This window comes from Podarcis melisellensis (genome assembly GCF_964234715.1).
Source record: "Podarcis melisellensis genome assembly, chromosome: 2".
NCBI lineage: Eukaryota > Metazoa > Chordata > Lepidosauria > Squamata > Lacertidae > Podarcis > Podarcis melisellensis.
The window spans coordinates 57,741,775-57,793,801 of NC_138529.1; the positions used below are offsets into that span (position 1 = coordinate 57,741,775).

Genomic DNA, 52,027 nt, shown 5'->3' on the forward strand with positions numbered 1-52,027 from the left:
AGCTCACAGTGAGTCAGAGTTCAAAAACCAGGAGAATATAAAAATACAGGGTGACTGGAATGAATCTCCCTCCGTAAATATAGCAGTCTCTAAAAGCATTGCTGAGACCTCTGATTAACAGCTCCTGGAATTCCCTCACCACCTGGAATCCTTTGACTTGCACCAGACCTGCAGATGATGAAAATTACATTCAGAGTCAAAAGAGGGGTAGCTTCTGTATCATGTTCTTCTCTTGATCATATTGGTTCCTTTTATATATTCTGCCTTTAAAGCTCAGTCCAAAGAAAAAGGTTTCCCTAAATTTGGAGTTTTGTGCTATTGAAAATACCTTTTTAAAAAGATAATTGTAAGTGGACACTTGCTGGGCAACTATGAGTAGAAACATCTGGGAGACGTAGAGCTAATTCTTATCCTATGCAGTATTTATGGTGCCTGGTCATATAACATTATTATCTCAGGCTTAAAAGGAGAAGAATAGAAGCACACAAAATGAGACAGCCTAGCCAATTTTGATCCTTATCCCTCCTGTACCATTCTGTACACAATAATATGATTCCCATCAGCTCTCTTATCTCCCCATCTGTGGTGCCACATACATTGCAAGCTGTTCCCAATGATGTGAAGATGTCCTGATAACTAGTGGGCCTCCTGCTTTCCAGGTTTGCAACACAAATAGTATTTATCCTCAAGCTTGTACGCCAGAGAGAGTGTGGGCTGCAGGATAACTGCACGTAATTGTGGGCAGGAGAAGGGCCTCACATTATCGGGAAGGTTGGAAGATGTTGTGTTGGGTCTGGCAGAGCAGCAGCATCTCCAGCTGAGGGGAGAAAAGTCCTCAGCAGAAGCTGACAGAGATCATTGTCACACACACATGGAAAGGAAAGCTCATGCTGAAGATTTTTGTGAAGAGGAGATGGCTTTAAAAACAAACAAACACATGAGCGCCTTTAGGCGGTATCTTGTTTGACTAATACCAACTTGGCCTAACATATCACATGCATGATCATCAGCCTTCACCAAATAAACACTTGTTTTAATTAGCCATGCTGTCAATACTGCATTGCTGTGAAGGACCTTAGCTCTCACTGCAAGTGAGAAAAATGTTCCCCTATGTACGTACTGTGAGAGCAACTATAAACAGCCTTTTTTGTGTTTGATTAACCACAGTTAAACATTTTGTCTGAACCCTAAACTATGGTTAATTTGAACTATGGTTTCTTGAAACAAGCCAGCTTCATAAACTGTGGTTTGAAGCTGGCTTCTTTGAAAGAAACCATAGTTAAGATTAGCCACAGTTCAGATGGCACAACAAACTGTGGTTATTCAAAAACAGATGCAAACGATTTCAGATGCCTCTTCATGGCACTGCCAGAGGAATATGTGGGCAGGCAGTGTGGCCTGAGGCTCACCAAGTCTCATTTTGATCATGCTGAATCATAGTTTATTATGACATCTGAATATAGCCTTAATTAATCATTTTCTTCTTCAAATGGCTTTGGGTATTATTCATTTTTAACAGTTATAAGCATGAGGTATAGTATCCAAGCTTTTATTATTATGTGTTAAGGGTTTACTTAATTGTGTATTACATAGATGCTCAGATGTATTACCCAGAGCTCAGCTAGCAAAGAAAAATAGGAATTTTTAAAGTGATTTACCTCCTGCTTATTTGAGGCAGATATTCAATAGCATTGGATGGGATTACACTGTAACTTAGTCCTTGGAGGACAATATTTTCTTACTCTTTTTTAAATTTTTAGACTAGTCCTGGTTCTGCTTCCCTGGGAGTAAACCTCATTGAACTCAATGGACTTAGTTTGGAGTAGACATGCATAAGATGACACTGTTGGCTGTGGGGTTGTGTGACAGTGTCTGGTTCCAAAAGAGCCTCGCTAGCATCTAATGGTTTATGATGAGAGATGATTAATGGTCCTTATTCTTTCTTCCCCGTTTTCCTTTCATAAATATTTATATCTGGCAGATGTATCCCCACTGGACTGCTTCAACTATTAGGTCTTAGTCATCAACGCACAGCTGAAATATTACGCAGCAACCTAGAGGATGCTTTTCAAAAGCACCACATGTTATGTGCAATTGTATCTTTACATCATTTTTATGACACTGTTAGACAAAAATGTTTCGTTCACATACAATGAACAATGAAATAAAAATATATAAAGAGTGAGAACTAAAAAATTGACATTAAATGCTTAAATAAGCTATTTAGAGCTAGTTACAGCACCACACACAGTCAAAGCCACAGAATATAATTTAAAGAACCTTTAAAGATGACAGCTTTTCTACTTATGGAAATATCGCTCCAATTTGTTGGGGGGGTGGGGGTGGGAAGCTTGCATTAAGAGAAGCTTAGCCGCTCTTTTGCATCCTCTGCTTAAGATGTGGAGATCTCCTGTTAACTGAGTTAATGCCTGTTCATAGGTAATTTATATGACTGTCTCATAAATTAATCAGAAATTAATTTGAAAAAACATATGGTGCTTTGAAAAGCATGATCCTCCAGACAAAATGGCAAATAGTTTCTGTCTTGTTTCTTATTGGCAGAATTTATTTCTACTCAAACCTCTGAGACCCAGTTATTTGATGATGGGAATAAATTTTCTATGCCATTGTGTCAAGACGTGTCAAGCCATGGAATGTGAAGGATGAAACACACACACACACACACACACACACACACACCCTGTAGTTGCAACATAATCCTATCCATGTTTACTAAGAAGTAAACCTCACTGAGTTTGTGGCCACTAATTTCCAGGGTAGTGGGATCGAACTGCGGTCCTGGTTGGCATCCGTCTATCTCAGGAAACAATGATGAAGTGCGCCTTTGAGTCAAACTGTTGGAGAGTTATAGCACCTGCTGTGGTGTAGAGATTGATACAGGAGAGACATGTTTTGTTGCAGCTGGGGCAGATGAAAGAATCTGGTTGTGCTGCTGCATATGCACCATGGTGTTTCTCCTCTCTGCACTCCTCCCAGCAGCCATTCCTCCTCTGGTCACTTCTATGGATAATGACCTGTCTGTCTGTCTCCAGGCACTGTGGTTGTCTGCAGGGGATTCCCACATGGAGGGGTTGATGTTTCCAGCCTTCATATCACATTTGCAGATGTCTTTGTAATGCAGAGTTAGTCTGCCAATGGGCCTGGGGCCTGAAGCCAGCTCTCCATAGAGCACGTCCTTGGGGATATGACCATCTTTTATTCTGTGGACATGACCAATCCAGTGTAGATGTAGCTGAGACAGGAGTGTGAACATGCTGGGTATGTGGGCTTAGGACAGCACATCTTTGTTTGAGACTCTGTCCTGCCATGTAATACCCAAAATCTTCCTGACGCAGCAGGCGTTGAGGCATCGCTCCTGATGGTTGCAAATTGCCCACGATGCACTGCTATATAAAGCAGCATGCTTGGCACGCAAGGCTGGTATACCTTCATCTTGGTATTGGACATTAGCATCACATTCTCCCATACCTTTTTGGAGAGGTGAACATTGCTGTAGCTGTCTTGCCAACACGTTTGTCCAGCTCAGTGTCAATGGAGAGATTACTGGTTATGGTGAAACCCAGGTAGACTAAATTGTCTACCACCACAAGTGTGTGGTCCCCAATGCTGATGTGTGGAGTGCTGGTGATGCCCTGACCTAGGATGCTGGTCTTTGTCAGGTGAATGATAAAGCAAAACCCCCTGCTGGCTTGGGCAAAATGGCCAATGAGTCTATGCATAGCTTCCTCGGAGTGTGTGGTCAAGGCTGTGTCATCTACAGACAATGTGTCTCAGATAAGGACCTGCCACACATTTTTCTTGGCACTGAGACATGTCAGGTTGAACAGACTCCCATCTGTCCTTGAATGGATGTACACACCATCAAGCTGAAGGCATATGAGAACAACCTATTTCTTTGTTAAACAGAGTAAGAAAAGGGGAAGCCAGTTTACTTTGTTAGCTGGACTTGCTCAAAAGGAGGCTTTACAGCCTAATTCCTATGCTTTCAGTTGGCTGTCAAGAAGGGGATTTTAAAACTCTGCTTAACTCACACATGTGGATGCCTGGAGGCATAAAAGGGAATTAAGATATCCTCCCCTACCCATTAAAACCCATCCTATACTGCTGACCTAAATCTTGCTCTTTAAATTTCCACCCACTGGAGTCTGATGAAGCTCAGCCATTGATTCATGCGCCCCTTAAAAAAAAAAGGAAAAAACAAACAGGATCTCCAAATTTAACTGGCTGTAGCAGAATTTGAGGGAAGCTAGGCAGTAGTATATAAGTAAGGAACACATGGGGAAGAGCCTGACTCCATGAATGCAAGGTGAGCCCCAGTTGACAAAGCTCTGTTATGGGAGAAAGGCAGCATAGAAATGGAATAAATAGAAATGAATTAATCCACATGGTGGTGGTTGCATATTCACATGTAGGAGCTCACTCTCTATGTCACTACAAAATTGTGTTGTTGTTTCTTTGTCATGGGGGAAGAACAGTTTTATTCTATTTGTTGTAATCAGAACTTGAATAGCACAGAAGTCCTCTTGAACCAGTTTGTTCCTGTCTTTGCTTTGTATTTGTTATAATCGGTTGAAGAAAGCAGGTGAACAGGTGATGGGGGTTGCTTATTTATTTATTTATTTTTTAAAAAACAATCAAATTATAAGCACACACTGCTGCCTAAAGGATATCTGAGGAATGACTCAGAGCAAGGTAGGGGAAAGTACTGGTGCTCTGGATATATTGTATGATATTTGCAAATATACATCACCAATCTAAGCAAATAGCCTTGAATTTTAGAAGGTCCACCAGTGTGTTCAACTTATGTTTCAGTTACATTTTTTTAAAAAAAACAACAACACCCCAAAACCCATCAAAACTTGGAGAAACAATGATTTTAGGCGATGCTTTGTCAACAATGCTTTGAAATACAGAAAATTAATATTTCCAGCATGATTCCCTGTGAGCTTGATTTCTGGCCTTTATTCTCTCAAGCCAGTCCTGCTAGTAACATGCTTGGGATTTGGCAGAATCCCACCCTGTTCAGCGTCACTGCACCAAACATGGAGGGCTTCTTATCAAGGCTCAATAGAGTGCAATGTGTCTCCAAACCACCTCAGGAGATGCTGGGGCATTCTCAATGAATTTGTCTAATCCCCTTTTAAACCCTCTAACTTTATAGCCCTCGCTGTGTCTTAAACGGCATTGTTTTAACCATGTGAAGAGATACTTCCTCATGTCTGTTCTGACTCTCTTGCCATTCAGCTTAATTGGCTGACTCCAGGTTCTAGTATTAAGATAGGAGGAAAGAATTCTCCCTGTAGGCAGCTGATTGGCCACTGCCAGAACAGAATGCTATAACAGCAGCAGCAACAATAACAGTAGTACCCCACCCATCTGATTTTTCTGTGATCTTTCAGGGCTATTTTTATATTCCTGTCCACTGTATAAAACTTTTATAAACTAAAAACCAGGGAACCAGGCAGAGGGCCTTCTCAGTAGTGGTGCCCGCCCTGTGGAACACCCTCCCATCAGATGTCAAGGAAATAAGCAACTATCTGACTTTTAGAAGACATCTGAAGGCAGCCTTGTGTGAGAAGTTACTTACGTGGACTTACAATGAGACAAGGAGACACCAAGATAAGGTCTATTACTTCCCTTTTATTATAACGCGTTTGCAAAGGCGGGCTCCCCCTCCCAGGGTGGTACGAAGAGCCCCGAACAATGGACGGGCAAGTGTATTTATCCCTATTGCTGCCGCCCTTCATTCGAAGCTTGGCTTACAATCTGTCTAATCATCAAAGACATGGTACTAATACATCATCCATTCTACACTCTCTAAACCTAACCTTATTTAGAGACTCTTTCTACTTCCTTATCTTGTTGACCTGGCTCCCCTGCAGCCGAACCCACGCTGGAATTTACAACAGCCCAACGCAGGAATTTACAATTGAGTTCGAGGCACACCTTTTTACTCCTTCTCACAATCCCCCCTCTTTTTGTATCTTGTCTCGAACTCACATAATAATTCTTGGGCTGTTATTTCTGCTTCCTCATCGGATGTGGGTACTGAGGCATATTGCATCTTCATAAAATATGTGGATACCTTCCGTTCTGCTAGGAGGGACAAAGAATTATTGATAGTTCTAACAAAGATTGGCAGAACGCATGGAAGTAGTACGCATCCTGCCGCAATTAACCCAATTAGGGCCACTATGGCCTGCAGACCAGGTAATTTAGGGAACCATGAACCAAACATATCCTTAAGGTTGCCAATACACATGAGCCGACCCAATTTAAAGGTAACCTATTGTAAGCATAGCTCTCACAAGCCCAGTAAAACCCATCGGGGGTTGTCCATTCTAGCATTCTGTTCTCCGGATCTAGGAGAAAGCTCATATTGGTAATATTTCCGAGGGGAGAGGGCCAAGTTTTATTATTATTCCCTTGACTCCACCACTGTTTGTCCTCCCATTGTCCTATACAAGGGAGTGTCCCCACATGCGTTCCATTTATTCGGCTGGTGTTCCTGGTGAAGCATTCTGTCCCAACTAGGTGATTAGAGATTTGCCATACCTCGTTACCCAAATGCTTATAAGTGTAATTGTTTTGTGTTTTATATACCTCCGTATAGTTTACTTCATGAGCCACCCATGGCCACTGATCCCCCATATTTGTTCCTCCACATACAAAACAATTTTTCACCGTTAATTCCTTGGCTATAGTCTCAGCTAAACTTAGGAACATATTATGGGCTTTAGGGGGTAGGGGAAGGGTATTTAAATGCTGTACTTCTTCCTCAAAATCTTCGAATACTGATATGGGTTGTCTCGTTACCTTAGTTGTGTGTATTTGTATGATGAGATATCCATAAGGATCTTTTCCAGTCCCATCAATGCCTATACCTATGTGCACAAATTTAGGCGAAGTAGAAGGTCTCTCGCTCGCCCATAGACATACTGGGTTGCATTTTCCTGTGGAGCAGTCGGTGGAGGCAGCTCCCCTAGTGAGATTTATTCCCTCAGGGCCTCTATAGGTGGGCTGTTTATTAACTCCCTCTGTGTACCAATAATTATATACCCCGGCCCCAGCCCCCACGTTACTTCCTTTTATTCTCTGGAAAAGGTACTTTCTTTCCTGTAAATATGATTGTTCCCAACCACGATTTCCACACCAGACCCCTGCCCCTCCATTTGGGCCCTGTCCTTTATCTATTGCGATACAAGCATCAAAACAGACCATAATCCTGCCCTCTCCCCTTGTTGTATTATGTGCTATATAACCCTGTCGGTTTTGGGCCAAGGAACACATACTTCTCCCCTCACCAGCTTGATTAGCGGTTCCGCCCTTATATCCGTAAACATATATACTGGAAGTTATGGGTCCCACCGCCAGGGGTTCATAGCATTCCGTCTTGTTTCCTTTTACCCTACATCTATAATATCGAGTTTGGTTGTGAACACAAGGATCTAACTGTTGAACACATTCTGGCGCTATATTATAATACATTAGGGTCTGTGTGATTTTATTGCCTGTTCGGGTTGTCTGGATGCATTCGGTGCACTGGGGTTCCGATTGGGTTGCCCATGAAGTGGCCCATCCTATTAATACTATTCCTAATACTTGCCAGTTACCTTTCATGTGTGGGGTTCAAATAGATTAAAGCTTGCCTCACCGTTGGGGTTTCTGCTAATTGGCACGTTACCTCCCCTCCTAATTTCACTTCACAATATTGGAGTATAACGTCCTCTATAAAGATGATGCTGCACCTTTCAGTACAATGCACACACTGCACACACCCTTCACAATGTTGACAGCAACAGCACTCGGAAAAACACACACAGGTACAAAACAAACACATCACAGTCTAGGTGCGCCCTTCTGGATCCCGGTTCCTGATTTGGTAAGCGTAACTTTCAGCGGATTATTTGGACTAGTCACTGCTGTCCAATTTTCAGGTGGAGCTCTTTTCACCCGGTGGTAATGGGTCCATCCATGCTCTCTGGTCCGTACTGCTGATTCGGTTGTGAGCAGGACCTGGTATGGGCCTTCCCAACTCGGGCTGAGTTTCTCCGTCCGCCAAGCCTTTATCAGGACCAGGTCTCCGGGCTGAAAGGTGTGCTGTTGCTCCAGGAGCGGGGGCCGCTGTGCTAGTATGCCTTGTCTGTGGAAAGATAACAGAGACTGGGACAGTGACTGCAAATATTTCCTGATAAACTGATCCCTGAACTCGATTTGAGGGTTTCCTAATACTACCAAATATGGGTGACCCATCATCATCTCAAAAGGGGACAGACTTTCCGGGGAGCCACCCTCATCCTTAATAGTGCCAAAGGGAGATTTTTCGTCCAAGGCAGCCCATTTTCAAGATATAACTTAGTCAAATGTTTTTTATTTCCCCATTCGCCCGTTCCACCTTTCCGCTGCTCTCAGGGTGCCAGGACGTGTGGAAACTCCACATGATCCCCACAGCTCTCATTACCTCCTGCATTGCTGTTTGGGTGAAATGAGTTCCCCTATCAGAGTCTATGACTTCTATTATTCCATACCGACTTCTGCCCCCCTCTTTCTGGCAGTTCGGTAAAATCTACCTGTACTCTCTGGAAGGGCCATACCGCTAGAGGCCGCCCACCCCTTTCAGTTTTCCTTGCCCGGGCTTTGTTAACCTTTTGACATATCAGACACTTCCATGCGATGGCATGCGCCATCGGCCACATGTCTCTACTCCAATACACTGACTTCACCAAATTCACCATTCCCTCCGTGCCTAAATGACTTCCTTCATGTATTTTCTCCAATATATTTAACATAGTTGATTTTGGAAGGACCATTTGCTTTTCCGGAGTCTCCCAACTTTCTCCTTTTCTTTCCCATCCCTCCTTTTCCATCTATTCTTTCTCCTTTTGAGTGAACACTAAATCTTTTACATCCTGCGGGTCAATCACAGGTACTTGCAGGACACATTGTTTAAATATTTCCTTCCTTGGTTCCCCCTCCGCCGCTTCTCGCGCTCGGAGATCAGCCCATGCATTTCCCTGTTCCTCCGAACTGTATCCTTTGGTGTGGGCGAGGATGTGCACAATGCCTATATTCCGAGGTCCCATCAGGGATTCTAGTAGCCGCTCGAGTAAAGCAACGTGTTCAATTTGTTTCCCATCCGCCTTTATGAAGCCCCTTTCTCTCCAGGTCCGACCGAAAGTATGCACCACTCCCCATGCATATCTTGAGTCAGTCCAGATTGTCACATCTAACCCGGTTGCCAATTCCAGGGCTCGGGTTAGCGCCATTACTTCACATTTCTGGGCTGACCAAGTGCTAGGGAGGGCCCCGCTTTCTATTGTCTCCCCGTCTTCCTTGACCACTGCGTATCCCGACCTTCTTTTTCCTTCCCTCACATAACTAGATCCATCTACGAACCATCTTTCCCCTTCCGTTAGAGGTACCTCGCTTAGATCTTCCCTAACTTTGGCCATTAATTCTATATCCTTAAGGCAATCATGCTCCTCGAGTTCCCATTCTTGCCGCTCCCCTCTTAGGAATTCCGCTGGATTCAAATTTCTATCTGTCCCTATGGTTATATCATTTCCAGTTCTGAGTATCCCTTCATATTGCACTAGGCGCCTGTCCGTCATCCAGGTGGGTGCAGCACCTGTCAGTACTGCGCCTATCTGATGAGGGCTGTGCACTATCAGTGCTCCCCCAAAGGTCAATTTCCTGCTTTCCAATACTAATTCGGCCGCTGCAGCCACCGCTTGAATGCACGCCGGCCATCCTCTAACCACTGGTTCTAAGGTTGCGCTTAGATAAGCTACTGGCTGATATCGCCCCCCTCTTTTCTGAGCCAGGACTCCTACTGCCGTCTGAGCAGCCACTGTCACATACAAGTGGAACGGCTGCTGTAGATTTGGCAGGGCCAGAGCCGGACTAGTTATTAAAGTTTTCTTAATTCCTTCCCACCTGGCCTTATCTTCCTCGTCCCATTGCACCTCCTCTTGTTTTCCTGTCAGTTTCCTATTCAAAAACTGAGTCAACTTTGAATACTGATCTATCCACAATCTGCAATATCCCAATAATCCTAACATTCTTCTTACATCAGTTTTATCTTTAGGTGGTCGTAGTTCCATGATCCCTTTTACTCTATCTGGGTCTAATTGCCTTATCATCCCAAGCCAACAAAACCTGTCCCAAAGGACTATTTGGATCTATGGGGTCCTTGGTCCCATTACTGGGGCCCCTTCTACATGTACTCTGACTCTTTCCCATACTCTATTATGTCTCTTTCTCATTCACTCACACAATCACGCGGAATCGCCTGGCCGTTTCCCTCGCGGGAGAACGGAACCGCAAGCTAATCCTCCCGCCGGGGTCCCAGGCCCCCCGGTCCACACTCACGCGTCCGTTTGGAACCTCTCTTTCATACAGAGACCACACACCAACAACACCCAATATTCCCCTTCCCAGGGATATATTACCAAGATACTCACCCCCTTCAGTCTAGTGCCTCCTTCTCGGTGGCTGGTAAACTGGCAGGCGTCCCTGCAGGGCGAGGCAGTCCCCGACTGCGGCGGTCCCAGACCACCAGTCTTTCAGAATATCTTAAGTCGGTTCTCCGTCCTTCCAGCTCCCGGAACCTGTCACCGCGGGCCCTGAGCAACAGATCTCTCCGAAAGTCGGAGTGCCGGCTGATCCGTTCCCCAGCCCCCGCCGAGCAGGTCGTCGAGAGCCCCACGTCGTTGGGCGCCAAAAATTGTGAGAAGTTACTTACGTGGACTTACAATGAGACAAGGAGACACCGAGATAAGGTCTATTACTTCCCTTTTATTATAACGAGTTTGCAAAGGCGGGCTCCCCGTCCCAGGGTGGTACGAAGAGCCCCGAACAATGGACGGGCAAGTGTATTTATCCCTATTGCTGCCGCCCTTCATTCGAAGCTTGGCTTACAATCTGTCTAATCATCAAAGACATGGTACTAATACATCATCCATTCTACACTCTCTAAACCTAACCTTATTTAGAGACTCTTTCTACTTCCTTATCTTGTTGACCTGGCTCCCCTGCAGCCGAACCCACGCTGGAATTTACAACAGCCCAACGCAGGAATTTACAATTGAGTTCGAGGCACACCTTTTTACTCCTTCTCACACTTGTTTAGGGAAGTTTTTTTTAAATGTTTTATGTTTTACTGTGTTTTTAATATTCTGTTGGGAGCCACCCAGAGTGGCTGGGGAAACCCAGCCAGATGGGTGGGGTATAAATATTTATTCAGTCAGTCATTAGGTTTTAAAACATTATAACCTTTCCTCACAGGAGCTGTGCCCTGTTTTCTATAGTTGTCCCTTTTCTTACTCAAAATCTGCATCATATCCATGAATCTTCAGTTTCCTATAAAATACCTGACATGCACAGAAGTGGAGAGAGAAAAAAAAAATATGGCCACATGGACACCCTCTATGGGCAAGTGCTGCATTTTTAATGGCAAAGCATTTGCTCCTAATATTCTGGGATCTGTAAATAGCTACTTCTGCAGATTGATAATCAATTATTTGTTTCTGATCCTTTGTACGTGTGATATGATCCATTTTGGTCTGCATTTAGTTGGTGCAATGGAAGGCTTGGAGCAGGTGTGGGGTGCCTTCTGACCTCCACATGATGTTGAACTACAGTTCCCACCATCCCATGTCATCTGCCATGCTTGCTATGGCTCATGGGATTTGTAGTTCACCAACTTCTGGAGGTCTGAAGGTTCCCCATTCCTGGCTTAGAGGATACACCAGTCAGGAAACCTGACAAATACTTTATTGTCGCTCTCAGTCAAGAGCAGAGCAAAACCAGAAAACTTCTGACACTACTCAGATACAACCAAGTCCAGTGCTACCTAGTGGCTAAACTATATAATAGCACCATCCCTACAGAATTCCTGATTTCAAGAGTAAAATGGACTATAGTTAAAGTACTACTGCACTTTTAAAAGTACATAAATACAGCTGACTCCTATCCTTGCTTTTCACTTAATTTGCAGTACAGTATATGCTCTCCAAATGCTTTGTATTTCAGCCTGCAATAATCCTCTGTGCACATGTTGTGCCTTTCTGTGGAAAACTACCTTTCCTTTTTAAAAGATACACACAGCATTTGCCAGGAATAGTCTCTGTTAGAATTAAACAACAAAAAAGTTAATAATGGGGTAGATAGACTCCTGCCTTTATACCACAACAGGCAAAAGAAATGCACTCTGTTACGGTAATACAGTGGTACCTCAGGTTACATACGCTTCACCTTACATATGCTTCAGGTTACAGACTCTGCTAACCCGGAAATAGTACCTCAGGTTAAGAACTTTGCTTCAGGATGAGAACAGAAATCGTGGCAGTGCGGCGGCAGCGGGAGGCCCCATTAGCTGAAGTGCTGCTTCAGGTTAAGAACAGTTTCAGGTTAAGTATGGACCTCCGGAACAATTTAAGTACTTCACCTGAGGTATCACTGTACATAACATCCAATAATAAAAAATAGCAGGTGTTTATAGTTTATAATCAATATTATTTATATCCCGCCCATCTGGCTAGGTTTCCCCAGCCACTCTGGGTGGCTTACAGCATATCTAAAAACATAAAACATCAAGTGTTAAAAAAATAACACTGAGGTAACAATGTTACTGTGGCAACAGGGAAGGTGTGTGATTATTTGTGGTAACAATATGTTTCCGTGGGTTTAGGTGGCACACATTTTATAATATACAACTGTGGCTAAAGGGAAATTTTGGGAACAGCAGCTGAAATGAGAGGAACATATGAACAGAAACAGATTTGTAATGAGACACTGAATTCTTTGCAGAACTGAACTTTTGGACTGTTGTGGAGGTGGCCTTTTGCAAGAAGATCTGTCCATTTCTCTCCCAACTTTTCATTAAGGTTAGGTTAATTTGTGGAAGTAATAATGGGCAAATATCAGAAACCTCGTTAAAAAGTTGGCTACTCCCTTTGCCCCACCTATTAAAAAATAAACACTCCAGTACATCAAATCTCAGGTTCTAACAGCCTTGATCTGCATTCCAAAATGCAGCAAGTGAAAAGATGCATGCTTGAGTTGCAAGATGTGAATAAGAGGAGACACCACAGGAGGGAAGGTTTGTCCTTAGTGACAGAGCACCTCCTTTGCATGCACATAGCCCTGGGTTCAATCCTAGGGAGGGGTGGGGGAGACCCCACTCTGAAACCCTGGAGAGCCTCTGCCAGTCTGTGTAAACCAGGGGTGGGTTACAATCAGACCTGTGGGGACAAATGCAGACTTCAGAACTTTCTATCTTGACTCAGGACTCTCCTGGGCCATGTTCCTGTCAATTTTCATTTCTTAGTACAGAAAGTATTGATCTGCTGGATCAAGTAAAGGTAAAGGGACCCCTGACCATTAGGTCCAGTCGACTCTGGGGTTGCAGCGCTCATCTCGCTTTATTGACCGAGGGAGCCGGTGTACATCTTCCGGGTCATGTGGCCAGCATGACCAAACCGCTTCTGGCGAACCAGAGCAGCGCACGGAGACGCCATTTACCTTCCCGTCAGAGCAGTACCTATTTATTTCCCTGTGGTCTATTTTTTTGAAACTCTTCTACATGTTTAAGTTTTTTCCTTCTCCAGCGCTGGTGCGACAGTTCCCTCCCCAGTCAGCATGGCTTAACAGTCCTGCTCCACACACCCCACCTGACTGGACTATTTTCTTGAATTGTGATAGTGCCTCTAGCTTAGCTGGATGGATGGAAATGTATATAAAAAGGGGAAGTATTAAAAAAAAAAGTACTGGCCTTTGCATAACTGAAACGCAGCCTACTGCGCAAAAGTAAGAGTTGTGCTGCCCTTTTTAAATCTCAACTGCTACTCCTCACTTGTAAATGGTTGCTCTTGATCCTGTTAATTCCCTCCCTGAATGCGTACAAATGTTTCTCCATGCAGATGTGAACCATACTCATAATCCTACAGACAGCAATGGCCATTTGCTTTGTGGCTACACTCCAAAGCACACTTACCTAGGAGTAAGTCCAAATGAACTTATTTTGGAGCAGGCATGTTTAGGAATTGAAAGCAGAGAGTTTAAACAGTTTTAAAGATAATTTTGCTCGCATTTATCTGCCTTGGGGATCTTGTAACCTTCCCTTCATTCCTCAAATAAAAGAGCAACAACAGGAGGGGAGAGAAATGTAACTCTGTAAGGAACCAGGGAATTTGTAGGGCTGAAATGGACATTGGATATAGGGACAGAGTCACGTCTGAGACTAAATAGGAATTAAAGAATGTGTGTTTTCTCCTAAACAGAAATGGCCATTTTCTGTCTATTCTGGTATTTCCTTTCTTCCATAAAAATTCTCAGTGCTATTCAGGGCTTTTCATAAGTCTCTAGGAACTCTCCTTTAAAAAAAAAATGCCTTGTGATTTCACTGTAGCACTGTATTTCCCCCCATTATTGTTTGCCAATATGTCTGTGGGTAAACAGAAGCATTTGCCTTCAAGACAAGCCAGCTTCTCCTTCCTAAGCGATGACCTCAGGCTGCCATTGAGCCCCATGTTGGCACCAACACAATCCCAGCCATGGAAAGCAAACAACAGAGTGAGAAAGGGGGAAGAACGCTTGGAGAGGCAAACATGGATGGAGCTATATTTAGCTTTGACAAATTCCCACAAATTTATACCATTCCTGAATTAAATATTTCAACAACTTAAAAATTGGATTTGCTTTGGATTTGAAAGCCCTTCTCCCCAAAGCTGTGCATATAAAGCTACTTAGCTAGCAAGTAAATATGTTAGTGAAAGTAACATGCAAATAGGCATTATTATTATTATTATTATTATTATTATTATTATTATTATTATTATTATTATTAAAATTTGTTAGTTGCGTTATCTTGACCAGGGCAAACCAAAGAAACTTATAAACAGACAGACAGACAGATGAACAATGAACACCTTATAGATACAGTAAAACCAAGTGGAAAGAGAAATACAATAAAAATATCCCACCCACTTCTAAAAAGCCAAAGATAGCTAAAGGCCAAAGGCCTGGTTATAAAGGAAAGTTTTTGCCAGGCGCTAAAGATATATAATGAAGGTGCCAGGCAGGCCGCCCAGGAGAGAGCAGTCCATAAATAGGGAGCCACTGCAGGAAAGGCCCTTTCCTGTGTTGCTGCCCTCTGTGGAGTGGGCAGACATAGAAGGGCCTCAGCTGATGAGTGCATGGTCTGGGTTGGTTCATATGGGCAGAAGTGGTCCTGGAGTTATTACAGTCCTGAGCCGTTTATTGGGTAAAGAAAGGGGCTTGCAAAACATAATGTGCACATTAGTCATAGCTACATACAGAAATGTGATTATCAGGAGAAATTCAGACATGAATTTTCATGCGGATTATAAATAAATAAATTGGAAAATTCTGTGGAAATGTGAAGAACCGAATTTAAGATTGGAAAAATGAGAAATTGACAGGCTTGACTGTCCCTGGGAGTGAGCATTTCATATCAGCATCTTTAGTGGGAATGTCATCATGAGCTCTATGCAGGGATTATTTGTGTGCAAACAAAGCACTTTTTGCAATTGTCCTTAGTCCTGCCTCAACAGCAAATAAGTGGTATAATACTTCCAGTAAGGCAGGAAGTGATTGGGAACCTTCTGGTTTGCTCCCAACAACAAACACCAATCTCCCCCATAACAACTGAATGATGTCAAATAACCAGGCCGGCAACAACCTGAATAAGGATAAGCAAAGGGTTGGGGTCAAGAGAGGAGTTTCCAGTTCTTCTGCTTTAAAGTTTTCTCTCTCCACTCATACAGAGGTAAGAGATGCCTGAGAGCAGGCCTACAGTGAACTCATTCCTGCAGCCAAAAACTAGCTGTTTTATTTCTACCCCTCTCAAGTTTTCCTTCATGATAGATCCCAGGCTTAGAGGCTTTGGCTCAAGAAAGCTCACTTCTAGACACATCTGCAGAAGGAATTGCAGCACACACAGGAGACAGCTCCACTTTGTATGTGCAAATTATGTTAGACTTAATTCTCTTGATCATACTGTAGCTCTGTGAACTCTGAGCGCAATAAACAAAAGTCTGCTTGACAGCTACACTTTTTTATGGAAAGAATTTGGGATACAGAACAAAACACAACATCTCTGGACATAAAAGCACAGAATTTTGCACCCAGTTTGGAATGGAGAGCTTCCTTTTGTTCCACTTCTGGCTATATTACAGTACTGTGTGCTCCAGTGTGTCTTAAAACTCAGCGATGATGATATGCTAATCCCGTATCTCTTTGGTAATCTCCAGGCTTCTTATTAGAAAGAAAAGATGACTTTGAGTTCCACATGAGACAAAGGAATATTTTCCCTCTGTGTATGAAGTCAATATAAACAGAGAAGGGAACTCTGCCCAGAGGCTGGAATATGAAAGAAATCCAGGACTTTAAGTGATGAATGTTATGAATATGGGAGTAGAATGTGTGCAGTAAAGCAGGTGCAGAGACATGAATTATAACTGCGGATAAAGGACCTGAAGGCCTTGATGGCATCCAGGTGGCTTTCTTTCCCCACCCAGAGAGTTTCATATCCTCAGCAGCCAACTGGATTGAGAGCTTAAAACATCTCCATTAGCACAAGTTGTTGGCAATGCAAGTGAAGGCAGGAGAAGAGTGAAACTGGACAACTGGGAAGAGAGCCTGTCTGCCAAAAGTCCAAATATCCTGTACTAGTTCAAGCTCTCATGCTAGTCCAGACTCCTACATTAAGGCAAGTTCTTCAAGAGTCCATACCCGACATGTATTAAAGTACTGAAGGCAAAAAAGAGGAGGGGTTGCAGATGAAGTGTTGTTATATCTTTCCTTTGCTTCAAGACATTTGAGCAAGTCGGTACCAGAGTAATAGCTAGGCTCTGGCATTAACTGACACGTTGATGAAAATATCATCTGCTGAATATTCTCATGTGTCTCATTTGTCTTTTTTAGAAAATTTAGCACTTCAGGGCTGAGACAGATATGACAACAGAAGGAGATCTCTGATCTCCCTTTTTTTAACTTTAACAGGGCCCTCTGGGTTTGGCTGCAAAAGCAGAGCTGGTAAAGATGCTTAATTCTTTTATCAACACCAGTTTCCTGATTAAATTGGCCTCCTAATTAAATTGGCCTTCCTCACCTGCTGTTATATCCACAGCGGGGGTGAAAAATGAAGATACAGTATTCTACCTGTATTCTACCCCCTGTGGAATTGTGGGGTTGTGTAGTTTTGGGGAAGTGGGGAGTCCACCCCACACCTGTTTTGTTTTGTTCTTTTACATAATTTCAGAGTGCCAGTCACGTATTTAATTCCTCATCGTGTCTTATTTACCAGCCCTCAGTTGTATTGGACAGACTTGGTGTTCACTAAATGGGATAACAAAGGCCCAGGGAAAATCAGCTCTTGCTGACAGCAGATGGCAGTGTGCTAACAGTTTTCCTTCCTCTGTTCCTTTTTCATTTCACCTGCTGCTTGAGTCAGAAGCAGTTTGTGGCTTGTCGCTGATGGCCCAAATGCAAAAGGCAGAGAAATTCCTTGCAAGCCATGACTTGGAGCCTAACTACAATGATGCTAAATGCATCACTACCAATAGCAGGGCAGGGGAGGGGTTTTCATGGATATCACAGCGGCGATTTGGAGATGTGAAATCACCCTTGCATCATAGTCTTGATAAAAAGTGGGTGTTCACTATTAAATAAACAAAAGCCACTGATGTGGATGGGCAGTGACCCATTTAATATCACATGTAGTTAGAGTTTTGGGTTTCTGGGGTCATCAGAGCCAGGATTTCTCTTTATTTAGGTGAACTTTGAGCTAAGTTTACAGGCACATAAAAACAGTTGCACATGTACCCCTTTCCTGGGAAAAGCAGCATTTCAAGGTGGAGTGTGTGTGTTGTGATTATCTTATTAAACGAAGTTCAGTGAAAATGAATCAGTTTTTGGAAAAGTTGCAAAAATATGGCACATATGTGTTTTGAAAGTTTTATCTAGGCAGCTTAAGGAACCATAAAGTAATTTAGCACATATTTTTGAGCAATGGTGTGCAACGATTTTGGTTTCCCTCAGTTTCTCATTTGTCCAGTCTTATGCTCCGTTCTTTACATTAGCACATAGGTTTGTGAATTTTTTAACTCCTCGTGCAAAATCAACAGCATTTCTCCTAATATAACATTTGCATGCAATTTTACCTATTAGACTCATTTTTACAAAGCAATTTCTTACTCTTCACAGATATATCCTTTTTTAATATACCTTTTCTCCTAGTGTGTGACTTTTTGCACACATTTCCTGGCTGGAGAACTGCATTGCAATGTTTGGAGAAGCCTGAATTTCACAGGATGGCTGTCTTTCAGTTTGCACAATGTCTCAAAAAATGTGAAATAGTTAGAACTGAATTGAATTTCTCTTCCCTGTCTGCTCAGAACTAAGAGATGATAGAATTCAATCAATCTTACCTTCCGGTATTTGTGACTGGCAATATGTCTAAAGAGCTGGAAAGGCGAGCCTTATTAGACTTGCTATGTCAATTATTCTTGAGACGGCTGAGAAGATATTAGAGAAGCTGTTAATCTGCTGATGTAATAAAGTAAGCCCATTGCAGAGTATTATCCCTTGGCACTTTTTCTCTCACAGACATTTTTGACAGGTCATCTTTCCTCTGAGCTGCTGTTGGACAGCAAAAACCAAACCCCCTCATTTAATTTTAGACCTGTACTATATTTCCAGTTACTGTTTTCTTTCACTGTATGTAATTCAAGTTCATGTTGCAGAAGAGCTAAGAATAGTCACCAAATCCATTCTGGCATGACTTGAAGAGTGGGAACAACAGGAGTTTGGATTGGGTAAGGACTCAGACGGTCACAGCAGAAGTCTGGAACATATTCTCAAACAGAAATTCAGAAGACTGGTTAACCAAAGTATGGGGTATAGTGAATATGATAAAAGTGACCAATCAGATAGGGCAAGAGGGGAAGGAAGTTTTAGAATGCTTTGTAGAAGAATGATGTACGTTCATAATGCATTGGATGACTAAGACACAATCAAATGCAACTCACACATACAGTGGTACCTTGGTTTAAGAACAGCCCTGTTTACGAACAATTCGGTTTATGAACTCTGCAAAACTGGAAGTTGTGTCCCGGTTTGTGAACTTTACCTCAGTCTAAGAACGGAATCCGAACGGTGGAAGGGCCTCATTAGGGAAAGCACGCCTCGGTTTACGAACGGTTTCAGTTTAAGAACGGACTTCCAGAACTGATTAAGTTTGTAAACCGAGGTACCACTGTACTTTGTTAGGTGTGATCTATGATCATTATCAAATGCGCACTTATTCTTAGTCTATATGGCCATGTATATGATAGTATAATTATTAATGGAAAAGGTAACCTTTTTTTCTTCATTTTTTAATTATCTTTCTTCCTCTTTTTGCACATACATTATATAAATATATCTTCCTTCACTGGTACTGTACTTTTTTACAATCATGATAATGACATTCAAAAGATGTCACACAGTGGTCTCTCACACATTTTCCATAGCTGACTTTGTTTTAGCAACTTGTTCATGTCCAAACTGTATTGTTTTAGAAAATCCCAGTGAGATCATTTGCTTTCATGATTGTGGCTCTGTTGACTGGCCTGCTTCTTTACACCTCTAGAGATTATTTCTCTAAAAGCTTAACTTAAATATGAATGCACTTAAATGATAAGTGGTTGTTTTCTTAACAATAGTCACAGACGTGAGGAAATAAGAGTTCATCCTGGGTCTGCACAATTCACAGTTGGAAATCTTTTACCTTTGGGGTAAAAAGTAAAGAACTGAGGTCATCACATTATTAAATTACGTGATCTTAGTTAATGTGCCACTGGTTTTATCTGATAATGTATAACTATAGGTCAAGAGTGAAAATCCTGAGAGTTTGGTTACTACTGTGCTAATGAATCCCATTCCTCATTCAAAGTATTAGCACTGGGCTCTGTGGATTCTGAGTAGCAAAATGTCATTTCCATCATGGAAATTTTCTTAAATGCACAGGCCAGGGTAGGGGATGTAGTGCTGAGTTTGGGAGTCGGAGCCTCAGATTCAAATGTATGCCTAGCCATGATTGAACTGGGTACATAGACATTTTCTTACAAAGAGGGGCAAATACCCCCACCACCCCACCCCAATGAATGTGCAGAATACAATATCCAATTTCCTTAGATTTGCTTTTTGGGACAAAACACATACACAGTGTATACAGTGAAGGAACAGCACAGTACACATAACTCTGTGTGTATGCTGGCTTAACCATTTTGCAACCTCTGTGATACATTGTCCACTCTGGACAGTTACTTTGTATTTCATAATTCTGAGATTAGGAAACCTGTTTTTCTAGTTCTCAGTAACCTGGCAGCAGCTGATGTTGCTCCTAAAATATGCCTCAGTTTAGCAATCTGTTTCCAAAGAATTCAACCCGTTAATTTGCTTGTTGCTGGTCCAGTCTCCTTCTTTGCATGACATTTGCACCACTGTCCCAATAATGTGAAAGGTAAGCCAGCAGATCTAAGCAGTGTGTGCATATAGTGAAATGTACACAGGAAGAAATTCAGCAGTAACAAAAGCCCCATATGGAATAAACATGTGTGAGGGTGGACAATTGAAACATATGAAAGCTGGTCCAACCACTGGCTTTCATATGTTCACTTGAACCTAAGAAAGGAGTCTACATGTGATTCAGGGATCACTGATGCAAACAAAGGTTGCAGGACATGTGAACTGACCCAAAGCACATACAAGATGAATGGGTGCAAGATCTGTCCAGGCATTTGGGCGAACAAACAGAGGACGCAGCAAGTATGACAAGTTCATATCCCAAAGGGATTGCTATCTAAAACAGACCCGGGAAAACAACAATATTAAATAATTAGCTGAGCACTCCTTCTAGAAATGCATTTTGTTGCAGCAAAAGAGGAAGAAGAAGAGAAGAGTTTGGATTTAATATCCTGCTTTATCACTACCTGAAGGAGTTTCAAAGCGGCTAACATTCTCCTTTCCCTTCCTCCCCCACAACAAACACTCTGTGAGGTGAGTGAGGCTGAGAGACTTCAGAGAAGTGTGACTGGCCCAAGATCACCCAGCAGCTGCATGTGGAGGAGCAGAGACGTGAACCCGGTTCCCCAGATTACGAGACTACCGCTCTTAACCACTACACCACAGGTGAATTGATTATGGCACTAACTTCCACATCCAGGTATCTATTGGAAACACCTTCCTGTCCATCGTTACATTTTGCTGGAAAAACAGTTAAGAGCATAGGAATATTTCTGATTATCAACAACAATCCTCCTAGTGTTGATGGCTGGGGATGGGTGGGTATTAACAGAGGAGCAAGCAGGCCCCATCCCAGCCTACTTGCCTCTTCACCAACCTCTGTGAGTTGAGAAGAGTACTGCTGCTGGGGAGTAGGGTGCTCACTAAGCAAGCTTAGAATCATAGAATCATAGAGTTGGAAGAGACCACAAGGGCCATGGAGTCCAACCCCCTGCCAAGCAGGAAACACCATCAGAGCACTCCTGACATATGGTTGTCAAGCCTCTGCTTAAAGACCTCCAAGGAAGGAGACTCCACCACACTCCTTGGCAGCAAATTCCACTGTCGAACAGCTCTTACTGTCAGGAAGTTCTTCCTAATGTTTAGGTGGAATCTTCTTTCTTGTAGTTTGGATCCATTGCTCCGTGTCCGCTTCTCTGGAGCAGCAGAAAACAACCTTTCTCCCTCCTCTATGTGACATCCTTTTATATATTTGAACATGGCTATCATATCACCCCTTAACCTCCTCTTCTCCAGGCTAAACATGCCCAGCTCCCTTAGCCGTTCCTCATAAGGCATCGTTTCCAGGCCTTTGACCATTTTGGTTGCCCTCCTCTGGACACGTTCCAGTTTGTCAGTGTCCTTCTTGAACTGTGGTGCCCAGAACTGAACACAGTATTCCAGGTGAGGTCTGACCAGAGCAGAATACAGTGGCACTATTGCTTCCCTTGATCTAGATGCTATACTCCTATTGATGTAGCCCAGAATTGATGCTATACACCTATTGATGCAGCTTCACCTGCCAAGTGGGAATGTACCACTAGCAGCAACCCAGGGTGTTTCACAGCACTGGCAGCTTTGCATCTGCTGGATCCAGATCCTTGTAATCCCTCCACAGCCCTGATCCTCAGGCTCCTCAGCTGGGCCAGCCTAGAGCTAGTGCAGCAAAAAATGTGGGGTGGGTGGGAACTGTCCCCCACTCGCACTTTCCACCTTAGCCAGCAGGAGTTGGCAGGGCTGCAGCTGAAGTGGTGGGTGCCAGACCCTCCCCAGCCCCCCACCAGGATTGCTCTGTAGCTCAAAATGAAGCAGCAGCAACTCATCTGAGTTAAAGCTAATGCTGTTTAGCCTAAATTCTCTTTTGGCTAAATTTTCCTTCCTATTCATCCAGAGAATTCATGACGATCTTCTTGAGTTCTTCTGTTTTCAGGAGGATACTTAAGTTAAAGATTGTCAACATCTTTTAGAAGCAGAGTGCTCTGTAACTGCTTAGTAATGTTCACCCTATGGGTGAGGAGGTGAGATGACTTTCATTTCATCCCCACAAATATTGCTGGCCACATTGGGTTTCTTATATGGTTACGTAATTCCAGCTATATGTCCACCAGTGCCAGATTTACACAGGAGCTAAACCAGCTATAGCTTAGGGCCCCACTCTCTTGGGGAGAATTTAAAAGAAAAAAAACCTGGATGTACATTTCCAAAATATAAGATTAAAAACAAATAAAATAAAACCTACCTACAGCAACAGTGTTTTGTGTTGTGTAGGCTCTTATGATGTAAGTAATGGGCCCTGCAAATTGTTATTTGCACATTTGTTATGTGCAAATGGCTTTAGATACCTATTAGGTCCATAAATTATCATATAGCATATATTCAACACAAAAAAACAGCGACAATTTGTTGTTGACAAAGGACAGCTGGACATATAAAGGGCCCCATTACCTTCAGTAGCTTAGGGCATCATCAAACCTAAATCTGGCCCTGATGCCCACCCATACAATTGTACTTTTGGGTTGCAAACCAGAGCGCACACACACACACACACAGAGAGAGAGAGAGAGAGAGAGAGAGAGAGAGAGAGAGAGAGAATGAACTTCCCTTTTTCAAAAGCAAAAAAACATATATGTGAACAAAGCAACTTAGTTATTTGCATTTAATTGGTAACGTATCCAGACTGTTTCTGTAGCCTTTGACTCATGTGGCACTGTCCCTTTAAACTGGGTGAGTGTGATGTCACTGTGGGCTTTGAAGGCACTTTGGGAGAGACACAGTGTGAGAGGTTGGAATCAGAGTTGTTTCAGTTCTGAGGCTGCTGAAAGTTGTCAAAGAAACAAACTGCTGCAGTCACTCTGGGACACTGTGGGATGTGGAAAAAAACAGGCTGAAGGAGGCAGATTCAGATTCTCTTCTGTTGTTTGCTTGGTGCTGAAGGAGCTGAATGTGAACTGCAAACTGCCCAAGAATAAAACTGAACAGGACTGCTTTTTTAAAAAACAATAATAATAATATTATGGGCAGCCTTCAGTTGGATGATTTTGTAGCTGGATGGGTAGGAGGTAAGTGAGCCTTGTGGGGTGCTGTGAAAAAGGATCAGCAGAGGGGCACATATTGAGCTGAATACTAGTTAACTCTGAGCTTGGCTTATGGTACACATGACATTCTGTGTAAGTGTTCCATGTATATTAATATGTCCAATTTTGGAAGAAAAATTCTGAATTCAGCAGTATTCCTTGTGCCTCATGAAGTTTTATCTACTTGTTATGGATATAAAGACCTGTGTGTGTGTGTGTTTGTGTGTGTGTGTGTCAAAGGTAGCGTACTCACACCCACAGGTAATGTATGGTTCAGATAAAAAAAAAGGATACTTCTGGGTGAAATACCATTATTAGCATATCCTAAGTCAATTAGCTATGGAGACAGAGCCCGATGTTTGGACAGCTGCAACATTATGTTGGCCAGTCAAAATGCACCATTCATCCACTCCCTTGCCCTTCATGAACTCCAGTTCTTTCTAGAAATCCTGATAAGAAAATATGGATAATTGCCAGCATTTCAAATCCACTTTGCTGCCTGTTTTCTCTGTGTGGACAAAAAGGCTGATTGCCTCCCCTCACTCTTCTTGTTCAGTTGGATCCAGAGGTACAGTAAGGCCCTACAAAAAAGAGATCATTTCCTCGGATTTCCTCTTCCCATGTAGCTCCCTATCCTCCATCAAAATTTGCTCTGGAGATGTGGGGGAAACATAAATACCAATGGGCTTGATTCATAGAGCCAGCAGATTTTTGTTCGTTGAATGTTTCAGTTGATAGAAAGAGGGAAGCAAATTTCCCAAATTTATCTGCCAGCAGCCTACTCCACAAAAACTGCATCAGAGGCTCAGAAGACCCCTTTCCCCAAAAAACACTGTGAGAGGTAACGTGGGTAATTTGAACCCCTGACCTTCCAATCGGCAAGCCCAAGAGGTTCAGTGGTTTAGACCACAGCGCCACCCGCATCCCTAGGGCATGATTAGGGGAAACTAAGTGAAAATCACCTTTCCCTCCTCTAACCGAGAGAGCTTCTGCTGGACTGAAGCCAGATCTGCAAAGAGATGGAGCCCTTCCAGGAATGGAAGAACCCCTTTTGCAAATGGAAGAGCTCTGCTGGCTTCACACCAGTTGTTTTTCCGGATTCCTATTGAGAATTGAAAGGCAATGCTTGCCACAATGGGCTACTAATAGTCCATGAGTAAATACACACATACATGAAGCAGTCAAAAGTGGATCTTGTGGTGACAAGCGCTGCACTGTACATTGATGGGTAAAATCTCTCACCAGCTCCCTTTTTCCTCAGAATTTACCAGCTCTCCGAGCAAGCATTTGGGAAAACCTCATCTGTTTTCTAAAAACGTGGACTACAGGAGCCACATGCACCCCAGGCGATCATCTTGTGCCAAATGGTGAAATTTGCCATACACGCACAGCTACTGAGAGCTCAGATAGACAATTTGCTAGATTATTTTTTTTGTAAAACTGTCCAAAGGAAACATTATGGACAGGAAAAATTACTTTCTGTGCTTTTCTCACTGGAAGAATAGTCATGCAAAAGGTTGCTTCAATTTAATGAGCTCTTAATGCATTGCAGCCCTTGAGATGAAGCTGAAGACAGAAACAGTCATAGCTCAGTGCTAGCAGAGCATCAGTTTGGCATGCAGAAGCTTCTAGGTTCAATCCCTGCCATCTCCAGTTTGGGCTGGGAATGTCCCCTGCCTGAGACCCCAGGGAGCTGTTGCCAGTAGACAACACTGAGCTAGACAAACCAGCAACTTATGTTCCTAGAAGGAATCGGAAATACTGGTCTGTGTGTTTTAGTAGAAAGGTCATATTGGGTAGGATGGGGTTTTGTCCCTCCAGTAATGGACAGTTGAATCAGTGAAGGCTTATGTAAGCAGAATGGAGGCAGGAAAGCAATTTTTGCATATTCCCTCTTCTCCCTGCATTATCTACCACCTACCCCTCCAAATCTGCCTGGTGGATTGGGGGACTCTTTGAACCATGTGAGAGGTGGCATGTGGGTGAAGAGGGGAGGATCAATATTCCCCTCCTTGTATTTTCCAAGTATGACACAAAGTCAGAGCTTCCTGGAATGTATCAGGGATTTGTGGCTTTCTCCAGAAAGGAGAGCATATGAAATGTCTGTGATAGCTTTGCAGAGTTTCATTGAGCCTGATCCTCCTTTAAGCCAAAAAGGGGGTTGGTCTGTCTTATCCCATGATTCTTTGTACTGTCTGAGGCAGAATATGCACATATTTTCCCCCTGTGCAATGTGAGAGCTTCCTCTCTCCATCAGGCCCTCATATGTTCATTAGGAATAAATATCACTGAATCTTAGAATTGTCGAGCTGGAAGGGAGCCCAAGGGTCATATTGGTGGTGGGTGATGAGAGGATTCTGCTTCACAGATTACAATGAAGCAGAGAACAGGAAATATGAGTGGCTTGTGCTTCCTTTGGCGCTCTCCACCAAGTCATAAGATTCGAAGTCACTGAAGAGATGAGTTATAGAGAAGAACAGGAGTACAGTCTTCCTTGTTTTCTTCTTTTGAGGAATTTCCCTACTCCTTAGATTGGGTTGCCACATTCAGTGTTTGGCCCTCCTTCTCGGGCCTTGGAGATGGCCTTAGATCTCAGGTCCAACAGCTTCTCCATGGGCTTCCCCACTCTCTCATACCCAGTTCCAGGGCTTGTCCCTCATAATGATGTGAATGCTTCTGCTCTCTTGATATTGACTGTTCGTGCCTTCCTGCTTTTAAGAGGTGAAAAGATGTATAGTACCAAATTGTAATCCTACCCCTTTCAGGAGAACCTGAGGTGACAGCTTCTTATTGTTATTTCCAGAGTAAGAGTTCAGGCATGCAGGTGTCCCAGGAAAATGTATGAGATCTCCTGAAGAGGCTGCAACAATGTCTCAGCTAAAGCATGTAAATCTCAGCTAAAGCATGTAAATACAACATGCATGCATACATACATACATACATACATACATACATACATACAGAAGTGGCAAATAGAAAAGCCAGCTATCCCAGGACTCTTGTTTTGCTAATTAACTTTCTTATAAGAGAGACTGTTAGTTACTTTGCAAAATCCTTGGAGTAAGAGAAATAAGGGTATTTTTCTCATTGCTTCTTACCCTAAGATGCAGAGCTTTTGTAACAGGTGTAAAATTCTTATATTTCACTTGATGAAAGAGTTAAGGAAGGGGGAAGTCTTCAAATTATAGCCTGATGTGAACGGGATCCGTTCCAGAGCCCTATTCGCATCCTGAACAGAACGTAATACGCAACTGCGCGTCTGCACGTGCGCGTGCCGCCTTTTGATGCTTCCGCGCATGCGCGTGACGTCATTTTGAGCATCTGCGCATGTGTGAGCGGTGAAACCCAAAAGTAATGCACTCCATTACTTCCGGGTCGCCGCGGAGCGCAACCCGAAAATACTTATCCTGAAGCGTATTTATCCCGAGGTATGACCGTGTGTGTGTGTGTGTATAGTGCCATGCTCATGCAACATCCTCTTCTGTTTTTCAATGGGCAAATGTTCATTTGGCAAATAGCACAGCTGCCGTCTTGCTATTACCTCCCAAGGGAGCACATTTCATGGCCACCAGCCTTTCCACCTGATTCTGTCTAGTGGCAGTCCCAGACACTGTAGTGGTTGTTTATACTGTAAAGCTGTAAAATGACAAGGTAATTAATGGTAAGGAAAATGTAAATGACCTGTCACCTTTACAGTAGACGCAGGATCCATTCTAGTGAAGATTTACTAGCGGCAAGTGTTGTTTACTCACATTACTAAAAATAAACTCCAGTTGCACTGTGTGTACACATGATAAAGAGGGATGGTCTGCCTTGCATGCTATCTTTCTAGTAAATGCACAACATGTTTACCATGCTAAAAAGATAGCGTATGAGGAAGCTCTTAGGACCACTGAGTTGATGGCTGATGTAATTCAGCTTCTGTCCTCTATGTGGAAGAAAATCTAAGCAAAGCTAAGTAAACATTCTCTGTGCAATTTATCTGCTTAAAACATCATAAAATCATACAGGATCATTTACAGAGATTCTGAAAATTAGATAAACAGGTATGACAATGAAGAGACATTAATAATAATAATAATAATAATAATAATAATAATAATAATAATAATAATAATAATTTATACCCCGCCCTCCCCAGCCAAGGCCGGGCTCAGAGCGGCTAACAAGCAATAATAAAAACATTTTTTTAAAAAAAATGATAAATGGGTTGGATCATGAAATTCTGTGAATGGAGTTCCACTCTTGCAATGCTCCCTCTTATAGATACAGGGAGAGGCAATTTCCATTGAATGGCGCTACAGTATATATATTTATATCTCCACTCATTAGTGCATATTCACTGGGTACTTTATAAACACTTTCAGTCCCTGAAAATCTACTCTGGTTAATTGGGGGATCCTTCAGTCCTACATGGAAGGTGGTATAGAAGCTTGAAGCAGAAAGGTGGGAAATTTGGCCAAAAATTAAAATAAATCACCTCCATCAGTGAGAGTCTCTGCTGGATCAAAGGCTCTCCAAGAATGAAAGATCAATTCTGGATCCAAAATTCTATTCTACCTACAATTTTACATTAATTTTTAAATTTTACATTAATTTTTAAAAGGAAAAGGGGGGGAAGAAGATTGTTACTTCATGTACAGAACTACTCATGTTCTCAGACTTTGCTTAAACAATATCACAAGGAACAGTAACTGTTCAAATTTGGGCAAATGATAAAAGTATAGTTTTATAAGCAGGCGAGACTGATGGTCCAATGGTCAAGAAGGTGATTTCTGCAAGTGCTGTAGAGGGAAATGAGGGGCAGGTAGCCCGGCCTGATCAGATCTAAAAAGTGCTGCTAGTGATCTTATAATAGAATTCCAAGAACTGATCTTATTAACACCTTGTGATACAACCCAAGATCTCCGTGGTAGAACATCTGTCCTGGACCCGACCCTGACACCTCGGAATGCCATTGCCAGTCAGAGAAGACAATCTTGAGCTAGATGGGCCATGGGTTAGATTCATTATAAGGCAACTTCCCTATGTTTCTGATGGATAAACAGAACACAATTCTTGCATAGAGAGAGCTATTGATTAAGTTTGGAACCTAAGGCTTGTATCCCATGTAGTGCTAGGTAGCTGCAGGGGCGTAGGAAAGGGGGGTCAGGGCCGGGTCGCCCCAAGTGCCATCATGGAGGGGGGTGACAAATTATCAAGGAACAATTACTGCCCTACTAGGGCGGTTCATTAAAAAAAACTTTTTTTAAAAAAATGCCTGCTCCAAAGGTCTTATCTTACTACACTAGGGATTATATAGCTACATACGAAATTTCATGTATATCAGTTAATATCTTGACCCTCCTCCACGAAAATAGCTGTTTACTTGGCCTTTTTCCTATGTCATGAAGGCTGAAATTTCAACAAAGCACACACTTTTGCTAGACACTTTTCGGGCACCTGCTAAAAGCCTTCTTCTTTAGGCAAGCATACCTAGATGCTTAGGAAGTTGAAGTAATTTTAATCTTAATATTTTAGCTTTTGTATGTTTTAAAGTAGGATTGTTAATTTTTCTTGATTTTATTGCTGTGGTGTTTTTTTGTTTTGGTAAACCACTCTGCAGGTTTTTTTAAAGTAAATGTTATTAAATAAATAAACAATAAATATAAATAAAATAACACAAGCCAAAACACAATCCATCCTGTAGCTTTAAGTATCTGTCCATAGTTGCATTCTTGTTATCAGAGGCTCAGAATCCACATTCCTTTGTAAGAAAATGTGAAATAACGTAAAACCATTTTTGCAGGCAAAAAATAATAATCAATGTGGGAGGCGTGACAAAATATTTTCCCCACCGAGTACCACCTGACCTTCCTACGCCTCTGGGTAGCTGTCATAGAATCATAGAATTGTAGAGTTGGAGTCATCCAGTCCAGCCCCCTGCATTGTCCCATTGGCGCAAGGATTTATTCTTGCACAATGGGACTTTCCCCCTCTTTCTTCCCACACCTCCTGTGCATGCCCTGTGCCCTCCCCCCAAAATCTGCTCTGGAGCATTGGGGGGAAATCCCAGAACAGATTTATGGGGTGTGTAGGGGGAGGAGAAAAGGAAAAGCACCATTGCGCAAGTGGAAATCCATGTGCTGACAGGATGGTTATGCAGCGCTATATTGGATACAAGCCTAACAGTTTCGAAACATTGGCAATATTTAGATCCTTGGTGGAAAGCAAGCCAAAATGCCAAGGTGCTAATTGCTTGGCTTTTAATCTAACAGCTAAACTGTAGTTGCCAGATATCTCAGTTTGAGAATAACAACCGCAGATACTGATGGGTTCAAACTTGTTCTATAGATTGGTTGTCAGTACATCATCTGTTACTTACCTGGCTAATGACCAAAGACAAGAATGTGCATTTCCTCATCTGTATATTTAAATAAGTTTTGTCATAGCACTCGCTCAGAAAGGTTAACAGTATATTTGACTCCACCTTGGTATGTGCTAAAAGAAACACACCTTTGGTGCAGGAAAGTATAGGTAGCTTTCTCTGACTGAAAGTAATTTGATGGGACTCCCTTCCAATTAAGAGAATGCATCACATATGACAAAAACCAACAACCTGAAAAGGGTGGAACTAAATTTTACTCGGAATATTGAAATTAATGGGCTAAATCTGTGGTGTTCATTCATTTCAGTGGGTTTGCTCAGAGTAAAACGTAGTTGAATACCACCTTAAAACAGGAAACAGTTTCCAGATGGTTTCCAATAATAATTGCCAATAAAGTTGATCATACTAATTGGTTTCAAATTGGTAGGCAAATTCCTGCCCCATTTATTTACATTGGTTTACCAATTACATTGGTTTCAATGTTAACCGAACCAAATAGCATGGTAACAATTGGGATCCTCATCAATATTGTACTTAAAAACCTCCCCAGGAGCAAAATCCTCTCCTGGCACCTTACTTCACTGATGACGATGATGCATTAGATATTTTCCTGCTGAATGAGAAACAGGTGGGTAAGAGTTGAGAGTGTTAGCTCAGATTTGGCAGCCTCCTCCTCTCGCACAACTACTGTCTTATTGAAAAACTCTCAGAAATGCTCCCAAGTAAGCAAAAAAACCCAAAAAATCTACACAAAACTGTCATTTATTTTCTCCATGAGAGAAATCTGAAAACTTAATTTCTGTATGCATGTTATGCACGTCTTATCCATAGAATGTTTAATTATTTGTCTGTATTCTCAGTGTCTCCTGGCAATTTTGAGTCATCTTGATCTCAAATCGGATGAACAATCAATTGGATGTAAAAATCAATGTTAAGGGTAAAGCTTTCAACACATCCTGACTTGTAAAAGAAAGCTTCAGAGAATCTTTCCAAATACATTCTGTAGATCACTTTTAGCACAAGTTGTGGAGGGTTATGGGCTACATAATTCCTCACAGGGAAAGTACCGCCTGGATAGGTGAATTGAAAATAGGCAATATTTAACTTCAGCTGATGGTCTGTAGTTATTTCATTCATGTATTTTTCATGGCATCCAAACGATTGTGCTCAGATCTATTTTTCTAGAAAAAGAGGTGCCAGAACTCACCATGAACCCCTCCCTCTTTCTTCTGAGAGGTGCCAGAACTGAGTTCCTGTGAGTTCTCCCTGAAAAAAAAGCCCGTATTATGTTCTGACACCCAGCTTGGGAATTGCCGGCTCAGGATGCAACCCTAATCCTGGCAAGGCTTAACAGAGTGGTGGGGCCATTGCTGCATCCACAGCCCCACTGAGCATGGTGTCAAGGGTGAAAGGGAAGGCTGATTGCTGCACCAACCTGGATATGACACAGTGAATGGACCCAGGCTGGACCCTATGCTATCATGTGGCAGCAGTGGGGCTGGCCTGAGATCTATTCCAGAGCTTTCTGTTGCCTTTTGTCAATGGGGAACCCACCAGCAGCACTCTCACCCACCTGTTTGGTGGGCAGAAGGGTGGCTCTGTGCTAGAGATGGGGCACTGGCATCACTCTACAGACAGAAGCTGGCAGAGCTGGGCAGAGGAACCCTTTTGCCAAGTCCAATCCACACCCCAGCCTGGTCCAGAGAAAGTATGGATTTGTACTGACAAGCAATTCCTCTGGGGTGCTTATGCAGCGACCATCTATGGTTCATATTGTTTTCTCAGCTTGCATAATTCTGCTGGTGGGAGCTGACTAGGAATTTACAAAACAGAGAGGTTTGTCCTTTGTTCAGATGGCAACCCCCCCTCCCCCGGCCATGCTTTGAGGTAAACAACAAGATCCATTTTTTTTAAATGACTTGTTTTTTATTCAGTTGTTTTATTTTAATCTCCAGGAGCTGCTGCTGTAATTGTGGGACATCCTCTGGACACAGTAAAGGTAAATAGTGTTGTGGTTGTTCTGAAATCAGTTTAGTATACCTCGGGTTACAGACGCTTCAGGTTACAGACTCCACTAACCTCAGGTTAAGAACTTTGCTTCAGGATGAGATCAGAAATCGTGCTCTGGCAGTGCAGCGGCAGTGGGAGGCCCCATTAGCTAAAGTGGTACCTCAGGTTAAGAACAGTTTCAGGTTAAGAATGGACCTCCAGAACAAATTAAGTTCTTAACCCGAGTTACCACTATATACAAAACAGAAAGAGATTATGTTACAGAAAACACAGGTACTCTTTGTAGTGAGATACGTAGTGAGAATCTTGCACACCGTTCAGAGATTGAGGTGGTGTGCAACAGTGTGTGTGTGTGTGTGTGTGTGTGTGTGTGTGTGTGTGTGTAAAAGGACCCCTGGACGGTTAATTCCAGTCAAAGGTGGCTATGGGGTGTGGCGTTCATCTTGCTTCAGGCTGAGGGAGCTGGCATTTGTCCACAGATGGCTTTCCGGGTCATGTGGAAAGTTCACATATATAGTTATAGTTCAAATCAGGAAAAATAAATACAGTAAATGGACAAAGATTCACAAAATGTTTAGGGGCATGCGTACCCTTGCGTACCCCCAGAAAAAAAGCACTGAAAATATCTAAAGAGGAGCCACTGTGACTGCAGAAAGCACCACCAGAGTTCAGCTCCTGATTCAGCATGCCACTGCGAACATTATACCATGGATTTGCCATGCTGCAACCCAAGGAGCACTTGGATGCACACAGATGTGGCTGTAGGTTGCAAAGAAGCCGTGATCCATGTGAGACTCAGCCCTGAGACTGGGTATCTGTTCCAACCTTGGTTTACAGCCTTGTCCATTTTACGATGCAGAAGATGCTGCCTGTTGCCAGGGCCAGGATATTGCAGGAGACTGTTCCAGCGTGTAGCAAGTGCTGTCTTCCCATGAACAGGGTTGTGGCTGTGCATGCTTGGAGGGTTTGAAAGCGAGAGGCGTCAAAGTACAGTGCTTGGCTGAATGCTCTCCCCCCCCCCCTCCTTCCTGTTGTTGCTGTGCCAGAGGACTAATCGCATTTGTGTGTTTACAATTTGTTGTGCCGTCCATGAAGCAAGCGTCGAAGGAATATGTGCCTTCCAGTTCTGGCAAATGGATTGTTTCATACTGTCGCTGCTGGTAGTGCGTGCCGCGAGCCGACAATAGGTCTTGTGGGAACATTTTTGCTACGTTTCCTACATTTGCTTGAGCACAGCCAAGAAACAAGCAAGGCATCTTTCAAGGCTTAAAAGACAACTGTCAAGCTGGCACCTTCTTTGCCCTTCGATCTGAATGCAGCAGGGGAATAGCAACGAGGCAACTTTGTTGCATTTCCAAATCAGTGGGGGGAAGGGAAAGGTCTTAAATGGTGAATGGAGAAGTGGAGTCACAGAGTAATTCAGTATTTACTGATGGACATAGCAAAGGCGCATCCTGAAGAATAGGGGGGTGAGAATGGGGAGCCATGAGGAATAGCTTGGTGCATTGAATGCGGATTATGTTCCAGTACATCAGGTCTCTTCAAACTAACAAGTAAGCCATGTAGGCCGTGCTCAGAGGGAATACTTTGACAAAACTTTAAACCCCATGAGAGATCTGCCAGCCAGAGGGCCGATTTCAGTGAACAAGAAATTAATGTGATGGTCAGTGAATAAAAGGAATTTGGGAGGTAGCTTAAGCAAGCATGACCTGGATTTTAATGTAGCTAAACCAGATTGCTCTTATGGTTTGTGTCTGTGTATGGGTAAGTATGGGACTCAGCTTTTGCTTAAAGCCAGACAGAGACACTTAAGTGCAGCCCAGCACTCTAGCTTTTGATGACTCCTTGAGTAACAAATCTGTTAAATGATATGGTATAATTAACCAAGCAAATAATAAAATAAAGAAGTGAAAAAGTAAAAGTTTGTGCTAAATCCCACATGTGCTGTCTCCCTCTCTCTCCTCTTTTACTTTTTGGTAAGACAGTAGTTAGCCTGGTATTCCATAAAGAATTTAAATGCTATTTCCCAGACTGATGGATCTATACAAGATTCATTCTCATAAATAATATAGGATCCTCCCCAATTTTTGTACTCTTTTTTTGCCAAAAATAAATAATTTTATCCTACAATGTAGCAGTATATAAATCTTTTATATTGTAAACTGTCCTGTGTTCCTCAGATGAAGGGCTCTATAGAAGTAGTAGTAGTAGTAGTAAATACAGTAATTCCTACATTCAAAATATGTTGATAATAGGGGCTTTAGATATCACATTGTGGTTAGAACTGCTTCTGGTAATGCATAGACTGGACAGAGAGCATGATTTGTTGCCCTGATTTTTCTTTGGAACAAAGCAAGAATTATAGTCAAATAAAAGTGGACATTGTTTGTTTGTAAAGCATGTGCTCTCGATTAATTGGAAACACATTTCTTTCTGTTTAATTTCATAATTGTGTTCTTCTGTAGACTCGCTTGCAAGCTGGACAAGGCTATGGAAACACATTTAAATGTGTTCTCACTGTCTACAGGAATGAAGCTGTAAGTATATAATTTTGTCAGAATACACCATGACAACTCTAGACTTGAAGAGGCCCTCAGCATAGCAGCCTCTGATCCTATTCTGCTAGTGTCTCCCCCACCCACCTGCTCACCATGCTTAGCTGCTGGTGGGTGTTAGTAGCAGGCAGCAGTGTTGGTGATCAGAGTGCCAAAAATGGGTGCTGAGCAGCGTTTGGCCCAAGCAGGACATGTCAGGTGCTGAAACTGTCCTTGGAATATACAGCACTAAATGGATCAATGGTCTAATTTCATGTAAGGCAACTGGCTCATGATTCTGCTAACCGACATGGCCCATTCTGTGGTGACTTGAGACAGGGCCTTCTTGGTGGCAGCACCCAGATCAGACAGTTCCTTCCCTGAGAAAGTGTGATTGTCCCACACACTGTCAAGTTTGAGATATCAGGTAAAAAGATTTTTGTTGGAGATATGCTTTTCATCCTGGTCTTAACAGTGTTATAGCTCCACCGCTGCATACCCTCCAACATTTCTCCAATGAAAAGAGGGACGTCCCATTCCATAATGATAATTTAACTATTTATACCCCACACAACTTACTGGGTTCCCCCAGCCACTCTGAGCAGCTTCCAACATATACAAAAATGCAATAAAACATTAAACATTAAAAAAAGCTTCCCTGTACAGGATTGCCTTCAGACTCAGGGGTCGGAGAACTCCAAACCCTCCAACATTTCTCCAACAAAAATAGAGATATCCTAACATACCCTCCAACACTTCTCCAATGAAAATAGGGACATCCTAAGGAAAAGTGGGACATTCCGGGATCAAATCAGAAACCAGGACAGCCTCTGTAAATCAGGGATGTCCCTGGAAAATAGGGACACTTGGAGGATCTGCTGCTGTATGATGTCATTATTTTAGTTATGCTGTACTTAAACGTATTGAGTTACTGTGTACAATTGCTGCACTTGCTATTGTGTTGCTCAGTGTCAAGAGGAAGGGAGGTATTGTTGTTTTTTAAAGCCATCACTCTTGTCTTATCCGGGTAAAACTGTGATTTTAAAGCTTTCTGGAAGGAACAATCATACACATTCTTATTCACATCCAACTTTCTTTCATCTGCAGGTGGCTGGGTTCTTCAAGGGAATGTCTTTCCCACTAGTTAGCATTGCTATCTACAACTCAGTGGTATTTGGTGTATTTAGCAATACCCAAAGGCTCATTAGCCAACAGCGCTATGGGAATTCTCACCATCCTCCATCACTTGCAGACTTGGCTTTAGCAAGCATGGCAGCAGGGGCTGTTTCAGTTGGAATTGGTGGTCCAGTTGATCTGGTAAAGATAAGGCTGCAGATGCAGACACAAACATTTATTGCAGGTAAAAGAAAATCAATTTTTTATTTATATTTAATATTCTGTGTTTGTTTCTAGCTTATACTTTATCCCACCTTATAATGATATGTTGGTGGTGTTATAGCTAGATATGACCAACATATATGGCTCATTCTTGTATATAATATTTTTTTACTCTACCATGTGTTCTCATATGTGTAGAATGAAGTATACCTAACACAACTCTCATTTAGCATTTATGGACCAAAAAAGTTTAAAATGCTTCTAATTGCAGATGGATAAATATTTAGCCGCATGAAGGTGCAAAGATTATTCAGAGTCCAGACCTCAAATTATGTGATGGAAAACATACAGTGAATAGAAGCAGTATTGTGAGGGTCATTCATCTGATATGAGTAGAGAATTTCTCCCGCTCTTTAATTTCCGAACTTTGAGCTACAGAGAACTACACAAGCAAAAAACAGTATCTGCCACAGTATTGTTTTATTTATTAAAGCAGAAAACAAATAGAAAACAGTAGGTTTTTTTTATAAGCTGTTAAGGCCAGAACATGAGTATGACAAAGAAAATCTGAATGTACAGCTCATTTTGAAAAGTGAGCTGTTGTTGAAATGAAAAGATTACCATCAAAGCTGCAGGCAATTTTCCTTCCTCCTTTTTTGCCATTGCTGTCAGTTTTCTCCCAGTGTAATATTACAGAGGGATGTTCCCAAAACTATTTGTCCTACAGGCAAACCGCATCGCATTAGTCACATGTTTAATTTAGTGTGATTAGCACTTAATCTGACCAGTTGTATTTTAGAGAGCAGTTTCAGGGGCAAAAGGCAGACCAGGAAAGGGTAATTGGCAGCAAAAGTTGGAATAGGACCAGAATGGGAGCAGGTTCCAGATTAAGGTTCTGCAGTGCAGATACTTTTTATTCAAAGTTAAGAGCAGCTGGATCTAACACTTTTGTTAAATATGAAAGGTAGTTTGGACCTTAAATTGCAATCCCAAGCACCAGAGCCAGCACTGGGTTTGTAGGTAAGGTGCCCCCCCACCTTCCCAGAACCACCTGGGAAGAATCATAGAGTTGGAAGGGACCCTGAGGATAATCTAGTCCAACCCCCAGCAATGCAGGAATCGCAGCTAAATAATCCATGACATGTGGCCAGCCAACCTCTGCTTTAAAACTTCCATAGCAGCTTTTAGTCAGACAGAGATTGTCAAAACGAAAGAAGGAACACATGGAAAGTCATGTTCTGAAGACTACCAGGTAACTTGATACTAAGCATGTTTTTCCTTGCTCCAGCAGCCAACCTAAACCTGAAGCACAGAGCGGCTGGCTTTTCAGTAGAGACTGCTTACAGAGGTCCAGTTCACTGTGTTGGCATGATCCTTCGGCAGGAGGGCTTAGGGGGATTGTACCGTGGTTCTTCTGCCATGATTCTGAGGGATATTCCAGGATATTGCTTATACTTCATCCCTTACACGTTACTTTGTGGATGGATCACTCCAGATGGATGCCTTTCTCCGAGTCCCTTTTCTGTGTGGATGGCCGGTGGCATTGCAGGTATGTCCATTTCTGTTCTCCTTCACCAGAAATGATGCTGTCTAGAGGCTTGATTAAATTTGAGCTCATTTATTCATTCCTAACATGCTTTTTTTCTGTAGTGATGGCAGTGTTAGTGGTAGCCCTAGAAGTGTTTTAAATTGAAGACATATTGCGTTTATCACATAAATTGCTCCTAGGATTGCCATCAGTATTCTGAAAAGTTTTAATGTGCTTATCTATTATATGAAATGCACACTGTGCAGGGAGAGGCCCAGAAAAATATGTTATTACTGTGCAATGCACTGATCAGTGTGCATAATTTAGCAGCTGTGTGCTGTGGCTGATGTTGCACAAGGCAATGAGGTGTCTGGCTGGCTGCCTCCTTCCACTTGGTGGCACATGCCTTTTGAGCAGTAGAGTCACAGTGGAACGGAAGAGAAAAGGTGATGAAAACAGGGCACACAGTCAGAGGAAGCTGACATCTGACTGACACCTTGAGTCCACCAGCCAAGCCAAGCTCATCTCACCTTAAGGATGAGCTAGCTCAGTCTCACTCATCTGCTTGGTGCCTGCCTAAGTCCAATAATTTAGTTTTAATTACTTAATTGGATTTCTATACTGCTTAATCAGCCACAGCTCAAAGTGGTATACATGGTTGCTTCGAAAACCTCCTTCTAACAACAAAGGGTCACGGCAAAGGAATGGTATCCACAATATACAAACCACTGCTCCAAAACCCCACAGACCCCCTTGACGTAATTTAAAAACAATGGGAGGACAACATAGACTATGAGATTAACCTCACCCCATGGACTAGAATGTGGTCTAAACCTCCTTTTAAATCCATATCAGCAATAAAGAAAGGACTCACCCTGAAACTCACTTACAGATGGTACCTAACACCATGGAAACTGATGCTAATACACCCAAGAACCTCACCAAAATGCTGGAGAGGGTGCACCTCCACAGGAACATACCTCCACATGTGGTGGAAATGTCCCAAAATCTGGACATCAATCATACAAGAAATAACTAAGCAAGCATTAGAAGTCACCCCAGAAGTGGCCCTACTAAACATCTTCCAAGATAATAATGCCCACTCACATCATAAAGAGCTCATAACCCACCTATTCTCAGCAGCCAGAAACATCATGGCCAGACACTGGAGAGACCTGTCAGGAGTAAACATGGACCATTGGTATCAAATAGTATGGGGAACAGCCTTATTAGAAAACTGAAACTGACATGGGGACAAATAGAAAAAGATGCCTTCACCATGGTTTGGTTCTCCTTTATCACATACACAGCCCAACAAGACAACAACAAGAATTCCCTGACAGCATCCAAATCAATCTGGCTAACCTGATTTAAAAATACACACTCACACACAAAAACAATTCTCACTACAGCCAACCAAAGACAACCAACCACACCCTTAGACACACCCAACCTCTCTCACCACCAAGGAAATACAACAAGTGGATAATAAGAGAACCCATACAAGTAACGCTGACACAACCCCTCACACACACACACCAAGTAGAATAATAGAAGCATAACCACCCAACCCCACCCCACACACCACTCCCACTCCCCCACTTAATTTTTTTCTTCTTTTTCCTAATTGTTTAAACCAATTCATAAACCAAGAATTTATTCATTGATCACTAATAATGAAACATATGTTCTAGATATTTCCCCACATTTATTGTGCTGTTTTGTGATATACAAATGACATGAGAAAACTTGGTATGCTTATTAGTGTATTATTATTATTATTATTGTTTATAAAACCCAATAAAAAAGTGGTTTACATGGAATATAGTGGGAGGAATTCAACGTTTCGCTCTTCTCAACATTCTGTCAGTGCAAGCATTTCTGCTTGCCAGAAGGAACAATCCTCCTCTCCTCTCCACCGTGAGATATGTGGGGGGTGGGGGTTCTCTGATCAGCCAGAGTGGATTTGGGGGGAAGCTTGAGCTTTGAGGTGAAATCCCAGAACAGCAGAGAGCAAGGATTGTTCCATCTGGCAAGCTGGCATTGAATTCCTCCCTATGCATTTTTATGAGCATGGATCTTTCATTGTAAACCACCCTGGTAATTTCTGTAGAAGGATGGAGCATCATTTTACTTAGAAAATATAGTTTACTCCACTGTTGGCTCTCTGTTACTGAAGAGCAGAAGCCCAGCTGTAGAAAGTAAGTTAAGTGACCATTCCAGCACATTAACACCTTCTCACTTGAAAACAAATTAGCTGCCAGTTAACAAGAAGAGGACCTCTAGTACAGGCATAGGCAAACTCCGGCCCTCCAGATTTATGAGACTACAATTCCCATCATCGGTTCTGTTAGCTAGGGATGGTTGGAATGGTAGTCCCAAACATCTGGAGGTTTCCTATGTCTGCTCTAGTATTTCACAACACTGGCACCATCTCAAGTCACTGTCCTGTAAAAACACATTTAGCCCAATGTGAAAAACCCGAGATTTACCGTAACTATAGCAAGCAATCCATATTTATGAAACTGTAGTGCATTAACATTTCACAACAAATACCACATTCAAAACTCTGCAGTTCTTAAATGCCACCTCTTTTTAGTACTGAACAGAGAAACACTTAGGTGAAGGGGGGGAAATAAGTCATTGAATAAAATAGGTCAAAATCTACTTCCTGAAATCTCACTTCCCTGCTGTAGCAAGAAACATTGACAAGCTTGTCTGAAGCAGATGAGGTAATTTTAAATGGCAAGCTAGGGCCACTTCAGAAGTGGATATATTTGTTATTAAGTACACTACACCCGTCTACCATTCAACAAACAATGAGCATGTTGTATTTAGACAAGCAAGCCAAGTAGTATTAGCTACCAATCTAACTTTATTTTAACCAGGTAGCAAAATTCACATTATCTTAAGTTACATTTCATATTCTAGCATATTTTTTATAGCTTGACTCTTAAAGACGACTACCATTCTCTTTGATGAAGGTGCTCAGAAGGCCTTTTGTATTCATATCTAATACTATATCCTTTTCTCGTAGGAGCAATATCTTGGGGAACAGCCACTCCTATGGATGTTGTCAAGAGTCGCCTTCAAGCTGACGGGGTTTATTTGAACAAATACAGAGGAGTCATTGACTGTATCTCCCAAAGTTACCACAGTGAAGGTCTAAAAGTAAGCACTATCAAAATACTAAATCTCAGGAAATAGGTTTTGGTAACAAGTTGCATGTGGGTGTATTGTCCCCATGGCAGCCCTTATTTACAACTTAACTAGCAGAGTTATGCATAATGAAGAAATGGAATTCAGGTCCAAATGGCCTTGAATATCCATGATAACCACCTTCTGCCTCTAGTAAATGGGGCCTACCCACTTTTTTATTTTCAGGGCCCACCTTATTTCTATGATTGTAAACTGTTTTTAACATGGTGTTTTATTTGTTGTAACTCACTCTAGGACCTTAGGGTGGGGGGTAAGGTAAAGGGACCCCTGACCATTAGGTCCAGTCGTGACCGACTCTGGGGTTGTTGCGCCACCTGCGTCCCTAGGGTCGGGGTAGGTAATTAATAATATTACTTGCCATGCTGTGGTGGCAGACTGTACATCCCCCATTCCCATGGACCATAATTTTTTACAGACATTCCTTTCCCAAGTGAAAAATGTTGCCTCATGCCACTTGAAAATCATGCAAACTAAAGAATTACGGCTTGAAGTTTTGCCCATTAGCCATTGTTGATCATGGAGCTGTTTATAACTGATAAGAAACCACTAAACAAGGCTAGCTAGTTGTTCTGGTCAATATGAATTATCCTCATTTTGTGATGTGGGAAGCAGGCACGTGGAATGTCATTACCCATAAATCAGCACTTGCTTATAGATGATTAAATCCTGCTATCTCAGCACTTACCTCAATCATCATCATCATCCCGTTTATCTCAGCTCATCAGCCTTAGGATGCTGCCATGAATATTCCCACTGCCAATTTATATTGCCTGCAGCCACCCACAGCTGTATAAACAGATATCATCAGTGGAAAAAATATCACCCCAGACAGCTCCTTGTTGTCTATATGGCATCCCAATTGTGGAAACTTCTCCTTCTGAAGTTTGTTTAGAACCTAATTTATTTTTTTTCCAGGGCCAGGTGAAGACAGTTCCCTTTCCCCAGTCTTTTAGATAGGCCTTCTGAATATCTGAGACCCAGATGACAGATGGGGGTACTGATATGTTTTTAAATGTAATTTTCATATTGAGTTTTATACTGTTGTGACTTTCACTGTGATCACTTATGATGAGGGGAGGGGTGGAATATTGATTTATTTAACTTATTAAATAATAATAATTTATTATTTATACCCCGCCCATCCCCAGCCACCCTGGGCAGCTTCTAGCAAAATATTAAAATACAATAATTCATCAAATATTAAAAGCTTCCCTAAAGTAACCTGGACACAAAACTGCTCACTGACCAGTCCTTGTATCCATTTCAAATTATATATATATATATATATATATATATATATATATATATATATATATATATGCAGGTTTTGGTGGCATTGTCTCACTCGTCATCTTCAGGCTGGTGCTTTCGGCTTCTTGTTACTGGAACAGAGCAGGATCTCAGTGTTTGAGTTCCTATAAATACTGTTGAGATCCTGCTCTGTTCCAGTAACAAGAAGCCGAAAGCACCAGCCTGAAGATGACGAGTGAGACCTCGTCGAAACGTCGCCTAGACACCCCAACTTTTACACGGGAAGACACCCGAGGACACCAAAACCTGCATTCCTGTACCCGTGAAAATCTACGAAAGCATATATATATACACACACACACACACACACACACACACACACCATCTTTTAAAAAATAAATCACTTGGGGGGGGGGACAACCTTGTTCAAATTCCTTTGGCTCTATGCCTAGAAACATAAAAGCACAAAAGAGAAAACCATCAACGAGAAGGACAGACATGGGGGGAAAGATTCTCCTGAAATCCATTGTCATGGACTGGCTGGGTGCAGATTTGTGGGAGGCACCAGCCAGGGAACCCCCAACTGAACCACCAGGGGAGGATGGCTCAGAGCCAGGGGATTGGTGGTGGAACAGCAATGAGTGGTCAGAGGAAGAAGGAGCAGGCTGGGAGAAGGAGGTGTCAGCAGCAGGTGAAGTGACAGGGTTAAGTGAGCGGGAAGAGTCTGAGATGGATTGCAGTTCAGACTATGAGGCTGCAGAGGAGGGGGCTGTCATTTACAGTGCCAGATTTATGTATAAACTAAACAAGCTATAACTTAGGGCTCCATGTTTTATAAAATAAAACATACATACAGCAACAGTGTTTTCTGTTGTGTATGGACCTATAGGGATGCAGGTGGCGCTGTGGGTTAAACTACAGAGCCTAGGTCTTGCCGATCAGAAGGTTGGCGGTTCGAATCCCCGCGACGGGATGAGCTCCCATTGCTCGGTCCCTGCTCCTGCCAACCTAGCAGTTCGAAAGCACATCAAAGTGCAAGTAGATAAATAGGTACCACTCCAGCGGGAAGGTAAACAGCATTTCCGTGTGCTGCTCTGGTTCGCCAGAAGCAGCTTAGTCATGCTGGCCACATGACCTGGAAGCTGTACGCCGGCTCCCTCGGCCAATAAAGCAAGATGAGTGCCGCAACCCCAGAGTCGGTCACGGCTGGACCTAATGGTCCTTCACCTTTACCTTTATGGACCTATTAGGTCCATAAATTACCATATAGCATATATTCAACACAAAAAACAGTGACAATTTGTCATTGACAAAGGACAGCTGTAAATATAAAGGGCCCCATTACCTTCAGGAGCTTAGGGCCTCATCAAACCTAAATCCAGCCCTGGTCATTTATCAGTTATCACAATCCTTTTAGAACATTAATGAGAAAACCGGAGTCTCCTAATGTCTAATTCCCATTTGTTAGGTCCCATCCCAATTATGTTCTGTCCAAAATACAAATTGATAAGCTCTTTTGATGTAAACTTTCCTTCTTTGTTCCGAATAGGTCTTTTTCAGGGGCCTTACAGTGAATGCAGTGCGAGGATTCCCAATGAGTGCTGCCATGTTTCTTGGATATGAACTTTCACTCAAAGCTCTAAGAGAACAAGCAGAAGCAAATCCTTGAATTCCAGGTAAGCTGCATGGTAACGTTTTGAGGTTTCATGCCTTTTCTGTCTATACAGCTAGGGAATTATTGCAACACCAAGGTAGACAGTGATGCTGCATATATTTATTTGAAGACAATTTCCACTTAAACCAGTTAAAAATACTTTCACATAATTGTCAAAATCCAGCACAGACTTGAATGCTCTCCAGCACATTAAAATCAATGTAAAACCAATTAAGGTTGCATTCCTGCATAGTCTGCCTTGAGAATGAGTCTCATTCAACTCACTGAAGTTTACTTCAAGGCATGTGTGCATAAGATTAGACTTTAAATGAACCAGATCGGCTAGGAATGGAAGAGATATTCAATTTAGTACTTACGTAAAGTGGAATCTACCAAATATGCACTTTCTGAAGCAATATATGAACCAAGAGACACATTTGCACTACTCTGAATTTTGTGATGCAGTTCTTCACCCAAACAATATTTACAGCAATGGATATATTAGGGGAAAGTATGCATAACATGAAAATATTAGTGAAAATTACATCAAAAAATGCATTACAGTAGGGGAAATTGCTTACAAAAAATGGTAACATTGGTCAAAACTGCATATAAAAATATTTTAATTAGGAGAAATTTGCATGAAAATTGACTTTTCGTGAGGATTTCTTTTTTAAAAATCTCAAATTGCTGCAAAATGTGGAGAACGTAATTTAAGATTTGAAAATGAGATATGGCGAGAACTAAAATTGACAGATCCTTCGACCCCTTAACCTTTGTGTCGGATTGTTGCCACTAAGTCCATCATTCCCTCATTTTCAGACAGAAGCACCATTCTTTATATAGCTAAAACTGCATTGTGCACACACAAGAGGGCGGTATCAGCTGGCTTGAGAGAATCCCAATGTTTGCAGAAGTAAAAATAAATAAAAATTAAAAAATAGTGGAGGAAGCAAAACCCAAATAGCCTTTGGGAACATAAGCTGCCATACAGTGTCAGAACACTGGTCTTACCTACCTATTGTCTCTACACTGACTGGTGGCACCTGTCCAGAGTTCCAGATGGGTCTCACCCAGCCTGACACAGCATAGTTCTGGTCATGGGAGTAGCTTACTCAGAACGGGCCCATCCAGTAGATCTGTTGCAGGAATATTGGCCATGTTTCTGGAAGTTGGTTTTGGCTTTTCCAAGAAACTAGTTTAAGCTTTATAAGCTCTTAAACATTCACAACCAGTTCAACCAGAGATGATGCAGGAATTCCAAATTAATGTGTGTACCACAGGCACCAGCTACAGTACAATACCAAAGTCTCCAAAATGTTGCTGTATGGCAGCAGCTTGTGGGATTGCTTTTCTGATGACTGTTTCTTTTGATCCTAAGGGAACTTCTGTACTTGACCATTGCTTTCACTTCCTGAGCCAAATCAACTGCATGGCCTTGATCAGAAATTTGATTTTACCAACATGGACTATGAAGTGAAGAAATTTCATCAGAGAATGCTCTGTTCACGAGGAGTGATTTTTGATATGGCACATGGACTGAAGAGTTTCGAGGATGGATCAGCTAAATTCTCATTCAAATCCTCTCTCTTCTAAAATGTTTTGTTCTAAAGACAAAAACAATTTTAACATGCGCATGGTTGTCTGGCAATGATAAAAAACATTTATTGGTGAAGTAAGAGTGCACCATGTTCTGCTGGGAAACGACCACAGATGTCACTTTCTAGCACCATCAGTAAGTAGTTAATTGTGGTCCTTGAAGAATCAAAGAAAATATATTCCCGTGTACCAAACTGTCTTCCTGTTTGTTGCCATGTGACTAGATACTTTATCCACTGTAAGACAAGAAAGAATGTAATAACCTCATGAAGAGTTTAAGCATTTATGTAGCAAATTTACACTTTTGATTCTTTCCCCCCATCCCAAATGTAACTCAATGTGATAAAATTATTTGTACTGTCCCATGATGTTGCGCTCTCTGACATTTTATCTTATGGAGCATGGTTCGTTGCACCAAATGAGAATCCAGAGAATCGCTGTATATCTGCCATCCATTCAGCACTGCTGTGGGTATCTGACTCCTAGTTGGCTCCTGTTAGTAAATGGGTGGCAGAGGAGTAGTGCATGCAGAATAAGGCTAGGCTGCTGTTTTCAGAATTTCCCCTAGTTAGCCCTTCTTAGCCCAGTAAAAACCAGTTTCTCGATTAGCAGACCTCAGTCTCAGACATTATTTCTCAATTCAGGATATAAGAAATAAATGAATGCATCAGTTTAGTTGTGACAGGTATCTGATGAGAAAACATAGGAGAGGATAAAGGTTATGGGTGCATTTCTGAGACTAGAGAATTTGAACAAACAGGAAGGGATGGTAAAGGAGTAGAAGAAATAAAACCTGCTTGATCCTTTTGCTTTACCAAAATAGCTAAAGAACACAGTCTGTAGACAAATTGGGCAACATAGTGCTTTTCTTTAACAACTGGAATGTTATCTGCTTCTGCAACTAGATGACCAGGGAAAATGCTTTGGATAAAATATCACTCTGAAATAAAAATTGCTTTACTATTAGCACAGCAACACAGCTCCACTGAACCCCAAATATACTGTAAATTGTGATCTTTGTTTACGTAAGGGGAGTAACTCCCTGTTGATGTTGTTGGAAGCTTCGGCAGCCTTTGTTATGGTGGACCATTTATCTGTCAAGAATGGCAGTACAGTACCCCTGTTCATTTTGCCCAGTAGGACCCAGAGGATGCTTATTGTGGATTATTAACACTGTCACCATTTAACTTAGTATGAACATACTGGTTAAGAACATCTAATCTAGGACTCACATAACCTGATGGATCCTGTCTTCCTACATCATCCCTTGCTACACTTGTGGTTGGGAAATCTAGCATGGATCTTTATGCTATCAGTGCACCAGATTAGGACAGTGATACCTAAGAACAGGGCACTTACCACTGTTTCCCCTACCCTACCCCATTGATCCACTTTCCCACTGAAGTGAGGAAGACTTTGCTTGACTGGTTTTGCCAAAGAAATAGTTTCTTTATAATTTTAGTGAGCTCTTAAATTATATTTTAACAGACCTGGGGTGGTTAATTTTAGTGGGACGCATTTCGTGTTTTATGTGAACTGCTTTGTAGATTTAGGAACCAGACTTTACAGTGTTTTAAATTAAAAAGGGTTGTAACCAATGTGAATCATACTAAGACCAGACCCATTGAAATGAATGGGCAAGATAAACTTAGGTTCATTCATTTTAATGACTCAGAATATAATTTAGCTTGATACAACTCAAGGAATGAAGCCAAAAGTTGGAAGGCCCAGGACATATGAAATTAACTACGCATTGTGTGAAGAAGTAGTTTAATTTATGGTATTTTTAATTTAAATGGAGATTAGACAAATTCATAATATCAATTGTTACTCGACATAATGGCTATTTTGAGTACAATATCAGAAGCAGCAAATCCCTGAATGCCAGATGCTGGGAAGCACACAACACATCATGCTCGTGGGCTTCCCATAAGCATCTGGTTGGATACTGTGAGAACAGGAAGCTGGATTAGTTGTGCCTTTGAGCTTATCCAGCTGGACTCTTCTTATATTCCTCTGCTGAATTTCTAGATGTCAAGTACTTAGAGTCATTAGGGACAGGTCCATATCTCAGGAACCCAGGAAACTGCTTTACAGCGGCTCAGACCCATTCATCCACCTAGCTCAGCATTGTCTATGCTTGTTGGCAGCAGTTCTCCGGGGTTTCAGTTTTTCCTAGCCCTACCTGATGATGCCAGATATTGAACATGGGACCATCTGCATGGGTTCCACCAATGAGCTGCCCTCTTCCATTTCATTTCCCTCTAAGCCCACTTTAAAACCACTTGTCAGCATTCTTGGTAGAGCTAGATAAGATAGACAACCCTTGTGCAAATAGGTTTCTGTAGAATTCAGGAAATGTCTTTCTCCCACCCTGTCATGAGATTCCAGTGAGCTGGGACCCTGCACATACAAGCATTGTGGGCCAGATTTCTTTTTACTGACTTCAAAATTATCCTAAGGTCTGATGTTCTCCAAGACGGGCCTGTCAATTTTTCAAAGAAAAAAGTGTAAACATTAATCCAAAACTGGAAGCAGTGTTGGTTCACTGAAGATGCAATCGTTAACTGTTCTTCTATAAGCTTACATATCAACCGATGGTCAGTGCCAGTGTAAACTGAATTTCAGAATACAACACTTCCAAAAGGGAAATCTTTAACTCTTCGTATGTTTATTTTTATCCGTCATTTGGAGAAGGAAGAAAATAGAACAAATGACATTTGCAAGGAGTTATTGACCTTTCAATTTCTCCTGTAGCTTGTATAAATGCACAGAGGGAATTCATATTGTCTGGAACATGAAACATGGTATATCCTCAAGTTGTCCATTACAAATCATTGATATAATGGCTGTTTTAGGAATTATGTGTGACGGGAAGAGGGAGGCCATTTTAGTGATCAGTGGAAGTCAAATATCTGTCAGGTGCCATGTGGCATATATGCATACTTATATGCCTGGGATATATCCCAAAATATGCAAGGGAACTACTTTTTGTAATAACAAAAATGTAAAAAACAACAACAAAAAGCCAGTACTATTATGTTGTAACATTACAGGTTTTTACCATTATGGAAATTAGCTCCCTGTGTGAATTCTTTTGCCTCTAGCTTAGCAGTTGGATTTTTGCTCCAACTTCAGCCATGCTGGCCTTTCACGCATGACATTCTTCAAGCAAGGGCTGGATATTACTAATTTCCTTTAAGAAATCACTTGCAAAATTTGCAGAATTATGTTCTAGAGAACTTGGTTCAGATGGGTAGGTTTGTATCTAAGTTGTTGGAGCACAATAGGGTTGTCAGCTTTCCTTTGCTTAGGCCACAATGCAGACCTCCCATCACTGATGCATCTCCTGTGCTGTTGCACATGGCCAGGGCAGAAGGTGAGCATTAGTAAGATCGCTGAAGCAGCCTGAAGTAGATGCAGTGGCCAGGCCACCATGCAGCTACAGTGTGACCACCTTGGGATCTAATGAGCTTGGCTGGCTCAACCTTTTCCCCTCCCTGCCTCATGAATGCCCCACTTCAGAGCCTTCCAAGAGCAGGCTGCAAACCAAAAACACTCTCACCTAGCCACACATTTGGTGATGCCCTCACTGATGGTGTGATGCTTGCAGCACTCTGTGGGTAGTGGAGGCCAATATAGCTAGGAGAGCTGGCCAGAGGGACACCTCCGTCCAAACCCACACCCACCAAGTGCAAGGTGGGGTTTAGATTGCTCTGTTACTCAGAGTACTGCAGGCATTCGTGAAGATAGACCTACCCTATCTTTTAAATTATTTCAAGTTGATTTTTACTGTGGTGAGTTCCCGAAGATAAGAATATAAGATATATCCTCCTTATCCTCATGCGTTTTGTGCTAGTCCTACTCAGAGTAGATCGATTGAAGTTAATAGATAAATTAACTACTGTGTATTAATTTCAGTGGGTTCATTCTGAGTAGAATCTTGTAGCACAAGGCTGCTGTCAGGAGAATTTTAGTACTTATATTGATATGTTGTGTTACAGTTCTTACAAACAATTGCTAGTCACATCTACTAAGTGGGAATTTGCTATTCATTTTTGTTTCAAATTGAGATTTATACCACACCCTGCAAGAAAATTATTAAGGCTTGGTATGTATTGATCACTGTAATTGTCCTACAATAAAGAAGTATTTTGTTTTGTTTTTACTGCTTCTGCATTTCTCATGAATAAGGGTAATCCAGAGTTGATTAATGGATGGCCTTCCATTTGGATTTATTCATAAAATAAAGAATGGTCTTATCTGAAGTGAGGTATCTTTAAACTTCTGTACAGTAAACTGTAGACATGGTTAGTTATATGCTGCCTGTTTTCAGTGTTTTGTTCTTTGAACTTCTAATATAGTTTCTTTAATTTGCTTTTTTATAATCAAATTGTGGCAAGATTGTTTTTGCTCTTGCTGTTATTTGATCACAATCACATCTTTTGGGATAAATTTTTTTCTGCCTCTGGTTTTCTACCTGCTGCTTCATTTCCCTCCTCATTCTTCAGTGACTGTTCTTGGATAGATTCCGGTTTGAATTATAAAAAGAAAAGGATTGCATCTAACAAACATTTCTTGTGATTATGTACTTACATTTCAGAGTAAAAGATAGAAACAGTGGTACCTCGGGTTAAATACTTAATTCGTTCCAGAGGTCCGTTCTTAACCTGAAACCGTTCTTAATCTGAAGCACCACTTTAGCTAATGGGGCCTCCTGCTGCCGCCGCGCCACCACTGCATGATTACTGTTCTCATGCTGAAGCAAGGTTTTTAACCCGAGGTACTATTTCTCGGTTAGCGGAGTCTGTAACCTGAAGCATATGTAACCTGAAGTGTATGTAACCTGAGGTACCACTGTAGCTGCTTCCAAGGAGTAATGGCGGGGTGACAAACCTCCCCCTCCTAAAAACCTACAAAAGAAAATGGAAAGGAACTCATATCACCACCACTCATGGCCCATTTCACTTATTACATTTTTCCAATCTTTATTTACAGAGCTTGCAAGCATGGTATGTACAAGCACAGTGAAAGGCATAATTCAAAGTGTTGCTTTAAAGCTTGGGAGTGCTGAAAGTGCACCTTCTTATACACCAGGCATCCCCAAACTCAGCCCTCCAGCTATTTTGGGACTACAATTCCCATCATCCCTGACCACTAGTCCTGTTAGCTAGGGATGATGGGAGTTGTAGTCCCAAAACAGCTGGAGGAATGAGTTTGGGGATGCCTGTTTTACACAAACCTACCCAGTTTTTGAAGGGACGCAGGTGGCGCTGTGGGTTAAACCACAGAGCCTAGGACTTGCCGATCAGAAGGTTGGCGGTTTGAATCCCCGAGATGGGGTGAGCTCCCATTGCTTGGTCCCTGCTCCTGCCAACCTAGCAGTTTGAAAGCACGTCAAAGTGCAAGTAGATAAACAGGTACCGCTCCGGCGGGAAGGTAAACGGCATTTCCGTGTGCTGGTCTGGTTTGCCAGAAGCGGCTTAGTCATGCTGGCCACATGACCCAGAAGCTGTACGCCGGCTCCCTCGGCCAGTAAAGCGATATGAGCGCCGCAACCCCAGAGTCATCCGCGACTGGACCTAATGGTCAGGGGTCCCTTTACCTTTACCCAGTTTTTAAGAGCTTCGGAAGCCGCCTTGCTCAATCCCCTCTTCATGCGTTACATGCAGAAAGAGGAAAAGTGGCACGCAGTGATCCCCAAGGCCTGCCTTTGCTTTAGTTTGGCCGTCTGAGTTGGGGAAGCTTAGGTGCGTTTACTTCTTCACATGGAGATTTTGACAGATTCTGCAGCCCTGGGAAATCAAGGCACTAGGATCCTGAGAAGCCTCTTGAGCAACACAAAAAGGCTTCACAAAAAGGTGCAGTGCTGGTAGGAGGCATGTTTCATGGGGACAGGGCCAAAAGCTTGGCCATACAGCCTCTCCCTGCTCACTTTCTCTCTTTGTGAGTAACACATGGAAAGAGTCTCTGAGGTGCATTTGAATGGGAACTCAAGATAATAAAATAAACAAGGAAAGGAAAGTAGAACAGCAGCATTAACATTCCCCATAAAATATAGCACAGGATATAGAAGTCATTCAATGAAACAATTCACCTTGCGTGATAGATTTAAGAATAGCAGTATGCGTATGTCACGCCATCTTGGAAAGGGAAATTTTAAATCAAAACATATTTGAGAAGGAAAGAAAACCCAGACTAACTTATTGAGAATATGTGGTTAATTTTATGAATCTTTTCTAATTCTCCCCTTAAAAGGATTTCTCAGTATCTATTCTTTATTTTTCCTTGTGTTAACTAAACATTTGTAAAGCACTTGTGAGTTTCATTTCTTTTATCTGGGCTTGATCCAGACATATCTTTCTGGAAAACGAAGTACTCCTTAATTTTGAGGAAGAGAGTCAGAGCCAGCATCATTATGACATCACATTTTTTTAAAAAAATAGTGAAAAAATCAAGGAAGGGTTATTTATTTTTGACTGACTTCAAAGATGCATCTTATAATATGAAGGGAAAAAATTGCTAAAATCACCCTGCCTTCAAATTATTCAACAGAGACAGTTAAAATTAGTGGGTAAATTTTTGGAAGTTTAAATCACAAGGATCAACAAGTCAGAGGTTTCTTCTCTTCCTCCTTTATCATTTAACGCACAATAGAAGCACTGACACAACAGATATCAGATAAGACCACCATTTAAGGTATTCCAGTTAAGGGATGTAATTTTAAAATTAATAATAATAATAATAATAATAATAATAATAATAATAATAATAATTTATTTATACCCCACCCATCTGGCTGGGCTTCCCCAGCCACTCTAGGTGGCTTTCAACAAAATATTAAAATACAGTAATGCATCTAAC

At 42.0% G+C, this 52,027-nt stretch overlaps 1 protein-coding gene across 7 annotated transcripts; it reads left to right on the top strand.

Annotated features, from left to right (window-relative positions):
• Nucleotides 1-23,364: 23,364 nt before the first annotated feature.
• Nucleotides 23,365-45,447, top strand: SLC25A48 (solute carrier family 25 member 48). Of its 7 annotated transcripts, none has more exons than XM_081894498.1 (8): nt 23,365-23,648; nt 31,986-32,029; nt 34,506-34,577; nt 35,682-35,934; nt 37,201-37,461; nt 40,478-40,611; nt 43,460-43,598; nt 44,946-45,447. In XM_081894498.1, the coding sequence occupies exons 1-7, from the start codon at nt 23,603-23,605 to the stop codon at nt 43,577-43,579; spliced, it is 930 nt and encodes a 309-aa protein (XP_081750624.1). In that variant the 5' UTR covers nt 23,365-23,602; the 3' UTR covers nt 43,580-43,598; nt 44,946-45,447. The 7 variants fall into 7 exon arrangements, with proteins under 7 accessions (XP_081750624.1, XP_081750623.1, XP_081750625.1 ...); XM_081894497.1 differs by having other exon boundaries at nt 43,460-43,586; XM_081894499.1 differs by having other exon boundaries at nt 37,204-37,461; nt 43,460-43,586.
• The last annotated feature ends 6,580 nt before the right edge of the window (nt 45,448-52,027 follow it).

What these genes read in the sequence shown, in the direction of transcription:
- SLC25A48 (XM_081894498.1), top strand. Translation starts at nt 23,603, where the DNA reads ATGGGCAGCCTTCAGTTGGATGATTTTGTAGCTGGATGGGTAGGAG. An exon ending in ATCCTCTGGACACAGTAAAG is followed by an intron (nt 32,030 to 34,505) that starts GTAAATAGTGTT and finishes GTTCTTCTGTAG; the next exon opens with ACTCGCTTGCAAGCTGGACA. An exon ending in GACACAAACATTTATTGCAG is followed by an intron (nt 35,935 to 37,200) that starts GTAAAAGAAAAT and finishes TCCTTGCTCCAG; the next exon opens with CAGCCAACCTAAACCTGAAG.